The sequence below is a fragment of the Cavia porcellus genome, unplaced genomic scaffold (assembly GCF_034190915.1).
Source record: "Cavia porcellus strain 051 isolate PalLab524CR breed Dunkin Hartley unplaced genomic scaffold, mCavPor4.1 scaffold_16, whole genome shotgun sequence".
NCBI classification, from domain to species: Eukaryota; Metazoa; Chordata; class Mammalia; order Rodentia; family Caviidae; genus Cavia; species Cavia porcellus.
The window spans coordinates 1461447-1530920 of NW_026947499.1; the positions used below are offsets into that span (position 1 = coordinate 1461447).

At 58.5% G+C, this 69474-nt stretch overlaps 1 protein-coding gene and 2 long non-coding RNA genes across 3 annotated transcripts in view; all 3 read right to left on the reverse strand.

The window, feature by feature from the left end:
- Positions 1 to 771, reverse strand: part of LOC134470595 (uncharacterized) — a 4297-nt gene extending 3526 nt beyond the window's left edge. The window contains exon 1 of the long non-coding RNA XR_010039543.1: positions 1 to 771. This exon is cut by the window's left edge and continues 152 nt beyond it. This is a non-coding gene — a long non-coding RNA (uncharacterized LOC134470595).
- A 28765-nt stretch (positions 772 to 29536) lies between these two features.
- Positions 29537 to 31806, reverse strand: LOC134470596 (uncharacterized). Its single transcript, XR_010039544.1, has 2 exons — positions 30613 to 31806; positions 29537 to 30245 (listed from the first exon to the last, which is right to left on the reverse strand). It is a non-coding gene; the product is annotated as an uncharacterized LOC134470596 (long non-coding RNA).
- Positions 31807 to 52950: 21144 nt separating this feature from the next.
- On the reverse strand, positions 52951 to 54958 carry Fzd10 (frizzled class receptor 10). The gene has a single exon (XM_003460803.3). The coding sequence runs from the start codon at positions 54812 to 54814 to the stop codon at positions 53063 to 53065; it is 1752 nt and encodes a 583-aa protein (XP_003460851.2). The 5' UTR covers positions 54815 to 54958; the 3' UTR covers positions 52951 to 53062.
- Between the last annotated feature and the right edge of the window lie 14516 nt (positions 54959 to 69474).

Consider the following 69474-nt stretch of genomic DNA (forward strand, 5'->3'; position numbering starts at 1 on the left):
GGACCTCCGTCTCCTGCAACAAAGGGCGCGTGCTTGGAAAAAACACGGAACGACACGTACAGTCTGTCTCTCCATGAGTATAAAAATAAGGTTTGTTAAAAAATTTCAAGCGTGACTTTGAAAAGAAATGGAAAAGTGTATACTGGAGATCGCCCGCTCCAATTAAGCGCTCTGTTATCCATGGGAAGCCCACGCTGGCAGCGCATGACCGGGCCGCGGCGGAGCGGGGGCAGCGCGGCTGTTTCCAGCGTCCATCTCCCCTGCTGCAGTGGCCGGCACTGGGAAACCGGATCCGTACTGAGCCGCGATGGCCGCGGAGGTGAACCTGAGCCAGGTTATGCCAATAATTGCCAGCCCCCCAGGATTCCAGCTCAGAAATTTTTGTACGTTCTCAGGAGACGAAAATGAGTGATCATCAAAGGCCGGGGATCTCAGCAGGACTGTCATAAGCCTGAAGTTACAGCTCAGACATGCGATGGGAAGGATGGTGGGTACCTCTCCAGTGTATCGCCTGCAGTAATTAAAAACTCGGTTCCTGCTGTTTTATCATCTCATTAGCGACGGGGGCACCAGACTTTAATCCTTGTTTGTCAGGAATCAAACATACCAGAAGAACTCTGATTATAAATTGATGAAAGTAAAGTTAAACTTTTAAATAAGAGAAGTGACTGTTCACTGTGTTGTTTTACAGCTGATTAAAGCGATCTGTGTTTTTAGCCTATAAAAGTAATATCTGTGTCCGGCCCAGAATGTGGAGGTCACGTCCGGGACCGCGGCTCGGCATGCGTTTTGCACAGGCGTTTGCTTTGTACTCGTGTGACCTAAACAGCAGCCCGACGGCTTCCCGAGAGCACAGGTACAAAGCGCGCCGTGGGTTGTGGGGGCGCTGAAACACCTTCTCCCTTTCAGGTGTGTGCCGGAAAGGGAGGTTCTGGCTTTTATGAGGTCACCGGGGGCCTAGGCCGGGAGCCCTGGCCAGCCTTCCCTTCGGCTCGCTGGAATAACTTGCCTTAGCGGAGGACAGGTGAAGGACAGGCCTCTTCTACAGCCTGTCTCTCCAGCATTTGTTTCCAAAATGCAGATTTCCAGCCTGGTGTGGTGGCTTGTGCCTGTAATCCCAGCACTCGGGAGGCTGAGACAGGAGGGTCCTTGTAAGTTCGAGACCAGCCTGTGTACAAACTGAGCTCAAGGCCAGCCTGCACTGCATAGCGAGACCGTGTCTCAAAAAGACAAAAAAAAAAAATATGCAGATTTTCTTCGGAGCCCCGTTGTTTTCTTGGATCCAAAGAATGCCAGCGCTGTGCCTGATTCTGGTCCACACCACGGATGACATGGGCAGCTGTGCGGGGAGGACAGGGACCACACGACGGCTCGCTTCACTGTCCTCCAGTCTCTCTGGGCTCGTTGCTCACTTTCTTCTGCTCGCTTGCTAAGGAAGCAGGCGGCCGGGTTGTCTGAGGACTGTTCATCAAAATACTTGGAAGCAGAAAAGACAAATGAAACACTGGACGTCCTCGGCCCCACATTGCTGACCTGTGGGCGGGTAATTCTTGGTGATGAGGGCGGCCTCTGTCACAGCCTGCTGGATGCCGTCCTTGGCGCCCAGTCATGGTCACCAAAGACATGTCCAGATGCTGCCAACTGCCACTGGGAGTCAAAGCTGTCCCCACTGAGGATGACCGGACACTAACAAATCAAATCCAAACACCCACTCCCGCCACACGCACACATGCACACGCACGCACACTCAGAGTGAACCCACAGGCCATCTTGCAAAGGAACAAACTGATATCATGGAGTCATTTCCTGTCCTCTGGAAAGGGAGGAGCCAGGGAACTAGTTGCTTCCTGCCCCCAAGCCCTCCTGGATCCTGGTGTACGGTGTGTCACCTCTTCTGGGCCGACTCTCCAAGGGAGGAAAGAATCACTCAAACCTGGAGCTGTCCCCAAGACAGATGAGTGAAGAAGTTCATCAGGAAAGCGGCTACAGGCACGGAGAAGCCAAGCCACTGTCCGGAGGCCGTTACAAGTGGACCTCACAGTGTTCATCAGAGCCTTTCCAGCCAAGACACAGCATGCTCAGGTGGGGAGCCCCGGAGGCCCTGCTGGGGTGCCGGCGTCACCTCACGGGTCTGCCTGCTTCTCCACCCAGCTCCCGATAAAAGTCTCCGCCTCCTGCTGATCGAGGAGTGGAAGGTCCCTGGGAGGGCCAGGTCTGCCTCCTCCGTGTGGACCTAAGGTCGCCAGCACATACTCTGTCAGGACAAGGGGGCCGCCCTGGGCTCTCCGCAGCAGGAACCCCATGTACCCCGCCACTGGGCTGATGAGCGAGCCCACAGGAAGACTCCGCCCTAGGAAGCTGACTCTGAAACCGCTTATTACATGAAAATGTGCCTTAAAATACCCTGCAGTCCCCAAAGCCCTTCCTTGCCTGGGAAGTGCCTTTTATTTTTTCATTTTTGCAAGGCTCTCTTACAGAACACCGCCTTCCGCCTGGGGCCGGGTGGATATTAGGGTTACGCTGTCATTAATTCTCAGATCACAGGAGGATTAGGGATATCAAATGCTGTGAGTGGCAGAAGTTGGGAACAAAATATTCCAAGGCTCTGAACTGACAGCAGCTCTGCGGCTAGTGACATATATGTGTCACCCGAAAATCGCTGTGCTGTGCAGGACCAGGCAATGGGAGTCACACAGCTTAAGAGGAAAACGGGGTCACGGCGTGACTCAACACCACGCTGGTGACGGATGACAGAAAGGCAGGAGCCTGGTGAAGGTACTGGCATGCCCTCACACGCTCGAGGCTGGGAGGTGTAGCCCTCTGGGATGTGTGTGTCATCGGAGGGATCGCTGGGGTCGGTATGTGGGGCCCTCGGGTCTACGGGGACTGGGAGTCTCCTGAGCAGCACGCATGCAGCAGCAAGAGCTGGGTGTCTGCGGCTGTGGGTGCGACCCCAGGCCCAGGCACCCTGCCTGCTGGTGCTGCCTGCAGCCGGCACTGTGCCTGTTCCCTTTCTGTCCCTGCTCGGTTCCACAGATGCACTTTGCTGGCATCTCCTGGCGTTGACTTTGGTGAAACAGCTCCTGAGCCCCTGAGGGTTTCGTGCTGAGCTCAGAGAGGCAGCCCCAAAGCCATCGAGGGTGTGGGAACTGAGTTCTAGTCTCAAAATAATTCTTGCTAAAAAATATCTTTGACCTCTCTGGCCATTAGAGCAAGGCAAACGAGCACAATTCTGAGATTCATTCACCCCGGAAAGGATGGCCATCAAGGAAATAAAACACAATCGGTGGAAAACAGGCAGGTGTGTCTTTAGCCAATGGGAGAGGCATCTAGAGGTGGAGGGAGGAGGAGAGGAGAAAGGGAAGGAGAAACACGAAGCCTGACCACGTGTGGTGTCCATGGCCACACGCGTGCAATCGTCATGGACAGCAAATGTGGACCAAAGAAAAACTGTTCAAAATCAGCCTTCCAGCACCTGCACTTGAGATAGAAAGCAAGGATAGCTCTGTGCAGGGACACGGCCGGCCCTGGGACAGAGCAGGCCTCCCTAACCCGTGCAACCTGTGAGGTGGGCGTGCTTGCATCACACCATGTCACATAGGGGATGCTAGGCACAGGGGGACCTGCAGGCTGGAGCAGCCCCAGACCCAGGGAGCTGTGTGTGGGCCGGGCCCTGGGTGTCTGGAGAGGAAGCAGTGTGCAAAGCGCACGGGTCTCGGCAACCCTCACATGATTACCCCGCACCGCAGAGGGGCGACTTTACCCGAGGACCCCGCATCACAGAGCGGCCGAGACTGTAATGCAGCAGGACTGAGCCAGAGAGGCCTCGATGGGCAGCAGCGTGAAGACAGCTGCATGAGGCTGACTCTGCGCCCCTCTGCCCCGGCCTGGGCTTCCTGGAGCCCCCAGATAGGGGTACAAACAAGCTGGGATCAAGGGGCTAGAAATAAACTCTCGTGCCCAGGGGCACCTGTGAGATGGTGGAGCAGATGCTGGGGGCTCTTCTGATGCCAAGGGAGAAAGGCTCAGCGGGCGGGGCAGCTGCTGGAGCTGGGAGCCCGTCAAGACCGTCGCCTTTCCATCCGTGTCTCTGGAGCAGAGCAGACTGGCGAGCCAGGGTGACTTGTCCAGTGCCACCAGCTCCAGACACTTGCTGCATCTGCTTCTTCACACCCGCAGCACCCAAGCGGTCACACAGCTCGGGCCGAAGATGTTGTGCGGCTGGTCAGGGTGGGCGGGGATTTGAACTCAGGAAGTTTGGCTTCAATGCGTGAACTCACGGCCCTGTGCAGGGGGAGCCGGGGAGCTGCTTTGGACTCCACACGGACAAGGACATTGGGGGAGCCAGAAATGCTCCCCAACAGGCTGCCTCCTCCTGGAAACGGTGCCTGCCTGGTCTCTGAGGCTTCTGGGCAGCTGCAGGGACACACAGGGGGCGTGCTAGAGCTGCTTGGATGAAATAGGCTGTCGGGCCTGTGCCCGCCGTCCATCTCTGCGCGAGGTTGCTGGGTCCTATTCTTGCTCGGCGTCTGTCCACTGTATTCTGGCTGCTGCCAGCTCACCTGTCTCCCTGGCCCAGACCCCAGAATACCTGGAACTCCAAGACCCCAGAACGGCCAACCCTTCCCAGTGGTCACCTCCAGGCCCCACCCACACCTCCCGCTGCTGGTCTTCTGCTGCCCTGGCTGTGTGCGGCCCTCAAGGCTCCTCCCTTCCCTCCTTCCGCCTCGAGTCCTGGCTCCCCGGCTGTTTCTCCCGCTGGCCTACGGATGACGGGAGTGGACCTCTGCTTTTGTTCTCCCAGAGGGAACGGTGCCATTGCCTGCACTGTGGACTCAGGGGCAGTGACCTCAGTGACAGGAGGACCAAGTCTTCTGCAGGCCCTGGTGGTCCAGCCGCTCCCCGGCCTCCCTCTGCCCCCTGGCTCCCTGGCTTGGCCCCGAGGTTTGGGTGTGGTTCGGATGTGCCCCCAGGCATCGGGCACAGGGACGGTGTGGTGGGGGCCTCCAGGAGGTCCTTGGGTTGGACCAGGTGCTCAGGATGATCTGAGTGCCAGGGGGCTTTGTCAGAAGACGGGGAGGGACCAGAAGACACACGCATGCGTGCATGTGCACACACACACACACACACGTGTGTGTGTGCACGAATGGACCTCTGTCTCTCACCGTACCATGCCTTGCTTCACCTCTGCCAGCAGGAAGCCTTCGCCAGATGCCCCCATCACCTGAAACTCCAAACCCGTGAGCCAAAATCCTTCACAACTCACCAGTGTGTGGCACCAGGAGTCAACAGGTGCTGGATGGCCACGCCTTAGGGTCCCTCTTGTCTGCCCCCCGTAACCCAGCTCCTCCTCCCGTCTTCTCCACCAGTGCGCTCACACCAGCCCCACCCTTCCCGCTCTCCACAGCCCCTCTGCTTGCACTTCCGCGGCGGTCAGCTCTTGCGGTCAGGCTCCTCCCTACTTGGTCCTCAGCTGCCGCTCCTCTGCACCTCCCCGTCAGAAATCCCTTCACATGCTCTCAGACACGCGAGGGCTGAGTACAGGACCTGTGCCCGCAAGCCACCCATCCATTCGCATGTCTGCCTGATGGATAATTTCAAGAACACACAGACAGTTCCACGGATGGTCCACAGCAGATCCTTAGTAAGAGCTTTTGCATTGTTGCATTGTTATCATTTGGATAACAAATGTCACCCAGAAGGGTCGCATGGCCAGAGGCAGGGTGTTTGAGAGGCCACCGGAGCATGGACGTGGCTCTTGGCTTCAGAGCTGAAGGTGCTGCTGGACGGGGCTGGGGAGTGACCTGGGAGGGTGGACCCTGCCCTGCTCCTGCCTTCTCTCTCTGCCTCTTTCTCCCCCTGCCCAGCCTCCTGAGCTGAGCGGTGCCCTCCCTCACACCCGCCTGTCCTGCTGTTTCTGCTGACCATGCACGGAACCCTCAGACTGTGAGCTAAAACACACGTCTCTGCCGTAAGCTGCGGGTGTCAGTGAGTGGCCACAGTGGCGAGAGCTGATGAACACGAAAGCACATGAGAGGGTGGTGATCCAGGCCAGAGCTTCACAGCCCGGCCACCCTCACCCCTCGTCAGCTGTGACATATTCACGTGTTCGAGGACTTCAGAAGCCACAGCCTTGGAGTTCGGGTGGAAAACTCGTCTCCTTTGAGAATGAATTTGCCTTGTGCCGTATACCTTGGTCTTAAAGGTGTAGGCTTTTGGTTAATAACTCTGCATTTTAGATGGCATCTGTGGAGCACATTATGAGCCACCATGCTGGTGCGTTCCTCCATGCTTTTAATCATAGCTGGGGAAGCAGATCTGTTTGTGATTACAAAGGACCTACTCATTTTAGAAACAATACTTTGTAGCCACCTCTGTTTTTCACCAAAAATTTTTTTGGGATAATAAATATTATAAAAATATTGTGCCAGCGTAAGACACGGGGACTATTTTGGTAATTTAGTCAACAAGCAGGGACCTTTGAAACAGTGCATCGTGCCCAGCGCCCTTCACCAGGGAGACTGGACACGGCGTATCTTCAGGAGCCGGCAGGCTGGTGAGGATTTGGTGACAGAGGAACCGGAGCTGAGCTTCCTGTCACACGTGGTCCCAGAGCTCCTTCCTGAGTGTGACACAGGAGATGACACCTGAAGCCCTGAGGAGAACTGTATCAGCAAGCCGACTGGAGAGGGCAGCTCTGGCTTCCTCCAGGGAATGGGGCAGAAACACGTGCGGCACAACCTTGTCCCAAATACTGGGTCATTTTGCTTTGATTCCCTGATTTTCAAGACTCCCCATGTGTCACCTCTTTGGGGATGCTTCCTCCTTGGGGGTAAGACACCATTCCAGAATGCCGTAGCAGAGTGTGTTAATGTTAAGTTTCAGACCTAAACACTTATGAAAAGAAAAAAAAACAAAATGATCCAAAGTTAGAAATGGATGCTATACAGCGAGGATAAAATTTATAATGAGCTAAAGCCCAGGATAAAGGCAATCACTCCCTTAGGTGTCTGCTCCAATGAACTCTCGTGCAAAACTTCAAGCTACAAAAGAAAAATTTAGGCCAAAAGAAAGTTGTGTTAAAGTTCTTACCTTTTTTTTTCTGCATTGCCCTTTATTTTATTTTTTGAAATTTCGGGGTGAGTCACTGGATTGCTCTAAACAGGGGTGTGCTCACACGACAGCGCAGTGTTTAATTGAAAACATCCGCTTCCTATCAGCCACCTGTTCCAGCCCCGGCACCCGTCACCGGAGGGCTGAGCCCACCCACCGACTCCGCGGGGTACAGTTAGGGTCACGGCTTGTCCTCCGCTCACCACAGGCTTAGTGACCCTGGGAGGAGCTGAGGGACAGGCAGAGCGTGTGACAGCCAAGGGAGGACACACAGCAGAGGGAGGTGCCTGCAGAAGTTCCCCTTGAGAAGTGATGGATGCGGGGGGCCCTGTGAGCCTGAGCACCCCACGATGGGAGACGGTCTGAGAGACACGAAAGAGGAATTGGGGCCTCTGAGGCCATTGCCGACTAGAACCTCCACGCTGCTGGCCACCGGCGCCTGCGGGGTTGTGGCAGGAAGTGTCCTGAGTTCACATGTCCTGCTGTCCAGCAGCAGTGTCCTGCTGTCTCTGAACTGGGCTGATGGTTTCCAGGCAGACACAGAGCCTCGCTGGGAGCCTCTCACCGAGGGGCGCCCTCCGCAGGCCCCTGCCCGAGCGCTGCACCCTTCTGACCAGTTCCCCCTTCTCTCTGGTCCCTCTCTGGTTTGGTTCTCTGCAGACCTAAACTGTGGGAACATTTTACACCTGTGGCGTAGCATCTAACAAACAGGAACCAGGAGACCCTCCACTCTGGGGTAGATGTTTCTGGAATGGTGACCATTGCGTGTCTTAGCCATGGTCCTTGTCATTGGAACACAATCCCAACACCCACAACTCAAGAGAAGAGAGGTTTGTCCTGGTTCACAGTGTGTCCACAGTGGGCTGGGTCAGCCAGGAACCTGGGAGGGGAGAGAAACCCTCCAGGCCACGCCCCTGGACCTGCCTCTTCGCCAGGCCCCGCCTCCATCAGAAAGCCCCCTGTAAAAACTCCCATAATCTAGTCACCTCCAATACTCCCGGGTTAGGAGCCCATGAGGCTTTGGGGAACATTTTAGGTCTCAACTCTGATGCCCTAGCCCCGTGCCCACTGTGTCCAACAGATGGACAGCTGCTTGTGAGGAGGACAGTAACCAGGCCACACCAACCAAGCTCCCTGAATGCCAGAAGCTCTCTGTGCTCTGTGCCAGGTACACCCCCGGGCGAGTAGGATCCCCATTCCTCAGGAGGAGATGAGGCCCTCGGGCTGAGAACCACTCGCCAGCTCTCCGCAGGGCAGCAGCGGAGCCCAGTGCACCCGGGTTCACCTGACTCTACAACATCCAACAGGGTGATGAGGGTCCTGGTGCCAAACAGGCATCTTGGGGTGCACAGGCTGCCAGCTGAGTCTGACACAGTCTGAAAAAACTGGTCTAGGACCATCAGTATGGAACATGCGCCCCCTAAAGCAAGGGCAAACCCCACCAAATTAAAAAAATTCAAATTTGCAAAATACTTCTGGAAAGGTGGCTATTTGTGCTCTTCCCCTGCTCCCTGCTTCCTTTATTCAAGGGAATTAGAAAGGATATTGATAACCACCTTCCAGTGCAGCAGGACATTTAGGACAACATCCAATATGCAAGACACCAATAAGCTTCCAATACGGCAGGGCACTGATGACCTTCCTGTTGGTCAGTGTTTCACTAGAGAAACAGCTATAACACGAGGTATACCAATGTGTAAGGATTTACAAGATCACCTTAACAATGGTCCTCACAGAGGGAGAGAGCAGAGGGCGTCTGCTCCTGGGGATGAAGGAGTCACAGTTCAAAGTTGGAGCTCCCCGCGGTGCCCCGTCAGGTCTCTATCAGAGGCTGTGGGTCTGGGATGGAAGGTTGGACGGTCTGTGCTGGAAAGCTGAGGGACAGTCTCCCCTGGAAGCCAGATGATGTTCAAGGTGAGGGTGAAGCAGAAACAAAGCCGTCTCCTCCTGTCCCCTCTACACCATCCAGGTGACGAGCTGCCCCACACTGCAGGGTGTGGAATTGTAGAGCCAATTTAGCTAAGCTTCTCTTAACACAGCTGCCCAGGTTGACATAGTCATTCAGTGATCACGCCTTCCAAGATCACACCTTCCAATATGGCGGGCATGACGACCTTCCAATATGGCCGGGCACAATGACTTTCCAACATGGCAGGGCATGATGACCTTCCAACATGGCAGGGCATGATGACCTTCCAACATGGCAGGGCATGACGACCTTCCAACATGGCAGGGCATGACGACCTTCCAACATAGCCGGGCACGACGACCTTCCAACATGGCAGGGCACGACGACCTTCCAACATGGCAGGGCATGATGACCTTCCAACATGGCAGGGCACGACGACCTTCCAACATGGCAGGGCACGACGACCTTCCAACATGGCAGGGCACGACGACCTTCCAACATGGCAGGGCACGACGACCTTCCAACATGGCAGGGCACGACGACCTTCCAACATGGCAGGGCACGACGACCTTCCAACATGGCAGGGCACGACGACCTTCCAACATGGCAGGGCACGATGACCTTCCAACATGGCAGGGCATGACGACCTTCCAATATGGCAGGTCATTGATGGCAACATCCCATAAGCAGGGCACTGGTAGCCTTCCGATATGCAGTAACATTAAGGACAATATCCCACAAATGGAAATCGATTCCAACAGTGATGCACATCACCTTGACCATGCCTGAGCTGGTTCCCAGCTCCGGTCTCCTCAAGAAGCTCCCCGCAGCTCTCAGCACGCAGGGCCCAGCCCTGTGCACTGGCCAGGGAGGGGGCAGCCACCTGGCCATCGGCGGTGCCTCTTGGAGTCAGAGCTTAGGCCAAAGCCCCACCACCCCGCCCCTGCCAGTTAGCCCTGTTTTAGTGCAAACAGGGGCACTGCCTGGAGGAAATCGAGGCTTCTCGATGCACAGAACTTCACGTCTGCAGCTCCAGTACAGGTGAGCAGCTCCTGGAGGAATCGCCGCACCTGACCAGCAGGACGCTGGGCTTTCTTTCTTGCAGACTGCGTCTGTCAGGACCACCAACAGCCCGGGCCACACGGGGACCCGGCCTGCAGGAAGCAGAGCCAGAGGACGGCGGGCCCGTCTCTCCACGCTTGCGGGCAGAAGTCTTTGTGTGTTTCCTTTTCTGCTTTGCTGTTTCCTTTCTTTCTTTCTGTGTGTGTGTGTGTGTGTGTGTGTGTGTGTGTGGTGGTAGCTCGTATCTGTGACAGAACCGTGCACAGACGCTGCGCCAGCCCAGCGGCCCTCGGAAGGCCTCGCGTGTAAGACAAAGGCATCTTTACGTGGCGGGTCCCCCATCCGTGAGCGCCCGACCCTCTCGCTTTCTTTGTTTAAAAGCGAAAAAAAAAAAGATCCTACTTAAACAAAAGTAAACCCGAGCCTGATCCTGTGCCAACAATATTAACCAACTTCTCTTCAGAGCCTTTGAAGTTGGCAGGGGGTAGCACGCTTGTGGCGCGAGCAAAGAATGATACTTTAAGCGATTCCTTTTCATCCCTTTAACTTAATGAAAGATTAATGGCCTTGTTATTTTTGTTTCTGCTCCTTTTTTCCCCTTTAATTTCCACCCCCCTCCCCCATTGAAACCGAAAATCCTTCCCTGGAATGGGTTTTCTGGATCAGTGGGTTTTGTGAATACCCCTGCGCTACCGCCCGCAAACCCGGCCAAGCTCGCGGGGCGCCCAGGGCCTCCAGGAGCCTGGCAGGGTGAGCGCAGGTGGGGCCGCCCTGGAGGCCCGCGTGAGGTCCGGGGAGCCCGCCCCGACTCAGGGCTGGCATGCGCAGGGGGGTCTTGCTTCCCTGTGGGATCCACTGCACCCCTTGGCAGGTGGGCTGTGCACTGGCCGCAGGTCAGTTAGGGGCCGGGGACTTAGGAGGGGACACTGAGGGTCGTGACCACCAACTGCCCAGCTGGGAGAGACCTCCTCCCGTCCCTGCCCAGTCTTGCCCTTCTCCTGGTCCCTTGTGCTGGCCGCTGATTGTCCCGGCCAAACATGATGGTGCTTTGCTCAATGCCGACACACCCGCTGTGCCCCGTCCTTAGGTGCGGAACCCCCAAACACACCACTGCTGCCCAAACCCAGCCCATTCCCCTCCGGCCTGCAGGGCCTTTGCAAGCCCAGTGCCTTCCTCTGTCTGCCTGCCTCTCATTCTGCTGCCCCGAGACCCCCTGAGGTCAGGATCATCCCACTCCCTGGTCTGAGACCGTCCGTGGCACCCCGTTCTCTCACTGGAAGGTCCGGGCTCCCTACCAGGGCCGGTGAGTGTGCTCAGGATCCAGACCCCCCAGCTCTCGTCAGCGCCACCCAGGCCCCCGTCTTCCCCCAACAAACTCCACGTCAGCCCCCTGGCCACTCAGGCCACAGAGCCCCCAGGGACACACGCCATCACTCTGTCCACGTCACCTCGAGCCCTTTCCTTTCTTCTCTTCTGGATGTTCTAGCTCCTTCTATGGCAGCGTGAGTGTCAGGAAACGGCCACCAGGTACTCTGTGGTCACCGGCTGAGTGCCCACGAGCGGGGTGGTGAGGACCAGCACGGTGAGAGGGACGATACCCGGGCACCCACAGAGAATGGTGGTGCCTGCATCCGCAGTGGTGCTGGTAGTAAACGGAACCATGTACCAGCCAGGTCCCCGTAGCAAAGCCCAGAGAGGACGCCAGAAATGGCCTCAGGTCCTGGAGCAGGTGGTGTCCATGCGAGCAGCCCAAAGGACGCTGCAGGTGTGACCGAAGTCCTAAGTTCGTGCAGCTGGACTTAATCATGCATTAGTTTGCAGGTGGCTGATCGGATGAGGTCCGGGGAAGAATCCAGAGCTCGGGACAGAGCCTGCTCACCCGGGGCTCTGCTCAGTCCGTGAGACAGAGGGAGCACCTGCCTTTATTCATGACTCCTCTGTCCAGGAAGCCCACTCCAGTGACACCAGCCTGCTGTCACACGGTCACAGCCCCAGCTGGGACAGGTCACGGCCCCACTGCCTGCCTGCCTCGTTCTTCCCTGGTGCTGGGCCAGCTGGCCGTCTCGCCCCAGTCTGAGGTCCTGCTCAAGGGCTGAAGGCGAGTCCTAACCCTCGACTCTCAGAAAGAACCTGCTGAGTGCTTGCTGGCTACAAGACCTGGGCAAAGACAGGGCGCTGGCGGAGGCATCTCGTCCGCAGAGACGGCGCCCGGAGGCCACGGCCACGGCTGCTTTCCTCCCCCAGGCACGTGTCTTGCTCCCAAAGTCTAGTTTGCTATGTGACTGAAACTTATCAGAATCTTCCAAGGTTTGCCAGGCTCCAGCTCCACCAAGGATGCTAATCTTTTGGTCGATTTTTGTCATTGATAACCCCTGAAAATGTGCGGTCAGGAATTCTTGAGACCTCCAACTCCAGGCCCATCCTCCTCTGTTCCAGCGATGTGCCCGCCGGTGCCCGAAGGACCAGACTCTTGAGGTGCACAGGTCACCCCCGGGACACAGCCAGTTCCAGCCAAACGGGGACCGCGTAAACTAAGTGCTTAAACTCTGTGCTTCGCAGAGGTTAGTGAAGATGCACCCCCACGCGTGATGTTAAATACATTCCCTTCCTTTAATAACTCGAGTTGATTTTAGATCAGGAATCATAGTTGCCTAGTAGTATGAAAATTAAGTGAAATTTTCTGCCATTACACCAAGCAGCCTGCTTAATAAATCAGTAATGAAAAAGAATAATTTATTATGGCTTGTGAGTTCTGACAGCTTTAAAAAGATGTCCTTCCTCTTTCCCCAAAGGGAGCAGGGAATCTTCTTTTTACCTTGCGTGTGCTGGCATTGAGCATAATTTCTCTGTCTGTAGAACTTTACTGCTGCAGAAGAGAAGGGATTAGATTTTTACATCACAACCTATTTTAAGCAATTATAATCCACACGTAATCTTCCTCATTGATCCCCCCTGGGGTGAGACGGCTGGAGGAGGCTGCTCTGGGGCTCGCATTCCGATTAGCTCAGTTAGCTGGATTCTGGAGCGGGACCGTTTATCTCCGAGGCAGGCTGGGGGAGCCGTGCGTCCTCTGCCTGCCCGGGAAGCTTTGCCAGCTGGGGGCCGTGAACATGGTCAGTGCAGGCCACCTCTTTGGCCTCCGCGTGCCAAACCTGAACAAGCTTCCTGCTCTACACGAGGCCCAACGGGAGTTAACCCCATGGTTTTCCTTCAACCCACTTAAATTTTGGGTATTTCTTCTCGCCGGGCAGCAGTTGGAGCCTATCAGATAGCAGCACTGCAAGGAAAATTTAAAGGCCAGTTGTTACACATAGCACTGTTTAAAAACTCAGTTACACAAACGCACAGTTCAATAAAGTTTCTTGTGTACAAAGGTAACTTTTACCCCGGCTTATGGATTCCTGATCATTACACTTCCGTGCACCAGGACCTGAGCTCAGGAGTCCACCGGGTCTGGTTGTTTGTGGGCAGGAAGCCCTGACCAGTGGAGAGGCCCCCGGAACAGCTCCTTCAGCCCCACTGACAGAGGGAACAGTCACGCTGTGAAGGCAGGCATTACAAGCCAAGCCTGGGTGGTGCTGTTCTTTGATTTTGTTTTCTGGAAAAGTCAGGCATGAACATTCACCAGCACGTCACGACAGAGGAGGACGAGGACTGAGAGATGCATGGGTTTGAAGTCAGCACTTGCGTCTGAAGGCCATTAAAAGGGTTTTGTTTATCTGGGTAATTTGTCCAGTTGCTCCCTGCCCCGGAGACCTCCCTGCCCTGGGCCAGGCTACAGGCTCTGCTCTCTGAGAATCCACCCGACCGCGGGTCAGGTTCCATGTGGAAAAGCAGGCTCATGCACAGTCAGGGCTGCGCGTCAGCCGGGGGCTGCAGAGGGCTCCTGAGAACAGCCCAATGGAGCGGCTCGTAAGACCCAAAAGGAGCTAAAACTTGCTTCTCAGCGTGCATCCGCTTGTGATCGCCCGGCCCTGCCCAGGTTGGCAGGCCCAGAGCACAGCGGGCAGCGGGCGATGGGTGGCACACTGAGTGCCTGGCGCAGTTCCTGCCACCCCCGCTCTCCCGGTGGACGTCCCTCCAGGCCATGCCTGGCTCGTCTCCCTTCTCTGATCCTTCCTTCTCCACGGACAACCTGCGGTCGATCCATCCATTAACCGTTCCATTTCAATAACTGTACTTTCCACCTCAGAATCTCTGTGTACGTCTTCTCAGGTTTAATTTTTTAAAAATATTTTATTCTTTATTTAAAAAACATTAAAAAGAATGGTAGAAATTTTCAAAATAAGGTTGCAGGAGAGTAACAACAGTAGGTGCATTGCAAATTATCTTCAAAGTAGTTGCACATATTGCAAAATATAGACATGAAAAACTGCTCAAGAAATACAGGCATAAACCTGTCCTTTCAATGAACTAGTAACAAGTATTACTATAACTATCTTAACTATTTTATTTGTGTGTTTATATATTCATTTATTTTTCCTTCCCTCTTTTCTCCTTGCCCCCATCCCACTTTCTCCTTCCTTTTGAATGGTTTCTTCCCATTTCACAATATCTATAGTATATTTTGGATCTTTTTCAACTTCCTACACTAGGGAGACAATGTGATGTTCACACACGAGTCTGATTTATTTCATCATGAGTGTGGTCTCAAGGTGCATCCGTTTCCTTGTAAATGTCTCAAGTCTATCCTTCTTTATAGCTGAGTAATACTCCATTGTATAAAAATACCACAACTTTTTTATCCATTCCTCAGTTGATGGACACTTGGGTTGTTTCCAAGATCTGGCTATTACAAATTATACTGCTATAAACATGGGTGCACATATATCACTGTGGTATGATGTTTTCAGTTCTTCTGGGAAAATGCCCCAAAAGGGAGGAGCTGGATCAAATTGGACCTCTAAGTGTGGTTTTTTGAAAAATCTCCACACTGATTTCCACAGTGGTTGCACCAGTCTACACTCCCGCCAACAGTGGAGGGGGCTCCTTTCTCCCCACAGCCAATCCAGCATTAGTTATTGCTTGATTTCTTGATGGCAGCCGTTCTTTCTGGGGTGAGGTGGAACTGTAGGGTTTTACTTTGCATTTCTTGAAGGACCAATGATGTTGAACTTTTTCATATATTTACTTACCATTCATATTTATTGATCTGAAAAGTTTGCATTCATCTCAGATGCCCATTTTTGTGTTGGGTCTTTGAATTTGGGGAATCTGATTTTTTTCCAATTCTTTGTATGTTCTAGATCTAAGTCTTTGTCTGAGGGACAGTTGGATAAAAATTTTTCCCACTCTGTGGGTTGTCTTTTCCCTCTGTTGGTGATTTCTTTTGATGTGCAAAAAGCTTTTTAAAGATGAGATCCCAGTTGTTGATGCTTTGAAGTGTTTCCTGTGCTGTTTGGGTTTTGTTCATGAAGTTTCTGCCTATCCCCATATCTTCAAGATTTTTACCTATTTTATCTTCCAATGTTTCTGTTTCAATATTTACACCTCTGATTCATTTTAACTTTGGTTTTGTGCGTGACGAGAGGTGTGGGTCCTAGTTTTAGTCTTTGGCAAGTTTTCCAGCACCGTTTATTAAAGAGGCTGTCTTTCTTCCAACGAACATGTTTGGGCCCTTCTGCCCAGTGGCGGAGTGTGTTTAAGGTTGTGTCTGCATCTTGTATTCTGTGCCGCTGATCCTTTGGTCTGGTTTTTTTGTTTGTTTGTTTGTGCCAGTGCCAGGCTGATTTTATCACAGTAGCTTTATAGTATGATTTCAAGCCACGGATTGTGATGCCTCCTGGTTTGCCTTTCTTGCATAGAAATGCCTTTGCTATTCTAGGTCTCTTCTGTGTCCAGATGAATTTTAGGAGTGATTCATCCAGAGCTGTGATGTATATTAATGGTATTTTGATCAGAATTGCATTAAATTTGTATAACAGTTTTTGGAGTATGGACATTTTTACTGTATTAGTTCTTCCCGTCTCTGAGCAGGAGAAATCTTTCTGTCCTCTGATGGCCTCTCCTCCTCCTCTCAGAGTTCTGTAATTTCGGTGTGCAGATCCTTTTCTTCCTGGGTGACGCTGATTCCTAAGTTTCATTTTTTGGACGCCGCGGGAAGGGTGTGGTTTCCCTGATTTCTCGCTCAGTGAGTTGGATGTTTGAGCACAGCAATGCTATTGATCTGATCTTTCGTTTACTTCTTGAGCATTTTAACGGCTTCTAGGCCACACTCGCCTTTGACATGCATGTCCACATTTTCATGTGCTCCAGGATTTGGCCCACAAATACTTTGTCCAGGAAATTTGCATTTGTATTTCCTAATTTGGGGAGGCCAAAGAAAACCTGTAAAGTCGGATTTCCTTAACAGCGTTGCCTTTGGTAATCTGAAACACACTTATCTGGCCTCTTTGTGTCTGATAATGCTGTGTTCTTTTTATATCTCTTTCTTCTTAAAATTTTCGTGTCATTGATGTGTCTTTTGCACACGGCATGTGGCCGGCTGTTTATGAGAGCACAATGTCGCTACCTCTTCAGGCTTCTTTATATTTGTGTTGTTATTTCTATATCTAAGCGAGGCAAATACTGTTGATTAACTTCTTTAAGATGAAGGTCTCACTATGTTGTCCTGGTCTTGGACTCCTGGGCTCGGGTAACTCTCCTGCCTCAGCCTGCTGGTAGCTTGGGCTCAACAAGAGATGTGAGCTGGCGCAGCCTCAGACAGCCTTCCCCGGAGATGGGCGGCGATGGACGTGCTCCACGTCATTCGGGTCCCGGGCGAATGTTCTGTTCAGTGTCCTGTTAGGTGCCTGCTCCTCCGTGGCGGGCGGTGAATGCTGGTTACACCCAGACCGACACCTCCCGGGGTGGCATCCTCACCTCTAGGAGGCCACCCCCCAACAGCGGTGAGGACTCCGGTCCTCCCCGAACACCCACCCCAACCTCAGCGCTCCAGGGACCATAACCCGCTGTCCTTATTGCGGTGACTTTTGCCAAATGGCTATTCTGTTTCTTGTAAATGTGACCAGGCATGAAAGGTCTCCATTCCTCGTTGTCTGATGAGGCGGCCACTCCCCAGATCCAGCTATTGTGAGTTGTGCTGCTTGGAACAGGAGTCACGGATCCCCGCTGTGTGCTGTCCAGGGTCCCCTAGAGGCAGAGCAGCCGGGTCACAGTGGAGTACTATTTTGCTCTAAAGAAGGATAAATCTGAGTCATTTGTAAGGAAAAGAGGCACCTTGACTCCATAATGTTAAGTGAATAAATCAGACACATGAGCATCAGGTCATACGGCTCATTCTCTTACCCGAGAAGCCTAAAGTTTAGATCAGTTGGAAAGCGAGACAGAAGAGACGACATTAAGCAGCAACATTAAGCAGACACAGACCCTCTGCCACGGGAAGGAGCCGGTGCCCAGCCGGGAAGATCCGCCGGGGCGGGAGGGGATGCCAGCTTCAGGGCTCCTGGCTGCTCCACGTCAGGCCGTGGGCCCTGGGGGGACCTGCTGGTTACCCTCGGAGGAGAGAGGAGGCGGAGCGACCCTGTGGAGCTGCCTTGTGGAGTCGGGACGGGGCCACCTCGCTGTCTTAGGGGACGTGTCAGTGGGGTGCTCCCGTCCCTGGCTGGGGTGCTCATGCGGGTGACAGCTGACAGCTCAGTGGTGGCAGTCAGTTTCTGTGTGTGGCCGGGTTTGTGGCTCCGAGCCAGGAGCATCGCTGTCTGCAGGGAGGCTGGGGCAGGAGCCGCGGCCTCCACCCGCCGTGTGCTCCCAGCAAGGACACTGTGACATCTGACCCTCGCTCTCCTTTCTGTAACCTGGGGACCAAGACAGCCTGGAATGAAGGTGGAATCCGGTGTGTCCCCTGAAGCGGGATTAAGGGGGGCTGTAGGGCCACAATTGGTGTCCGACAAGAAGGGGGAGTTGGGGTGCAGGGAACCAGAGCAGCAGTGACGCTGGGGACAGAGACGGCAGTGGCCTTTCACCGTCTCTCAGGTGCCCGGCCCTGCGGGCGCTCTGCTGTCCACTCTGATGGGAGAACCACTGTCCACGGCTTGAAGCCACCAAGCTGTGGCCCTTTAGCTGGCCACGCTGGGAAGTGGCTGCCGTGGCACCCACGTGGCTCTGCACGGAGAACACAGATGGACTGAAGGCCGGTGGCCTCGTCCATGTGACCCTAGGGGAGGCAGGAGTGGCCTCAGCCTCCTCCTTCTGCCCACGGGGCCCAGAAGAGCTGCGGCTGCCAAATGAGAGCCGCTGTCCCGTTCTGCTTCAAGGCGGGGAGCTGCTTGTCTGTCTGGGGCAGGGCTGTGGGGTCTCTCTAGGGTAAGTGGCGTCCTCTGGGTGTGGTGACTTGACCACCCGAGCCGGGGTGGGGATGAGGCGGGGTGGGCGGCGGTGAGGAGTATTTACTTGGGGCCCCACAGACCCATCCTGCCCGGCACAGGCCCTGCTTACAGGACAAGGGTGTGCTCGGCTCCCCCAGAGCCTCGTGGAGGAAAGGGCCGGCTCTGAGGTGGCCCTAGCACAGAGGCAAAGCTGACCGCAGTATGACATGTGTTCCCTTTCCAGGTGGGAGCACGTGGGGTTTGTGTTTGGTTTGTGGTGTTTGTTTTTGAAGCACTGAGGACTGAAGCCAGGGCCTCTGCACGGGATACATTACTTCTTTTGAGACAGGATCTCACTGAGCCGCTCAGTTACCCAGGCTGGACTTGAACTTGGGATCCTCCTGCCTCAGCCTCCCTGAGTGCCAGGAAACGCGTGTGCCATCACGCCGGCTGTACAGCTGTGTTGAGTGGGTGTGTTTGCTGCCCACGCCTGACCCCAGGAGTGCACATCCTCGAGATCCCGAGAGATCTGTCCTGTCCTCTCCTGTTCCTCAGTGGCCTGTGGCAGGTCCACTCTGGAAGGGGCTCAAGACAGCCCCTGAAGCGGGGGACTTTGCTTTCTGGTCCGGCCCTGGAACATGGCCAGAATCCACCTCAGGTTCTCAGAAAAACCAATGACAGGTCAGGGCCACGGTGCTGGGCTCCAGCTCCCCTGGATGATCCTGTCTTGGTGCACAAGAGAAGGGGCCCTCGAGCAGGGATGGTTCAGCATACGCAGGCCCATCAGTGTAAACCATGGAATCAACAGCACCAAGAACAAAAGTCGCATGACCATCTCAGCAGATGCAGGAAGAGCTTCCAGAAGGGCCCTGCGCTCGGAGCTCGGATCATTTATTAACGCCAGCCTCACTCGGGGTTTGTTCATTCTGGTTCATCACATTTCCAGCACCTGCCTGGAGTGAGGCCCCCACAGTGCCGCCTTCCTGATTGCCCTTCCGGGTGGACACTGATATCCCAGTCTGCCCTCCGCTCATGCAAAGGCCCTGGGGCAGGGATGACTAGCACGTCTACTACCACTAAGGCTTGTCATCTGAACTGAGTGCACGGAGACGCCTTACTTCCAGCCACTCTGAAGTTTTGTGTACAATGCCAGCTATCCCTCCTGCCGTCTAGCTGTAACTTGGTGCCCAGGGTCACCTGCTGTCCCTGACCGTGGAGCTGTGGGTCTCTGTCCCCGGAGACTCCTGGGAGGCAGTCTGGGAGGCAGGCTGGTGCCGTGGGAAGCGGGCCTTGCAGGAGGGCTGGGGGGCCGCTCTGAGCTCTGCCTTTGAGTCCTGGCTGGTGACGCAGTGTTTACCTGACACCAGCTCCATCACGCCGGGCCCGTGCACCAAAGCCGAGGAGACCCGGGGTCGGCCTGGAACCCCAGCTCCGCCAGCCGAAGGGAGCCTTTTCTCTGCTACGCCTGATGCGTCAGGTGCCTGCGTGGTCACCAAAGTGCAGGCAGGGGGGACACGAGGCAAGTGACCATCAGCCTGCGGGCTGTGTGGTCGGTGCTGTTCCCCAACACCTGCTGTCCACCATGCATGTGGTGCCTTTGTGCGTGGGGTCCCGAACAAAGGTGCAGCCCCGTCCCAGCTGCCTCTGCAGCCCCCCGGCACCTACGGGGCCGCTGGCTCTCACCACGGGGCTACAAGTGGCCCTGGCTTTCCTCTCCTCCCTGGGCTCGAGGGCCTGGCTCCTCCTCACCGTGCCCTCCTCTTCCTGTGGGCCACCGTGTCCTTCTGGTGCTGTGGGACACTGGACCCCTCCTCAGCATTGCCCCTGGCACTGGCTCCCTCCTGGTCACCCCGGCTGGAGCGAGGGGCAGAGGAGGAGGAGGAGGAGCAAGGTGGGGGGCCGTGGGGGTGGGAGGTAGGGGGCAGCGCCCGGCCCCTTTCCCTGTAGGAAACATTTTACCTGCACCGTGAAACGCCTGAGACAAAACGTTTAATGAATAGTAAAGTCGGGCCAGAGCTTTCTCCAAAGACAGAAGAGACAGAGTGAGTGTGCACACACGCACACACACACACTCGTGTGCCGAGAGGGGACACAGTGCATTCTTCACCAACCCAGCCGTAATCCAATTAGGGGTGAAAGCTGCCCGCAGGCTCGGAGCGCAGGGAAGATGCCTCTGCTCTGTCTCCGCCGCCTCTTAGGGGCCTGAAAGCGAACCCGCTCCCAAACATTTTCCGAATTAAAGCGTCTCACAATCAGCTCTGTCAACAAATGTTTTTTCCTTTGCCCGGCTCTGGTGCTGGCTTCTTTTCAAACGTGGAATTTGCAGAGAGGTCTGGGGGGCCTGGACCCGCCTCGCGGGCTGCTTTCCTGGAGTCAGGTTGCGTGCTTAGGAGGTCTCCTCCCATCCCTGGGGTGCAGAGGACACCATAGGGAGCGGGGGACACCCCGGTCGTCTCCTCCTCGGGGCCCCACTGTGTTCCTGGTGCCGAATGCCCTCGCCCCTGTGCCTGAGCTGGGCCAGGCTGGCTTCCGTCCCAAGGTCCCCAGCATGTCAACCAGGACCTCGCTGGTGCTGAACTCGCAATGATCCTCCTGCCTCAGCCTCCCAAGTGCTGGGATTACCGTTGTGCACCACCACACCAGGCAGCAGGGGCCCGGGTTTGGGCCGATATTTTCCAAAAGCGTTCAGCGTTCACTTCCCAGGGCACCTCCTGTTGAACCTGGAGCAGAACTGACGCAGGCACAGCGCCCAGCTTCCCGGTGCCGCCCGGGAGAGGGAGGTAAATCGCGCGGGGCCCGATTAATATATTCGTAGTATTTACCCATTCTTACTTATTTACAGTCACAGATTGCTCTCTGTTTATGCTTTGGGTCCCAGAGCTGTTTGTATATTGATTTAAACATGGGCTTCTTCCTGGAGCTGTGTGCCACTTGTGTTTGACATTAGGGGTGCGCCCTGGTCACCGGGAAGCCCCAGCAAAGGCTCCTCCCTCGGGGAAATCTTTAGGGGCTCAGGTGTGTGTGGGGCGGGGCAGCGGGTCCTCTCTCATACTGAGGCCACAGCCCTGCGCACCTGTGTGTGCTCAAACGCAGGCCATGGCACACACATGTGCATACATGTGCATGGGCACATACACATACATCTCCGTGTGCCACATACACTTACGTGCACTCCTAGCCATGCACATGCAACACGAGAATTCACTGAGATACTTGTGCACACTTGTACACAGCACGCCCCGTGTCCTTCTGCCACTTCGGGTCTTACGGCTCAGTGTCCTCTGCAATCTCCCCGCGCTTGGTTGTTAACCGCATACCCAGGCGTCACCGAGGGACTCCCAGGTGGGAGTCGGGGTGTGTGGGTCCGTGTGAGCGTCTGCACCAGGCAGAGCGCCTGGCCCTCTGCGTGTCTCCCCCATCCCGGTCACAGCAAAGTGCTCACCGCTGCTGCCACCTCCCGGGTGACCGTGGCTGCTCCCTGGCACTGTTTCCCGCCCTGTCACCTGATCAGCCGTCTCGGGAACACAGGGGCTGGGGGCTGCCCGCTTTGATCCTCAGCCTCCGAGCGGTCTGAGCTCCCGGGGCCAGGGCGCCTTCTCCCTTTCCACGTGACCCATTTGGAGGAAGCTGGGGTCTGCTCTGTGGAGACCCCAGGTGGGGCCCCTTGGAAGCAGGGTCCTGGGAACTTGGGGCTCCCTGTGCTGGCTCCTCTGTGTGCTGCACACCCTGTGAGTTGGCAGCTGGTCAGGGACTGCAGGGTTCAAGGTCAGATGCCGTTTGCCCCTGGGAAGGGAAACGTGTGTCATGTGGGCTCCTGGCCTGTATCAGTGCAGCGCAGCCCAGCGCCCGGATCAGTCTCGTGTTCATTCCGAGCAGCAAGGTGATGGTGTCGGCACCTTCTGCCTTTTTCCCGTTTTCTGTATTTGCAGTGCTGGGGATGGAGCCCAGGGCCTTCCCTCCGAACTACATTCCTCCCCCATGTACACGTCTTAACTTTTTATGTTGAGACAGGATCTCTCTAAGTTGCTGTTATGGATTAAAATCTGGTGGTCAACGCCAGCTGAATTAAATCAGCCTGGTGCTGAGGCGTAGGTCTCCCACCTGGGGAAAGTTGCCAGTGTAGAGACGTGGAGAAGGAGAACCTTGCATTGTGGGTTCTCTAAGTGTTGCTGTTTGAGCCGTTGGTTGTCCTGGAGGAGCTCGTCATGCTGGCTTCCCCAGTGTGAGTTCGACCATTGTCATTGGAGGAGCTGGGGATCCTGTTGATGAAGGTGGCTGTGGTTCACTTTGGGGAGCTCTGGTCCTTACACTGAGCATTGCTTCCTGGCTCTGGAGGGGAAGACGTGTGCTGCTTGGTCTCCAGGATGAACTCGTCATGCTGCTTCCTGGCATGTACCCGACTGTGCTTGTCCTTGGAGGAGCTCGGGGCCTCCGTGTCGCTGAGGATGACTGTGGTGCCTTTCAGGACAGCCCTGGTCTTTGTTGTGAGTGTGACTTCTCGGCTCCAGCATAGAACCCTCATCCCACCAGCACAGCTTCTTCATCCTGCTGGCATGGACTTTCTGGCTTCCACCGCTGACCTTTGGGCCTTCCCAGCACAGATCCTTAAAAGGGACTGGTGTGAGTCCTTCTTGTGGGCTCTGGACCTTCAGATGGACTCATGGGAGGCACTGTCACGAGCTCTGGGTCTTCATCTGGACTCAGGCGGGACATTGCTGTGGGATCCAGGCCCTTGGCTGAATATTCTGGGCCTTTGAGGATGTGGACAGACTTCTGCACTTTCTGTGTTGACTCTGGGTGACCATCATAAATAATATAAATTCTGTGTCCTGATTCTGTCGTTCTCCTCACAGCCCTGACCTTCCTGTCCTCCTGCCTCAGCCTCCCAGGGCGCTGGGATCCCACATGCAGTGGCCTCTGCTGGAGGGGCCTGTGTGGTGGGGCAGCATGACCAGATGTTCCCTGCTGGACAGAGTGACCGGTCAAGCAAGAGGGGAGGAAGGGCCCCTGCTGCCTGGTGTGGCGGGCCCGTCTCCGCTGCCAGGCCTGCCCTGGGACTGCCCTTCTCTCCTGCTTCGAACTACAGCATGCTGCCCCTTTTCGAGGGACCGAGCTGGACAGTGGGTTTAGCATCTTGATCTGTAAAGAAGGAGGTTGCAGGGGTGCACATGGGTCTCCCAGGATGGGGTTCTGCCTGACACACGGCCTGGATGTGCATGTCCTGCACGCTGAGGACCCGAGTCTGGGGTGCACAGCGGGGTGGGGCCCAGGGCAACGCCTCGGCCTGCAGGAACCCTCCACCCGTTTGCGGCTCTCCACCACAGGAAGAGGGAAAATGCTAATCTCTGCCTGGGATTCCCCACTCGCTTTTCACCGTGCGCCGTCCCTCGAGCCATGATCGGCTTAAACCTGTCTGCAAGACTAGAAGCTCCATCCGAGCGGCCAGTCCCCTCCCAGCCAAGGACATCGTGTCACTGTGCTCCGTGCCTGCTGTGTTCACGGCAGTGCGGAGTGTGACGGGGGTGCCTGACCCTGCTCTGCTCTTGAGCACGGACTGCAGGACTGCAGGCCTGGTCACTGTGACCTCCTGTTTTTCGTTTCAAAGCCCCCTGTCCTCCCCAGGTGGCGATCACTGTGGCAGCTCCGTGTCAGGCTCTGACCGCGTGGCACCCCGGCCCGTGGTCACTTGGGAAGCCTCCACCTGCCAACTTCGGGGCGTCCCGTCCCCACGGGCCTCTCCTCCCTGGGGACCGCAGCTTGGCTGAGCGCTCTCTAAAACGCTGTGTAAGGTCGTCCTGTCACAGCTCCCCACCGTCCACTCTCTTCCAGCGTCTGGCCCCACCCCAGGTGTCTCCGCTCCCCTGCACTCTCGTGGACTCGGTCTGGGGACCCCCGACTTCTAACCCTCCCCGCCTCCTCTCCTGTCCTCCTGGGCCCCCATGCCCAGCCAGGCTTTGCCTTTTTATCCTGCCTGCTTTTCTCTTCCCTTCTTTTTCCTTCTGAGACAGGGTCTCAGTAGGTAGCCCAGGCTGGCCTCAGACCTTGGGTGACCCTCCTGCCTCAGCCTCTCGAGTGCTGCGATTACTACCCTGTGCCACCACACCTGGCCTCACCGTGTGTCATTTTAATGGACAGAGCCGTGTGCCCTCCTGCTCGAGCGGCTTCTTTTTGTGTCCACCTCTCTGTCACTTACTTCCTCCCCACTGTGAGCGCTCTGGGTCCCCCTCTGCTCCTTGTCTCCTGGGATGAGGGCCCGGCTGGGTCACCGAGACCCTCTCATCTCTTGTTCCTCAATATCCTTGCTGGCCCCGATGGGCCAGCTGGGTCTCTTTGTCCCGAAAGGAAGTCCTGACGTTGGGTTCTGAGTGTCCTCCTTGGACCCCTCGCTCCCTCCTGCTCTCCTGGATGCCTGAGCCACTGTCCCCCCCGAGACCCCGGAGGCTGGGTCTCTTCCTGCCCGCCAGAACCCCACAGGCGTGGAATAGCTTGGGGCAGCTCCTCCCTCTGGCACACCTCTGTGTGCACCCCGAGATTCCTGGTGTATTCCATTTTTATCACCGTGGCAGAGTACCTGAGGTGGGCTGACTTTATAAGAAAAGAGGGCTAGCTTGTCGGGCTCTCCCAGCCCAGCCTCTGTCCCACCCAGCCTGGGGCTCCTGAGGAAGCTGACCAGACCCCAGAACCATGTACATTTCCAGGCTGCTGCAAGCACTCAGGCAACCCCACAATCCTGCCCACAGCCTTCTTGGAGGATTCAATGTGTGCTGACGTCTGGGGTTTGCTCCAAGACGCCCTGGTCCCTGTGGACTTCTCTCCGGAATCCCCACTGGGGGCCAAGCTCGCTCACCATGTGGCTGTGCGCTGCAGTCCCCGGGGGCCCTGTGAGTCTCTGGGCCACCTCCTGCCCCTGCCGCAGGTGTCACCATGCCTGTGACAGTCTCATCTCATTCCTGTGGCCACCCTCGTGGTAGGGAGGCCCAGTGATTAAGGACACTGGGACTCAGAAAGGTTCACACCTTGCCAAACAGCAGTGCGGGAGAGAACAGGAGCCAGGGCTGGCCCAGCCCGCACGCCCCCCAAACAGTTCCGTTAGCCCAGGGCTAGGCAGGTGCTGGGCTGGGTGGCATCTGGACGGGCGCAGGTGGGATGGGGGCGGGAACGGGTGGATAGGTGGGTAAACCCGCAGGTGGGTGCTTGCGAGGTGTGTAAGCGGGAGTGTAGGAGCCTGGGTGACGGTGGTGTAAGCACACAGACACCGAGGTAGGCAGAGGACGGTCGACGGAGATGGCAGGCAGATGCGGAGAGGAAGGCAAGTAGGTGCTCACAAGAAGTCTCTCCACCAGCATTTATGCAACTGAGTGTGGTGTTAATGGGCTGTCAGTGGTGCCTGGAGTCATTTGAAAGTGCTGGTGGGAGACAGGCCATTTGGTTTGGAGATAAAGGGAAAGAGTTTACAGGAAGTGGCATTCTGGGAGATACGGGCTAGGCCTGACCTAGGCAGGGCAAGGAAAGTGCTTGGGGCTCCCAAAAAGTGCTTGGGACTCTCAGAAAGTGCTTGGGGCTCCCAAAAAGTGCTTGAGTTTCTCAGAAAGGGTTTGGGGCTCTCAGAAAGTGGTTGGGGCTCCTAAAAAGTGCTTGGGACTCTCAGAAAGTGCTTGGGGCTCCCAAAAAGTGCTTGGGACTCTCAGAAAGTGCTTGGGGTTCCCAAAAAGTGCTTGGGTCTCTCAGAAAGGGTTTGGGGCTCTCAGAAAGGGCTTGGGGTTGCCACTGTGAATGAAGCATAATTAGAGATTTTGAACCCCTGAAATAAACATCTAAACAGAGAGTGAACAAGATAAAATGGGGCAACTTAGCAAGGGGGATCCCCGGGCCCAGGGGCAGAGGCGGGTGCCATGCGCCCTCGGGGCCTGCATGACAGGGAGAGGATGACACGGGAGGTGGGAGCGAGACCGGCCAGACCCCGTCTCTGCCCTTCACCGGAGTGGTCCCCTGTGTGTCACCGTGAGGAACTGTTACGGCCCTGGCAGAGCGGGGAACAGGCCGAAGCTGCCACCCTCCGGGTGACAAGCGGCTGCAGTCTGTGCCCGTCTGGATCCCGGCGTCCATCCACAGGTTCGGCTTCCTCTGGCTCTGGGCTTGTGATCTCCGGGCTTCTGTCCCTCTAACCGGGCTGACGTGTGGCATCTTCACGCTACCCCTCTACAAGGACAGGGCTGCATGTGGGATTTGAAGGAGGTGCCTGGGTAGGAAGGGTGGCAGGGTTGTCACGGTCAAAGGCTCGGAGCTCTGGAGTAACCGTCCTGGGTAACGCAGCCCCCACAGCCGCGGCCACCACCTTCACCCACAGCAGTCAGGGAGTGGCCGAGCTGTGGCCCCTTCGTGGATTCGATCTACTTCAAGACACACAGAGCAGGCGGGCCATGCTGGGCCCATCAGACTCCTGAGGCTCCTATTTCTAAGTCTCCAGGTTCAGATCTCCGTCTTGAAAGCCTCCCCGACTTGAGCCCGGCTGGGGTGCTGTGAGTCTGTTGGCATTTGGGGCTTTGACCAGCTCACAGTGGCCGCGGGCTCTGGGGTCACCTCAATCTGTGGCTGGGGAGGCGCGGGGACCCTGTGTGAGTTCATTTGCAGTGGAGTTGGGGTGGGGCAGGAAGGAGTTCCCACCATCCCACAGCCACGAGGGGTGCAAAGGGTGGTTTTCAAAGCCTTCTCCGGAGGAGGAGAAAGGCCGGGATTTTAAGGGCTCAGAGCAAGACAACCCTCACTGCTGCTATTACTTTCTTTTGGTTAAAAAACAAAAAAATTTCCCTCTCCGACTTTGAAGGCAGCTAGTGTTTCTTTCTTTCTTAGAGGAAAAAAAATCAAAGCCTTACCAACCGCTTCTTTTTGACGTGGAGAAGGTTCCCCGCTCCTCCTCGCTCCTTGGGAATACAGGTCTGCCGTCTCACAGGACTCGCACCCGGCCCGGGCTGCTTTTACTACAGGACGCAGAGGCAGGCAGGCCTTCAGGCCGCAGGGGGCACCGGCCGAGCTGAGGGGAGGAGGTGGCCAGGGCCCGGACAGGAGCCCCCTGCGCAGCACCCGCACTGTCCACGCTCTCTGCTCCCATCCGTGACAGCAGGCCAGGCCAGCGCCCGGCATCCTGCTCCCCCGCAGCCCTGCCTGTCCCGTCTGCTGTGTGCAGTGACCGGGAGGTCTGTCCCCTTGCAGGCTAACGGTGTGCCCGAAAGGACCAGCGAGCCCTTGACCTGTGATCCCTGCTGCCCTCCACCTGCCCAGGCCTCTCAGGACAGGGCTGCGGTCCCCTGACTCAAAACAATTACACAGCCAGCTTGCTGGGTCCTGGAGGACACCATGTCGTTCTGTGGGGCTCCCCAGCTGAGCACAGCCTGACCTCAACCCTCATCTGAACTGGTGGAATAGTCGGTCCAGGGGGCCTCGTGGTCACCACACTGCTGTGAGCTGCAGGTAACCGACGCTACCGTCTGGCACTATGTGGATGGACAGTGAACACTTCCCAGCTCCGTGACGGGTACCTTGGACGCATGTTCCCAGCGATGTCCCCTTGCGACCCGACCTCCTGTCTGTCCAGCCTTGGGCTGCAGCTTCTGATCTCAGAGAGCAGGTCGGGGCGGGGGGGCGGGCTCCGTCCATGTGAAGCAGAGGGGCAGGACTGGGAGGACCCAGGCAAGAAGTGGGGATGGTGGCCCCTCATGCACACACACTGACACACATCTATGCTCAGACCCTCATGGACAGACACAATGATGTGTGCACACACAGACACGTGTGCACACACTTGTGGGCACATTCACACACATGTACTCTCCTACACGTGCTCATCTTTCATGTATACATACACGCTTGTGTGTACACACACATGTATGCATGTGCACAAGTGCTTTCCTGCGTGTTCACTCACACGTGTCACACTGTGCTCACGCATGTCCACACACAGGCACGCACACTTGTAAGCCACATGGTCCTTCATGTCTGACTGAGGGTTCCTGCTCCCATCCCAGAGTGCATCTCCCCAGGCTCAGCTCCAGGGAGTCACAGAGGGCAGTGATTCTGCCCGCAGGACGTTGCTGCCGCCTCTATGCTGGACTTGGGTGTTTGGTGGCCGTCCTGCAGGGCTTCATCACCTTTTAAACCCAAGGCTCAGGCAGAACCAGCTTTATGAGAGCAAAGAGCCAGCAGCCTGCGGATGATTAAAGGGAGGCCCTGGGGAGCCCGGCCCAGCCTGCAGGAGGGCTTTGTTTCTCTTTCTCCCTGCATCTGGATCTTGCAGTGACCGTGCAGGGTGGCCGTGCAGGCCGCTTTGGGAGATGAGACCATTACAGAGGCAAACACGGCCAGCAGGGGACCCGAGCTGCGTCCCTTACAGCGGTGGGGTGGACTCAGGGATGAGAGGCCACCTCAGGGCCATGCAACAGAGCGGCCCGGACACTGTGGACGCTGTGGGCTCCGTCCCCTCCAATTTCCCACCCTGCCACGGGCACCGCTGCGTGGTGGACAGAGCTGATAAGGGAGAAACCGGGCCAGGACTGAAGTTAATGCTTTTGGACAAACATCCGCTCCATCTCTAATTCTAATGCTAATTACATTTGCAGATCAAAGGCCACGAAGTTTTGCTTCTGAAAACCAGGCAGAGATTTACTTCCTGTTTGATATTTCTGTTGACTTGGTGGGGACCAGAGGCCAGAGATGGGGGGCCCCGCAGTGTCCTGCAGAGGCCACAAGGGCTGAGTGGTTCCTGCCACCCCTGACCTCCGCTCTGTGACTGTCCGGGCAGGGTGCGGGGATGCATGGTTGCTTGTGCCAGGCCAGTGCAGCTGTGTCCCCTGGAGAAGGCCACACTGTAGAGACAGTGGACATCCACAGCCACCAGAGCCTGGAGGGTCAGACACCTGTGTTCGGGGCTCTTCAGTGCCTGTCTTTGGTCCCAAGCACACCTGTGACTGTGCCGTGGCTGGTGTGGCTCACCGACTACAGACATAGCCACCTGGGGGATGGAGGCCAGCGTGCATAGGGAAATCCCTGACCTTCTTTCCATCTGATCTAAAACCAGCCTAAAAAATGAAATCTTTGCCAAAGGAAGGAGCCCAGGGCCGTCACAACAAGCTGCATCCTTAGCCCGTTAGTATTTTTAAATTTGGAGACAGAGTCTCACTGTATCACTAAGGCTGGGCTTGAACTTGGGATCCTCCTGCCTCAGCCTCTTCCCAGAGCGCTGGGATTCTGGGTTTCACCACCAGATTTGTTTTAACTTTTTTTTTTATATCAGTACTGAGGATTGAACTCACGACTACCTGCTTGCAAGGCAGGCGCTTAAGCCGCTGAGCTAAATCCTCAGCTGGATTTGCTTTAGAAATCTTTCAAGCTAAGCAGAACTGCTTAGGATTGAGCCCAGGGTCCACCCAGAGAGGACGAGGGTTGGGGACGAAGAAGGTGTGCCTGGAGCAGGTGGAGGGAGCAGAGTGGGTGGGGGAGGCGGCTGGGAGCTCAGTGGGGACCCAGTCCCCAAGGCCGATGTCGTGGGGCTGAGGTAGCACCAAGGCCAGGAAAAAGCAGGCTGGGCCAAAGAGCCAGGCAACGTGTGCACCTCCCTCACACGCACCTGCCTCAGTTTCCCCGATGACACCTGGGTGTGCTTCTAAGCAGGCAGGGTGCCTTGGAGCGCACAGCACAAACTGTGCTTGTGCACCTGGGGTGTATTTAATTCCTTTTTTTTCCTTGTGTCACTGCCAGGCAGAAAAACTGTTTCTAACCCATTTATTAATTTATTCCTTCATCCGTCTGTCCATCCATCCATCTGTCCGTCCATCCATCCACCAGAAACCCACAGAGCTGACCTACGAGAATACAGAGACTCTAAGCAAGCGAACCCACAAACCCCAGATGAAACCTTTCCGGCCACAGCAAGCCACCGCAGCAGGAGGACCCCGGGGCCCTCAGAGGCAGCCGGGAGGGCTTCCCAGGGGAGGCTTTGCCGGGACGGCGCCTGGATGGCGGGTGTGACGCTGGGGTGACCTGGGGTGATCTGGGATTTCCCAGAAAAGGCTGCAGAATGACCAGGCCCTGCCCAGAGCTGCCAAGGTAGGGAGGAAGTGGAGCTCTGAGGAGGAGAGGGCCCGGCCCTGTCCTTCCCCCCTGGGCTCCAGCCTCCGCGTGGAGGTTCCCAGGGTCACGGGGACAAAGGCTGTGCACGGTCACACCTACCCAGCAGTCCTGGCTCTGCCAGCGGCCGGCCCTGTGTCCTACTGTGTGTCACGGCTTAGATCCTCGATGTCCCCAGAACTCCTGTGCGTGGAGGGAGGTTCTGGGTGCTGGGTGCTGTGACCTGGCTCCTCCCTGCCCCTAGATGCCGGGGTCAGGCCCTGCCTGCCACGCCATGCCCACCCTGGAGTGGGGACCACGGACTGCACCCCGGAGCCGTGCCTAGCTGGCCGCCCCCTCCTGTCACGTGGCGCTGCTGTTGTGTGACTGACAGGAGACGGACCGCAATGCTGGTGCAGCCACCTGGGCGGCTCCCCACCTTCCTGTCCCTCCCGCAAGCACGGTGGCAGGAGCCCAGCTGTGCCCTGGTGTGCCACTGTGCCACACGCTGCAGCTGGAACCAGGCCCGGGTCCCCCTTCCAGAGCAGGCCCCATTTCTGGATCTTTCCCCCAAAGCCCTACCAGACCTGCTGAGTTCTCCTGGGCTGGGCACTAAAGCTCCAGGCCCACCCTGCCCACGGGCTCCATAGCGGGCTCTGCCACCCACGGACTCCAGTCGCTGCCCTGGGAGGCACACCCCTCTGTTCCAGAATGTTCTTTGGGTATTTCTTCTTTTGGCTGTTTTTGCTACCTCCTCAGAGAAACCTTGGTGCTGGCTCTGTGAGAAGCAGCTCACCTGGGACTCCTGTTTCGACCCTCATGAATAAGGTGATCTGGGACCCCAACCTCAACATCACTTGTACCCAGGGCCCATCTGGTGCTGATGTAGGATCTGCAAGTCACTCATCAAACATGTAGGGAGCTCTTTTGTGAGTAGGTCCCGGGTCACTGGATACAAGAGGCAGACCTCTCTCCCTCAGCCCAGGGAGCTCTGGTCTGTCTGGTGGGGCACCAGACACCTAGGTGGACAAACACCCCAACACCCCAGTGACAAATACCGGTGCCCCAGGAAAGGATAATTGGCCCAGCAAGGTGGAGATCAAGGGAGGGGAGGGCGGGGCCCTGGGGTCTTGGCTCAGGTGCAGGCGGAGGTGCCAGCCCCCGGGAGGCCGCAGGAGGCTGTGACCAGACTTGCTGCTGCCAGAGCCGCAGGGCTCACAGGTGGGGCTCTGCAGACAGCTCAGGAGCCGCCTGCGGATGGGCGAGGCCGCTGCCAGGAATGGGGCCCGGAGCCAAGGCGGGGATGAGACAGCCCACGGAGAGCAGGCTTTCACCTGGAGAGCCAAGGAGACCCCAGGGGCACGGGGAGGGTCGGCGCTGGAGGAGTCAGCCGCTGCCGGTCCTGTTCGGGCCTGCTGGGGGCTTGGGGCAGGGAGAGCCCCAGTGTGGCCCGCGGCTCCAGGCTCCAAACCGGGGAGGGTGGGGAGGGGAGGGTGAGGAGGGGTGAGGAGGAGAGGAAGGGGGGCCTTCCTGCACACCCGGGACAGCTCTGCAGAAGGGGCGCAGTGACCAAGCCTCTGCTGAGCCCTGCCACCCTCCCCAGGGTGCCCTGTGGGCCTCTGTGTGTGTCTGCAGCCTGCACACCCCACACCCAGAGCAAGCGAGGGACAGGGATGTGTCCTACCCGGCGCTGCCGCCCGGTTCAGATCTGCAGGAGGGGGCCAACTGGACCCTTCTGGCTCCTTCTGTCCATCCGGGCCACTCCTTGGGGTTTCTTCATTTCTCCTAAGCAGGACGGAGTCCAGGAACCGTGTGCTGTGACCCTGACCACAGCGTGAGAGCTCAGAGCCCGGCCAGAGCTGATGACTGGCAGTGCCCGCCCCGCCCCTGGGGGCTGGGCTCCGGGGGCACCGTGTCCTCACTGGAGGTCACCGGGTGCCCAGCACCCCCGGGGCTGGAGGCCTGGCCGGGCCTCTTCCCTGACTCCACACTCCAGGCTGCAGCCCGGGGCTCCGGGTGGTGGCACAGACGCCTCGGAGGAAGGCGATCGGTGAGCTGCTCGAGGGACAGGGGCAGCTTGGGGACCTCAGGCCTGCATGGGAGGCCAGCGTCAGAGCGGGGATGCGGAAGGAGCTCCTGCCAGCCCAAAGTGAGGGATGCTGGGTCCACTGCAGCCAGCGTGGAGAACGTGAGCTCTACGTCCCCCGTCGCCGCTCCGAGCCTCCTGGAGAGACCCAGAGGCTGCTCTCCCAGGGGTGGAAGGGGAACCCGGGTCATCAGGAAGGACTCAGAAACACCAAGGGGCAAGGACCGAGCTGGCCCTCCCTCCAGCACCGAGCATTAGTAAAGGGCGGAGCTGTTTCTCACGGGTGAAAGCAACCAGGGTTGGCAGCCCGGCCGGAATCGGCAGCCAGGCCCTCAGTGACGCGGACTTCACGGGGTCGGTGCTGCTTATGATTCAGCGACTTCCCCGTCCAACAGGGCTGCTGGACCTCCTGCTGTCCCCTCTGCATTCCAGGCAAGAGGAAGAGGCACAGGGGTCTGGAGACAGCAAGCCTGTCATCTCAGGAGCGGTCAGGGCAGCAGCCGCCCTTTCCGCACCTGCCTGAGTGTGTGGAACATACTCATGTGGGCACCTAGCTACTGGGGAGAGCGGGTGTCGGGCTGCTCTGGACGGTGGTGCTGGCTGGGGACATTGCCGAGCCTGACTGAGAACAAGGAGAGATTTGCTGATAAATCCCACTAGGGAGCCTGTGCCTCCCTGGACCTTCTGTGTATGTGCGCGCGTGGATGTGTGTTGACTGAAGAATAAAAATTTAAAAGATTGCCAAGTGATTACCAGACGGCCATGAAGGGGAACCTCTCTGCAGAGTCATCCCCCAGGTAGTTGTGACCTCCCCTCCTGCCCACCAGGTAACCAGCCAGGCAGGAGGACCATGTCGAAACAGCACAGGGACGGGGCAGGCAGACAGTTCCCTCACCCGAGGGCCCCTTGCGACCACAGCTGACTCCCATTCTGACTTCCGAAGGAGCAGAGAAAACAGCTGGAGATCTGGCCGGGGAGACCAGGCAGCGACGTGGGACGCGGAGTCTTTCCTGCCGTGGATCTGAGAAGAGGCCAAGAGCAGAGCTGGCGTGGTGGGGCAGCCTGTGATCCCAGCACTCGGAGGCTGAGGCGGGAGGATCTGCAAGTTCCAGGCCAGCCTGAACTGCGCGGTGAGAGCCTGTCCCTCGACCCCAACAAAAAACAGAGAGAGAAAGAAGAGGCGGAGGTGCCTGGCCTGCAGGGTCCACCCCGAGATGCCGGGCAGTTGCCACTCTGTGGATGGCTCTCTGGCTCCTAATTCCAAACAGCGCCTGAGATTAAAACAGTACCAGCAGTAATAGTAACGTCATGGCTGTGTTGTGTCCCCCGTGGCTTTTGTGGGGCAGCAGGAAATTCAAATTTCAGGGATATTAAGGAATTGCTTAGTCCTCTAGGGTCATCGCATCCTTGTGAGATGAAAAAAGTCCTTCTGTCCTGACAATGCGTGTTAAAGTACTGTAATTGAAGCAATGCGGTGTCCAGAGTTCGCCACAAAACACCCCGGGGTGGGGAGAGTGGGGCGGGTGAAGTCAGCAGGCGCCTCCCTGGACGCTCACCTGTGTGTGCCCGTGTATGTGTACTCATGTGTGTGTGCATCTGTGTGTGCCTGTGTGTGTACCCATGTGTGTGCCCCTATGTGTACCCATGTGTCCGTGTGTACCTGTGTGTGTACCCCTGTGTGTGTGCCTGTGTGTGCCCCTGTGTGCCCCTATGTGTACCCGTGTGTATGCCTGTGTGCCCCTGCGTGTGTGTGCCTGTGTGTACCCCTGTGTGTACACCCGTGTGTGTGTGTGTCCTTGTGTGTACCTGTGTGTGTGGGCCTGGGTGCCTGTGTGTGTTGGGCGTGGCGAGTCTTTTTCTTTCTTGGTCCTTGGGGTGCTGGGGCGCTGGGTACTGACCCGGCACAAGCTGATGAGGCTCATCAGGGGACCCCGAGAACCCCTTCCTGCCTGTGTGGCCTTAATATTTGCTCAAAAAGAGACACTAGCAGGGCCAATAATGAAGATCTAACCAGATAACGATAGGACAGAAAATTACAAATACGCCCCAAATTTACCTCCAAATCCTCTAGAAACTGATACCATGAGAGTTAAACTGCTCCGGAGACCAGAAAAGAAGCCAAGCCAAAAGCAAACAAAATAGAACCAGAAAATCTTCTAGAATGTCCTTTAGACACGCAATCCCGCCACTCAAACTGATAAACACCGCAGTAAGCCTTCTAGAAACCATAAAACTACAAATCCGAGCTACTATGATTAAGAATTTGTCTGATGAAGAGAGAAAAGAAGCTTTCCCTTTGCAAGTGCACCTGTTTGCCGTGGCTGTTTTTCAGTGATCGGTCTTTCCAGAACTTTTAACACACTAGGCAAACGTTCGGGCTCAGCCCCACCCTGGCCCCCACACCCCTTTCCCTGTGCCGGGGCCCCCCAAGCTCTCCAGCAGCTGGCACCTGGGGCTCCACAGCCTAGAGTTAGGCAAACAGCCCAGATAACCTGGACCCCAGCGTGAAGGCGGCCTGGAGATCTGAGCCCATGCGGCCCCAGGGCCTTTGCATGTGGGTGCTGCCTCTGCAGGGCTTTCACCGGCTGCTCCCAGAGTCAGGGTTCTCCGTCAGCAGCCACTTAAGGGCACCGACAGCACCCAGCGCCTTCTGCAAGTGAGAAGAAAGAAAATGCACTGAAGGAGTAGCCCTCAGCTTCATCAGAAGAGACGCGTGCTGACTAAGCTGTTTTAAATCCGGGCAAAGGCCATGTCTGCAGCAGGAAAGTCTGTGTGCGGGGACTGCACACCCCTTGTTACCCCCGCTGCACAAGGCATTGCCTCCCCTCCAGACCTGTGCTTTGGACCACGCTCGATACTCTGAGTTCCTGCTGGGTCATTTGGAGCAGCTGCTGCAGCCCTCCAAGGCTGGACAGTGGGGACCCATTTCCAGGGTGGGCCCTGCACGCGGCGCTTGGCAGGAGGCCACGGGTCCCCACAGTGTGGACCTCAGCAGGGCTCAAGGCGTCCTCCCCATGGGTCAACGGATGCTTCCACAGTATGTGGTGGGGTCTCCCTCTGATACACACACGAGGCAGGTGGACGCCAGGTGGTCCCACTGAGAGCTGCCCCAATGACCATGTGGCTCTGGACAGCGGCATGGCCAGCCTCCGGGCTGTAGGGATGGATCCCAGTTTTGGGGGACAGCCTTCCACCTTCCAGGGGGTCCTCTCCTGCCCAGCTGGGGCATCTGGCTGGGGCTGACCCCTGAGGGAGACTACAGACCTTCACCCCATGATTCAGCCATGCAGAGACGAGCCTGTCCCTTGGGGCCTGTGGGCTGCATGGGGGCGGCCTCTCCCCGTCCACGTCCCTCCAGCCCTGCTCCTGGAGTGCACGGCCTGGCAGCTGGTGCTGTCACCTGGCCCTGCAGCCCAGGGCTTGTTGGTGGGACAAAGGGACGTCCTGGGAGCGGGAGGGTGAGTCAGCGGCAGGCACACCCCGCGGTGATGGCTGGGGCTCAGGATTCCCCAGGGCCCAGCCCTGTCCCCTGTAGGATGGGCCTCGAGACCATACACAGCCCCGCCCACTTCCTGCTGGCCTCCGTGGCCACGGGGAGCCCAGGGCTGCTGGGGGGCTTCCTGTGGTGTCCGGAAGGCTCACGCCTCTCTCTCTCTCTCCTGCCATCTGGTTCCAGGCTCAAGCTGGGGTCCCCTGCACGTGGAGTCCCCACTCCGCCCAGCCCCAGCCCGAGCTGGAAGCCGGGGGGCGCTGGGGTTCTGCCACCTGTGTCGCCCTGAGCCTGGGGGAGCGGTGACTCCCAGGGAGCATCGAGAAGCTGGCGACAGCAGCCATGGCCTCGGTGGCCTCAGAGGGACCTGCCTCTCCGCTGGCCATCTGCAGGCTCCCCCTTCCTGGGGGTGGACGTGAGGTGACCACCACTCCCATGCCTTCTGGTCGCCAATCTGCGGGCCTCAATGCCCCCACACAGGCAGTCATCGGCCTGACCAGACACCTCTGCTGTCCCCGTCACTGGCAGAGAGGCTATGGACCGCCACTGCCCGGAGTGGACCACGCCTGACCCTCCACCCTGTCCTTTAGTGATGCAGCTGGGCTGGCACGGCAAGCAGGGACTCAGGTGGGGACTGGCACCTTTGCAGGGGACCCCATGGCCAGGGGACCTGAGCTGATGGCCAGGGACTGTGGCAAGTGGCTGGGCAGGGTCCATTCCTCAGGCTGAATGTCCAGTGTGGGCATCTGGGCTGGGACTCCTGCCTTCCTGGGGAACACACTCCTTTTTGACCAGCTTCTGGATGCCATGGAGTGTCCCTTCCTGCCCCTGACCCCATCGCCCTGCAGCCGCCCCTTCCCCTCCCCTGCCTCTGTCCCCAGGACCACTGAGGACACACGGCAGTGCGGTGGTCACCACGGTGCAGGTCAGCTGCTTCCATCCTTTCCCCACTGCAGCCTGGAGACCTCTGCTGCCCACCGCGGCCTTCATGGCTCTGTGTATCCTGGTGTGGACACTCAGGGTGAACCCACGCTTCTGTCGCCCCCAGCACAGAGACTCCTAGCAACACAATGTCAGGTGGGGACAGAGTCACTGTCCTCAAAGATGAGCTCACAGGACAGCTGACGGCTGCTGCGTCCCCTTGCAGTCACCTGTGGTGACAGCCTGGGGACTCGGGGCTGACCTCTGACTCCCGCAGACCCCTGGGGCTGGCAGCCCCTCGGGGAAGGCTCAGCACGGGCCTGGGGTCCCCCTTTCCAGCTCTTGGGGAGGTGACTTAGGCTGCTGTCCCAAGCCAGGAGAGACCGGGAGGTGAGGTCACCACCCAAGCTGTCCCTTGGGGTCGCTCCTGGCTCCCTGCCCAGCAGCGCTGGGCACATACGTCCCCTGGGCCCCCATAGCCAGTCCCAGACCTCTGCTCACCTGCTCCCTCGGAGACTTCAGAAGTCTTGGGGGGACCCAGCTCCTCTTGGGGCCCTGGCATCTGCTGAGGAGACAGGGACCTGGGGTGGGGTGGCTGGGAGCACCATCTGGTGAGCACTAGGCTGACCATGAGGTGGGTGGCAGAGCCAGCATGTGCCAAGGGTGGAGGAGCACTGGGATCACCATGGCCACAGCCTGGGCTCATGGCAGCCAGTGACAGGGGAGGACCTGGGGTCACCATGCAGTGGACCCTCCCAGCACTGGGCCAGGTCTGTCTCAAAATAAAAATAGAGAAAGTGTGGGGGGTATAGCTCAGTGCAAAGGCCCTGGGGTCAGTCCCTAGTCACCCACATGGGGGCTCACGCGTGTGCGCACGCGCGCACACACACACACACACACACAAATTCCCCACGTCCTTCCATGTCTCAAGCATTCACATGACACCGAACGTGCTATTTCCCTGCACAGAGTTACACCTGTGTCCTCTGCTCCCTGCTGCCTGATTCGCCGAGCCCTCGGGGCATTTGTCACCTGGAAGTGGGTTGTGTGGCCCCAGCACCTCCACAGGGTCTTCCTTGTGGCCCGGTGGGCGGATGGGCTTGGGCTGGCGTGTGCCACCCTCACTCTGTGCCCATGGGCCCCTGAGGGCTGAGGTACACGTCTTATGAGGACTAAGAAGGCTGGAAGCAGCTACGGGGGGGCTGGGGTCCCCCAGATCCCTGGTGACCGCGAGGATGAACACCAGAGGGAAGGGAAGGGGAGAAGCCCTGGAGGGCCGTCCCCGGGCAGGTCTGACCGGGCTCATTCCCTGGGCTGAGGAGGGCACACCGGGTGGTACGGGCAGGTACAGAGCTCCATGTCCCTCCACCGACCCCAGGGGTACCCCAGATCCCACAGGCTTTGTCGGCCATGTGTGGTGCACAGGGGTTCTCAGGTCGTCCCTGATGGGGGCGCCAACGGCCCTTTGGGTCCCCCTACCCTGCTCCTAAACCCATGACTCATGGCCACCCCTGCCCCTACTCAGCTTCCAGAAGTTGTGGTCATCGAGCTGCTCCACTGGACCTCAGAACACGCTGACCGATGTAGTGGCAAACACATCCAAGTCTGTTCTCTACACCGAAGGCCTCGGCCAGAGCCTGGCCATGTCTGGGCACAAGCGCTGGCTCCCTGCGGGGGGGAGGATCAAGTCCTTGATGGGACGCGCTTCTGTCATGAGTGGGAGAAACACGTCCAGGAAAAGGAAGCAGAGCCCAGTGGAGACGGGGCAGAGTGCACCCCACAACGGGCTTCCGGCTGGCAGGAGGCGCCAGCTCACCCCGTCCGAGGGGTGCAAATACCTCCTAGGTGCAGAGTGAAATTAGCAAACAAACCACAAAAGCAGCCTGGACGCCTGGACTGGGAGGCCGATTTGTTGAAGCTTAGGATCCCACAGTGGGATTCACGAGAGCGGCTTAAATTCACGGCATTTAGACGGCAGCCCTCGGCCCGAACGGCAGTCAACAAACATCCTATGAGCGGAGAAGTGGTGGGAGGGTGCAGACGAGGTCCGGGTGGGGCGTCGGGGTCTATGCGGTCATAGTGAAGCCTGGACCAGGGGGCCAGGCGGTCTGGAAGGCCTGGCCCACGTGGGGCCAGGACACAGGCTCTGCTGGGCCAGGTTTTCCGGGAGCACGGGGTCCCGGCCCATCCTCCAAGCACAGGAGTGCAGAGCTCGGGCGAGGCGGTGCCCAGGGGTGCCGGGCTCCGGGGCCTTTGGGGATAAAGGTGACTCAGAGGAGAAGCCACTGCGGAGACATCAGCAGGGGAAGCTGCCCGCGTGAGGTCACCTCTTTAAATAGCCAGCAGCCTTCAGCCGGGAACGGCACTGGCAGGAATGTCTCCTGCAGAAATCACCTGCTCCCCTCAGGAGGAAACACGACCTCATTTGTAAAAATTTCATATAAAGAGAACCAGAAATGGCGGGATGGTTACCATCTGGGCAACTTGGGGGGCTGCTACTTTTTTTTTGTCTTATTTACACTTTCAATTTTTTCTTAACTTCAGAAAGTAGTAGCTTGTTTTTTTTTTTTTTTGTGTGTGTGTGTGTGTGTGTGTGCCAGGAATCAAACTCAGGACCTAGCACTTGCCAGGCAGGTGCTTGTGCTGCTGAGCTTCCCAGCCCAAGCAGGAGCTTCTTACAGGGGGAAAATCATTCTGCAGTGCGAGTAACTTACAATATTTTGTCAAAAGTGTCTGTCTCTTTCCCCTTTCCCTGCCCGGCAGAAATGACGGCCCAGGAAGCAGGACAAGTTGCATTGCTGGGCTCTCGGATTTCAGCAAGGGGTGAAGTGCTGGGCGTCCCTGGCTTTCCTGAGGGCTGAGCTGGCCAGAGACTGTCGGGCTCTGTGACACAGAGACAAACCCTGCCCGCGCTGCACACAGCTCAGGCTGCAGCAGCTCCTGCCATCCAGCAGAAGGTCACCAGCAAGCACCACAGTGCCCGGCCGCATCACCTGGAAGCATCTTTGGAAATAAAGATTCTCAAAATAGGCCGTTGGAACTTTGCCCTTCCGGGATCCTGAGCCTGCTGTCACTGTGGTCCTATCGGGTGACATGACGGGTCAGAGAGGACATCCCTACCGTGACTTACACAGCCCAGATGGCCGCACCCCCAGGCTGCCCTGGCCAGCTGAGGCCGGAGTCGGGTTTCTGGCATCCAGACCCTGCCCCTGGGAAGCCAGCATCAAGGTCAAAGCCCTGAGTGCCTACTGCCCCGAGAGCAGTGGTGGCCCCGCCCCATGCACCCTGATGGCACCCCAGGCTGCATCCGGGGGTGGGGAGGATCTCTAGCCAGACTGGACAGTACAGCTGCCCCCTGAACCCCGGCTGCTCAGGCCGGTCCAGCCCCCGGGACTCTGCCTGTGTGGTCACCATGAGGGTGGCCCAGCTCGGGATGTGTGTGGGGGGACAGGGCAGCAGCAGAGGCCCAGCAGCAGTGGGGAAGGGCACCACGGCCAGTGGGCAGGCACTTCCGGCTCCTGCACACCTGGCTCTTGGCACTTGGGTTGTCAGCCGCTCTCTGTGTGGAGGCCTCACTGTTCTGCGTGTCTGGCCCCCCGAGGTGCAGCCCTCTCCAGGCACAGGCCCAGAACTCAGGCACGGGCCAAGACCATCTCTGTGCCCGCCTACCCCCAGCTCCACACGCCCAGCCCCTGGGGATCGCGTCCCCCAAACTCTGCCAGCCGGGGAGCTCACGAGGCCTCTGCCCTGAGCGGCTCCCACGTGCCCTTGTGGAGTCCTTGACGCCTTCCGTGGCTGTGTGGCCAGAGCCTCACTCAGACAACGTCACCTTGCTGGGGCTGCCGGGCAGCAGGTCCTGGAGGTGTACTGTTCCGGCCAAGTTCCTGCAAAGTCCTCTTTCTTGGTGGGGCACACACTGGTGTCACCAAGGACCCACACTGGGGCTTGAACCGCGGCCACTCAGCCGCTCGGGGCTCTGGAGTCAGTTCAGAGCCAGAGGTCCTGGGCAGTAGGTGGCCCTGACGTGTGGCTGTATTGCCCAGTGTGACCTCCATCCTCACAGGGTCCACTCCCTGTGTGTCTCCCTCCAGCCACACTGGATCCAGGATGCCGCATCCCAGACCCTTGGCTAGGGGCCTCCTCACAGTGCTTCTGGGGGTCCTATCGGGTGACATGGGGTGCCTCTGACCTCCCGCAGGCCAGCCTGGACCAAGGTCAGAGGGGAAGGGGCTGGAGCCACAGTGCATGGGGCCAGCCTCTGGGTAGGCAGAGAACGGTCCGGGGGGCCACAGGGCTAGGAAGCCCTGCAGAGGCACCTTGGCCTCTGGTGCTGGGGGAAGAGTCGGTGATGGAGGTGGCTCGTCCCCCTCACTCTGGAGCCTGGACAGGGGCACCATTCCACGCTAAATAATTGCTTGGCAGCGTCTGAGCCCATGGAACCCTCCCTGGGCTCTGCTGCAGCCCACCAGCATCGGCTGGTAACTTTTTCTTTTTTTTTGGAGACAGGGTCTCATGATGCAGTTCAGAGCTAGTGTTGAACTCACTGTGTAGCCCAGGCTGGGCTTCAATGCACCATGATTCTCCTGCCTCAGCCTCCCAAGGGCTGGGGTTCTGGGTGTGCGCCACCACGCCTGGCCAGGCTGGTGATCTATAACAGAAAGGCTTCTGGGTGGCAGCCCTGCTGGCTGGGAAGTCCATGACTGATTGCTGCACCCCCAAGGGCCTTCTGGCCGGACCACCCTGCAGTGGAGGACAAAAAGATGACAGACAGCAGGTGGAGGCTGAACTTGTCTGGGGACGACATCGGTCTCCGTTCTGCAGCTGTGACACAGGCCGGACCTGCACAGTTCAGGGAGGAGCGGTTTGAATCTGGCTGGCCGAGCTGCGGCCCAGTACGTGGTCAGCTGGCTGCCAGGCAGGAGCATCATGGCGGAAGGGCCTGGGGGAGCAGACCCTGGTCAGGAAGCAGAGAGGAGAAGAGCCAGAGGAGGAGGATGGGGGACAAGACACCAACCCCAGGGTCACACCCCGTGACTCTCCCTTTGCTGGGCCGCACCACCCCCCCCACGAAGCCTCCAAACTGACATCAGAGGCCCCAGCACCCAGTCATTAGCACCCACCCACGAGTCTTTGGGACATCTCTCCTCCGAGCCACGACACTGGCGAACTCCTCCTGGTACTAGAAACAACACACTCTGGTGGCCGCCACCCTGTCCTGTGTATTCAGGGCAGCTGAGCCTTCGTGGCCTGGTCCCCACCCCCAGCACTGTCACACTGGGGTGACACCTCCAACCCCGAGCATGTGGGGACACAAGCAGCCCTGAGCCAGGCACCCGGAAGTGGACAGTCTTTCCGGGAACGGTGAGGTCGCCCCAGCCCTTGGCCGGCCTGCCTCATGCCAGAGGGGCTCGAAGGGGACAGGCATGAGCCACCCATCACATCTCAGAGCCAGGATCTGGACAGCACTTGGTGACCACCCATCGGTAGAAGGCCCGAGGGTCCCCGAGGTGCAGCAGCCTTGGGGCCACCTCCACCTGCTCGGGTGGGACTGGTGTTCCTTCTAGGGGACCTGAAAGTGGCCCGGATCTGTGTGTGTGTGGCTCCATCTCCTCGGCCCTGGAGGGTCCACTCTCAATACCCAACAGATGTGGGACATTTTTGTGGGTGGCGGAGGGAGGGAGGGGGGATGGCTAGGCACAGGCGCATCGGGAGGATGACAAGGGATCCTACCCACACCCCACCAACTCCCCGCGGGGAATGTGAGCATTACGTCCTGAAACATGCACTCGTTAGGGCAAAATGGGAAAATCTTAAAAGGAAAGGAACAAAAAGACCCAACGCTGTGCATTTCTGACGCGCCACTCCCCGTGTGGCCTCAGAGAAAGTCCCGGGTGAGGTCACTGTCCCCATGGCCCCCCAGACACTGCGGCTGCTCCTTCTTGGGCCAGGAACCCTGCATCAAATCAGACCGACCGGAGTGCTCCGTGGTTGGTCTCGGGGACAGGTGAGGCAGAGGCCACGCTGTCCCCTCTGACGGACCCCTGGACTTAATGAGCTTCTGCTTCCCTTCCTGGAGCCGTCACCCAAATCAGAACCATACTGGCAGCCGTAGAGGCCACGGTCCTGTCTTTGAAATCTCGATTAAAACCAACACAGAGTAAGACGCAGTGTTCCCGAGCAGGACCATCTTCCGGGGGAAAAAAAAAAAACAAAGCACCTCGGGGCCTTAAATTGGAACCACCCCGGTCTGTGGTTCTTGTTGCCATTTCTTTAAAACTAAATAAATCTTGCAGGCAAGTAGGGTGTAGCGAGACAGGACGCAGGTCCGTCCGTCCACATCTCGGAGTCGGTTTTCAAACGTTCTTAGGTCCAGCTGGACGTCGGGCGAGTCCTGACGCGGTTCCTCCCCCCAAGCTGCAACCTTTGTAGATCTTCGAGGAAATTTAATCCTGATGTTTCTGATTCCTTTACACTTAACTCACCGAGGCTGCCTGCGAGAGCATTTGATGTCCAGGGCTGTCAAGCCCCTTTTATGAGGCCCTTTAAACCCGTGCCCCTTGGAAACAGGAAGCCAGTTTTTTTCCAGGAGTAAACAAACTTGGCATCCAAAAAGTGACCCCATCTGCAGGCCTGGAGACCAGATCCTGGCTCTTCCAGAGGCTCCACAGGGTCAGCACGATGGCAAAATCTCCTCAAAGCAGCTCCCGCGAGGAGAAGGCCATTAAAATCAGCTCCCACAAAAGATGGGGATGGGGCGTCCCGTGGCTGCCCCTGATGGGCTGTGAGGCCAGCAGAGGAGCGTACACCTCGGATGAGGGCCTGGTCACACCGTACCTGTCTCATGCTCACCCGTGCAGGGGCTACAAACACAAGGACTCCTAGGGGCCAGGCAGGGCCACCGTGCGGGGTGGGGCAGCCATGCATGGTGCTGGAAGGGAACCCAGGAGAGGCGGGAAGTAGGGGGACCCCGGCTGTCACCAAGGAGGTCAGAGGCAGTGGCCTGGGCAGTCTGTTCCCCAGCCCCTGGCTCCATATTGCGAGCAGCCGGAAGGGTTCTTCTGAGTCTCAGTCAGGCGTGGGGGTGCGCAGCTGTACTCCCAGCACTCTGGGAGGCTGAGGCAGGAGGACAGGAGGATGGAGCCCAGCCCGGGCAGCTTGGTGGGAAACTGTCTCAAAATAAAAGATGAGAAGGGACGTGGTTCAGTGCAAAGGTCGTCACCATGAGGGCCTGTGTCAGCGGGCGGCCGGGGACCCGGCTGAGACTGTGCGGGCATCTGCGGGCTGGCGCTGGCTGTCTTTATTTAACTGAGCGTTTACCCCAGCCCCTGAGGAGTTCTGCCTTGCCCGGAAAAGTCTGCGGTACTGAACTCCTGCACTTGCGGGCAGACGACGCCTGGCTGTGTCACGGCCCTGTCCCCGCCCAGAGCGCACTGACCATTCCCCTGCCCGTAGGCAATGGGGTTTCCTGCCCCCGAAGGCATGGAGGCGAGACATTAGGCATTACCCCTGTGCTTCTAGAGACTGATAGCGTCTGTCTCCCCTGTCTACTTAGTCATCGTCTATCTATAAGTCTATCGTCTACTATCCACCTATAAATCTATGACCTAGTTATCTATCATCAACTATAGATCTAGCTGTGATCTAGAAATCGATCATCTATTTAAATAAGTCCATACTTCTCCATCCAATCCACCCATCTCTCATCTCTCCACCTGTCTCCATTGGTCTGTCTGCCGTCTGTCCACCGGCCACCTGCTGACTTGTACCCTGTGGTCTGCTTCTGTATCACCCATCTTTCCCTGTCTCTCACGTTCCCACACAGTACCTAGGTGCAGCCAGAAATGGAAACCAGAAAGGGGTCCCACAGAGCTCAGACAGAGCTGGGAACACCCGTGCCCTCCCACGGCTGCAAGTTTGCCATAGGAAGTGTGAAATGTGTGGGGCCAGGCGGGGCCCCGGGGTGGACACCAGCCTTCCCCGACGTGGGCCCATCCCGCTGGCCCGCAAGGACATGAGGTCCTGTAGCATCACCTGAAGGGCTGCATGGCCTTCCTGTTGGGGTGCTGCCTGCCAGCTCCCTGGGGCGTGTTCCGCTCACCCCAGCATCCCACATGGTGCTTCCTTGTGAGTGGACGCTGTGGGCCAAAGGGCTCCAGGCCCCGGTGCCCCTGCCTGGCATAAGGGGCCCACTGGTCCCCCCCGTGTGACTCGGGGAGCCCAGTGCCCCACACCTGAAGCAGATCTAGGTATCGGCAGCCTTAAAAGGTAGCCCGCAATCCGTGGGGCAAAGCCACCCGTGCCCTCTGTGTGCAGCCTTGGGGCCACCGGGCTGTGAACACCTGCCACAGGCTCGCACAGCAGACACATTTCTCTCCATGAACCTCCCATTTGTCAGCTCAGATGAGAAAGTGGCTCTGTGCTTTGATTTTATTTATAGAGAGGTTACATTTTTACTTTTAATTTTTTGTCTTTATATCACTTTACACCTTTATGTAATCAAATCATGACTTAAATAAAAATGATAATGACTTTGATGCCACACTACAAAAACCCCTTTTCCAACAGGTCTATAAAAGATGTTTACGGCACTTCCTAGTGCAGGGAAAACGCAGACATTTTAATCTAATGACGGGTTACTTTCACATTTAAACGTTTGCAGAGACCCAAATGTCCCCGAGCGGAGGCCGAGGCAGCACTGATGAGCACTGCCAGGCCTAAGGGGCCCCGCGACCTTCGCGGACGGCCTGAAACGGAGTCCAGGGGCACGCAGGTCTCCGTCTAGACTTCTTGTTTTGTTCCATTAGTTTTACTGTCTGTTTGAGCCCTGGTCTATATTTTATTAGCGAAGACTAGTAATTAACTTTACCGTCTGGCAGGTTCCGCCAGACACATTTCACTTGCCACTAGCGTTGCAGATTATTTTTTATCTTGGCTACTTGCTCTAGTTCAGTGGGTTTAATATTATTTTGTGTATCTCCAAAATGCTGAGTTTTGGGCTGGAGCTGAGTTGCATTTAGGAATTAGTTTGGTAATCATGAACCTACTTAGCAGCCACGAGGTAAGATTTTCCGGTTACCTGCACCAGCTGTCCACGCTCCTCCGTGACCTCTCAGCGTGCAAAGGCGCTCAGGCTCCTGGAGTTTATTTCCAGCTCTTGTGCTTTCTGCACGGCAGATGCGATCTTTCATTGTCTTCCAAGTGTTGTTGGGAGCAGAGGCAGCTCCTCATTTTTCACAGATTTGTTTTGTCCTGGTCTTTGCATCGAAAGCTGCTTATCGCCATTTTCAGCTAATTCTTTCAGTCATTGCAGCTGTAAAAGGAAACAGTTTCCAGAGCGGTCAGCCCCACCCGGTTCCCTCTCCGTACTGGGGAGCGTCTCGATGGAGCTGCCGGCCCAGCAGAAGCCTGGTTTGCTTTCCAGGTTAATAAAAAGATACATATTAGCTAATGTAACCCTGTTGTTATTTTGTTAAATTTTACTTTTTCATTCTGCGCCCCGGTCTTTCAAGCGTGCACGGTCCTCCCACCGCGTTCTCGCTGGACTGTCCTGGGATAACTGCATTCCGGAGCGGGACAAAACCAGGACCCTCCACAGGTGAGGCGGGTTAGCGCTGGGGCAAACCCCACGGCAGGCAGGTGGGACCTGTCAGAAGTCAGAGAAACCCACAGCTCCCCATTTGATCAAGATGATCAAGACAGGCAGAACCAAGGCTCTAAGGCACGCGGGCTTCAGGCTCCTGAGCCCTGTCCCCTGGACCAATCAGAAGCCACGTTCCTAATGCGTCTGTGAACCTGGCAGTTCACAGGACCAATCAGAAGATGCTATTCTCATACAGCCACAGCCAATCAAAAGACAGTGTTCCTGGTTCTTCATTTACTTCTGGAGAGGATAGTTTACACCTGGCAGAAGTGAATGCTGATAGGACAGTGCCACATCCGGTGGGCCAATGCAGATATTTCAGCCCGTTACGGCCTGTTTCCCTTTGCCCTCCGCGCTGCGCCCCGCTCTCGCCCTGGAGCGTCCTTGTTCCACCTTCAATAGTGAATCTGCGCCCGCACTGCCTGTTCCGTGTTTCTGGTCCAATTCTTTGTCCAAGACCCTGAAGACCTAGAGAGAAGTCCCGGGAGACACAGCCATGGGAGGATTGCTGAGCTATTTGGCAACAATTTTAACAATCAAAAGGACCAGGAAGCACCTAACACCCTGCCCCCCACATACGGTTTCCACGCAGAATGTGAGCTAGACGTTCAGCACACGAAAATCAGGCAGGAAACACCCGAAAGGAAGCAGATTCTGGCTCCATAGGAGGACTTTTGTTTGTTTGTTTGTTTGAGACAGGGTCTTGCTGTGTAGCTCAGGCTGGCCTCGAACTCTCAGCAGTCCTCCTGCCTCAGCCTCCTGAGTCCTGGGATTACAGGTATACATCATCATGCCTGGTGTAGAGGATATTTTTTAATCTCCAGGCAGGACAGACAGGAGATCCCCCTGGTGGGGCCCAAACTCAAGCCATGGAGTCACAGTGGGAACACTTCCGTTGGGGGCTCAGCGCCAGGCTGGGAAGTAGTTAACCAGGGTGACGCGGCTGTGCTCCATCGGCACCACCAGGGAGGGTGTTGCACGTGCAGATCTGGGCACACAGGCCCAGACTCAGAGTGTGCACTCCGGCAAGGGCCCCAATCGAGTTGTGTACATGTCAGGGCTGGGGAGCCCTGGGCCTGTTCACTCTATCAGATCTGCACTCAGAAGAGGCGGAGGAGGCCCAACCCACCGAGACTCAGGAAACACGGGCAGCTAATTACCTTGCACAACAAGAGACGGGAGTGTCACAGCTTAATGAAGCCATCACGAAGAGGCTGTTCTTAATTTGTGCCTGTCATCACAGGCTTTGGGTTTTAATACTGAGCTATTGCCTCATGGTCACGAAATGGTTGCAACTGCTCCACATTCTATGCAGGGGAAAAAGGCAGGCTTCCTTATCATCTGTCTTTTTAATTATGAAGCAAAATATTTCTAGGCCTTTTCTTCATCTCCTTTTGGCCCAATCAAAGCACTCACCTCCTGTCTCATTAACCAACCTGGAGCCCTTCTGTAACCCTAGTCCAGTGGGATTACCTTGCTTGGTGATTGGGTCCAGCCTCTGAGATATGTGTGAGAGCCCTCCCCTTCTCCCTCACCCAGGGCCACGTGTGGAGGGGACAAGGTTTATCTCTTCAGGAGAGGAGACTCCACAGCCAGGTGGCAGCTGGCAGCCTGGTCCTCAAGGGCTCCAGAGAGGCCGCTCGGTGCTGGTGCGGGCCAGGGACAGAAACAGGTGCTGCCCCGCCCTTGGGCAAGGAGGGGCCACCTACGGCCCTGTGCAGCTGAGATCAAAGCTGGCACCTGGCCCGGCGGTCGCCGTCCCGTCCCCCACTCATCACCTGTCAGGGCGGCCGCTTTGTGCTTCTGCCTGAGATACTCAAAACACTGCCAGCAGAGGCTTCGGGTTTTTTTAAGCTAGATATATATTTTTTTTAAAGTGCAAATATTTCCTCCAAAGCTGCAGCTTTTCTCTCCGGGAATCTGTGGTCCGGGGACCCGGGAGCCCGCCCCATGCCCCTCGGCCCAGCTCGACTTGGCCAGCCTGGGGAAGAGGCAGGCGTGGCACCAGCCGCTCCCTGCGTCTTCCCTCAGCCTGCGGGGCGGCCGGGTGCCCCCTCCTCCATCTTCTCTCTAATTAAAGCTTGCGTCTAATAAGCAGGCGAAGCCCAGTGACTTCTGAGCGTTCAGTCAAGCTGCCGGGACATCATGTGGGCTCCAGCCGCGGCCCGTCCCTCGATGTCCCCAATTACCAGACGGCTCACTTTCGGCTGAAACTTGTTCTCCGCAGATTTCAAACGCCGCCTACCCTCCACCCTCCAGCTTGGCCTTCACACTCTTAATGAAACATTAAAACCTCCCCGCCCCACGTCGCCGTGGTCCCCACCGCCTCGGAGCCGGTCCACGGCTTCCCTGCAGCCCAGCCGCCGCCTCGTCCGTGTCTGTCCCCGTGCGTGGCAGTGGCTGCTGCGGCCCCAGCGCCCGGGAAGCTGCTGTGATGTGTCTGTGTTCAAAGAGGAGGAGGGCCGTGTTGTCTTTTCCCACCTCGGAGCGCTGTGGCTGCCTTTTAAACTTGAAAGATCTGCGGGGTCCTCTGAAACAGAACAGTGTCGAAAAGAGGGTTCTAGAAGGAGAAGGCCCCGCGCTTTGGAGATCGGGGCTCATTAGTGGGGTGGGCTGGGCGGGAGCAGGGGCGGGAGCACCCACGGGGAGCAGCAGCGATTGAGTCTCCTGGCCCAGCTGCCGGGACGCTGGCACAGCAGAGCAGGCCGCAAGGCTGTCGATCAGGGGTCCCTGCGTGGCCAGCAAGGTGGACACCACTGGGCAGGGCCGGGCCCCTCCCACCCCTCCCCTTCCCCCTTCTCGCCCAGTGCACTGGAAGACAAGGTGACCCTGCTCCTGTGGAGGGGACACCTCCCCCAGTCTCCTGTTCCAGAGTCCCCGGGTGGCTCCTGGCTGCAGAGCCTGCGCCCTCCTGCCCGCTGTCTCCCTTTGGTTTCCTTTTTCCTGGGTGCCCATGGTCAGTTAGAGCCACAGGTGTGCAGTGGGCATGGGAAGGCAGATGACAACACCCTGTACCGTGCCACCTCGAGGCTTCCCAGAATCTTCTGGTTTGACTGTCTCTACTTCCCGCTAGACCCTCGTCCTCTGTCCTCCTCTACCCACCTGGGCCCCACTGTCCACCCCCTGCCCGTCTTTGAAGATGACACCAGGACTTCATCTGCATCAGGCTTTTCCAGCACTGGAAGGAAGAGCCCAGAGGCAGAGCCCGGGAGGAGCAGCGTGTCCTGGGCACAGCTGGACTCCCTGCCTGCTGCCTATGGACCTTGGTGCAGGACCGACCTCTCACTGCTCTGTCTCCTCATCTGTAAGGGGCACAGGCGCCAGGGCACACAGCGAAGACCATCAGTGAGGAGCCAGCACACACACGCCCTGGGCTGTGGGCTGGGTCAAGTGTCAGGCTGCCCTGCTCCGGCTATTTTTTTTTTTTTCTTTTTTGAGTCAGGGTCTCACTGTCCTTCAGACTGGCCTTGAACTCATGGTGATCCTCCTGCCTCAGCCTCTTCAGTGCTGAGATTAAAGGCACGCACTACCGTGCCTGGCGGTGCGAGCCTGGATATCCTCTGAATCTGTCCAGGGTCTTCGTGTGTGGAGGTAGCTGACAAGAGCACCCCTGATGGGCTGCGATAAAGTCAAGTGAGGACAGCCCAGCCACAACCCATGGGTGGCTGCCGTGTGCTCGGAGCCTTCTCCTGACCTCTCCCCCTGTGCACTGAGCCTGCACCCTTGTCCAGGGAGACCCTGCCGTCGGGCACAGGTCCAGCCACGGAAAGGGGGTCCTACTCAGGCTCCTGGACCAACCCCAAGGAAAAAAGGGACGACGGGCACAGGTGACCTTGGATGCCCCCCTTCTGCGCCTAGGGGCTGCATCTGGCCATGAGTCCCCTGCTGACACCCAGCACCCGAACAAGCTGTCTTCCCAGAGCTGAAGAGGCAGGGCCAGGGCCAGCGGTGTGCTCAGTAAGGCTTCAGGTGAGCCCTTTGGATCCAAGGGCTGTCTGTGTTTGTGGGCACTTGTGTGTGTGTGTGTGTGTGTGTGTGTGTGTTTTCTAGCTTTCTAAGTTAAACTTGATGCTTGCCTAAAATACTGCTGTTGACCTAGGGCCCTTCAGCTAATGTGGCAGAGAGTGACAGAGACAGACAGAGACAGAGATAGACAGACAGACAGAGACAGAAGGACTACAGAAGCAGTTGATGGGCCTGGTCATCTGCTCACCATCAGGTGGGCCCCGCCTGACTCAGCCCTGTGAGCGACTGGACACCTGCAGATGTGGTCACCGTTGCTGTGGGATACCACCGCAGCACACCGAGTCCCGTCCTTGTCACTGAACACACCTTTCCTTAGGACTGGATTTAAAGCCTGCACCCCTGCACGTGGGCTCCCCCAAACTTCAGAATCGGAAGCCCACGGGGTCCTGTGTGGCCTGCAGGCTGGCGTCAGCGGGCTGATAGCGTCACCCTGCTGGATTGGCAGAAGCTCCACACCTCACGTGATCTGTGCACGCACACACAGGTGACTATTTGTGCAGAGCGGTGCCGGGGGCGTACGGGTGGGAACCACTGACAGACAGGTTTCTACCTGTGAGCGCGGCAAAACCTTTACCCACTGCGTCTGGAAGCAGGGAAGGTTTTCTGGATTCTGCGTTCGTTCATTCACTCTGCCAGCTTGCAGGGTTCTGGTTTCTGGGATTTGACCCTCCCCAACAACCTCTGGGATGCTCCGGCCAGCTGTGAGCACCTTCAGGCCGCTGAGCCGGCCCCACCCCCTGGAGCCCTTCGCACCCCTGGCCTGGCTGGCACAGGCTGGGCTCACGTCACCTCGTCCCACAGCTGCCTGCCAAGTCTTGTGAGTGACAAATGCATAGGGTTAAGAGGGACACAAACAAGAAGGGCACGACCCCATGGACAGCCTGGGCCATGCCATATGGACACCAGAGGGGCCGAGCACCATGCCTTCCCCACTGTCCACCTTCCCCGTGCTGGAGAAAGACTCAGGACCATGCACAGACTTGTCACCCTGACCAGACCTAGGACCTGGCCTGTGCTCCCAGGCTCTGCGCTGCTCTGCCTGATGTCACTGACCCCAAGGTCAGCTGAACCTGACTGTCCCGTCTCAGTCTCCTGAGTGGCTGCCTCCGCTCTGTACAGGGCTCACAGCTGGGAAGCCAGGTTCCTGGGTGTGCAAGGACATTCCCAGAGGAAGTCTGTCTGCAGCTCGGTCCTCCTGTCCAACCACCGAGCATCCCAGAGGGTTCCACCCTCACATAAACTCGGAATCCTGGGATCACCCTGCCAGCCTTGAAACCGCCCATTTCCATTCCCAGGCAGAGCCAACTAGAAACCTCCAGCTATGCCTGGGTGTGCGGGCAACCACCCAAGACGTGCCCTCAACCCGGGGTGGGGATGGGGACACAGGATGTGGTCTGCCCCTCCCCACAAGGGGAGACCACAGGGCACAGAGGCTCGCAGCAAACTAAAGAGCACCTTTTATTTTTTAATAAAATAGTGGCGCGTGAAAATATCCTGTATCACAAATCTGCACAGGCAGGAGTCACCCTTCGCGGCCCGGGGAGGAGCCTGCTCCACGAAGTTTGTCTTCTGGCGCACATTTCTTCATCTATTCCTGAAACCATTTGTTTAACAATAGCCAGAGTCAATAAGCCCTTTGGGTACTGCTGAATGATCCTCCTCCCTGCTCCCCTCCTCCCCAAACCCGTCCAAATGTGTAGAACACTGGCTTGGTTTCCATTAAAAGCCACAGAATGTGACGCTAAAGGGTTTGCCAGGCCGGGCCTCCTGGTTCTTTTGTTAGCAGAGTTCTTTTGTTGTCTTTATGTACAGCAAAACCCTTGTTTCTCGTTTTATTTTTACGAAGAGAGAAGAGAAATGTATTGCACATCTTTTGGAGCCTGCGTACTCGGCTTGGGGAAGAGGCCTGGCTTGCGGAGAGGCTGTGTGCGAGGCTGGAGTCTGTTTTACGGACCCAGGGCCACTGGAGTGTGAAGCCTCGCCGGGGACCCTGCTTTGTCCTCACACACACTGTGACACAAGCAGCCTCCGGGGTGGGGCTGGGAAGGCTCCCTGCTTACCCAAGGGGAGAGCTTATGGGGCGCTCACTGTGAGCCCCTCGCCAGGCCACCCCAACACACAGATGCATCCTGGGGGTCGGTCTGGAAAGTGTTCCTTTCCAGTCGGAACCAACTACTCCACCCCAGAGGAGCTCGGCAAGGGGCCGTGGACCAGGAAGGAGCCCCTGCCTCAAAAGCCCAGCAGAACAAAACCTTCCGAGCACACTTCCTGCTCCCGAGCACCGCGGCATCCTGAATGTCAGGGTGGACACTTTTTATTTCTCCATATTTTTTTAAAAAACTTTTATTTAAAAAAAACACAAGCAACGTCCCAGCACGGGCCGCGCCTGCCCAGTACCCACCCTCTCCCCTCAGACGCAGGCAGGCGGCTGCACGGGGAGCTCGAACTTCCCCAGGTGCGGTTTCTGGGGGTGCTGGGCTTTTTTGTAAATCCCCCCGCTGGTGATGACGCTGGCTGGTTTCCTGCGGCTCTTCCTCTTCAGCCTGCGGCTGCAGACCTGCTGCCAGGACTGCAGGGTCTTGGATGTCCAGATCCACACCCCGCTGGTGATGCCCACCACCAGCAGCATGGACACCTTGACCATGAAGACCTCCACGGCGGGGATGGAGGCGGCCATCAGGCAGTCCAGCGTCTTGGTCCGGTTGTCCACGCGGCACCTGTGCTGCGCTGCCAGCGCCTTCCAGTGCTCCATGTTGAGGCGCTCGTAGAAGTAGCAGGCGATCACACAGGTGGCCGGCACGGTGTAGAGCAGGGAGAAGACGCCGATGCGCACCATCAGCTTCTCCAGCTTGTCCGTGTTCTCCCCGCCCGTCTTCATCACTCTGCGGATGTGGAACAGGGCCACGAAGCCCGACAGGATGAAGGACGTGCCGACCACCAGGTAGCAGACCAGCGGCACCAGCACGAAGCCCGTCAGGGCGTTCACGTCCATGCTGCCCACGTAGCACACGCCCGTGAGCTCGTCGCCCGCCACCCTGCGCATGACCAGGATGAGGATGGTCTTCACCGCCGGGATGGCCCAGGCGGCCAGGTGGAAGTAACTGCTGTGGGCCTCAATGGCCTCGTGGCCCCACTTCTTGCCGGCGGCCAGGAACCAGGTGAGCGTGAGGACCACCCACCAGAGCGAGCTGGCCATGCCGAAGTAGTAGAGCACCAGGAAGACCAGGGTGCAGCCCGTGCTCTCCAGCCCCTCCTGGATGACGTAGGGCTGGCCGCTGTCCCTGTCGCAGGCGATGCTCTCCGCGCCTGCGAACAGCCGGATGATGTAGCCCACGGAGTACACGCAGTAGCACATGGACAGGAAGATGATGGGGCGCTCGGGGTACCTGAAGCGCGCAGGGTCGATGAGGAAGGTGAGGACGGTGAAGGAGCTGGAGAAGAAGCAGAGCACTGACCACACGGCCAGCCAGACCACGGCGAAGCGCTTGTCTGCGCGGCTCCAGTACACGTCCACGCCGGGCGTGCACAGCGGCGCGCACGACGCGCTCTTCTCCACGTGGTGGAACTTGCCCGGGTTGTCGCAGCCTGCGCGCCCCGCGGCCCCGTCCTGGGCCGGGTGCTCCTGAGCGCCGCCACCCGGGGGCCGCTGTGGCCGGAAGAGCGGAGGGAAGAGGCCGGCGCCGCGGCTGGGCTCGTCGGAGCCGTTGCTGGGCGCCTCCATGCACAGGTAGTTGGGGTCGTTCTGGCTGGGCAGCCGGCTGCAGTCCAGCGAGTCGGGCCACCTGAAGTGGAACTGCTCCATGATGGGCGAGCACTTGAGCCGGGCCTGCTCGCACATGACGCGGCAGGCGGGGATGGGCGCGGAGACCTGCTCGGTGCACATGGGCGCGTAGAGAGAGCACAGGAAGAAGCGCAGGTGTCCGTGACAGCCGTATTCCACCAGCGGCGCGAACTCGTGCAGCCGGATGGCCGCCTCGCGTTGGTTCTCGTGGCCCATCAGGTTCGGCATGCGCGTGCGGTTGTAGCCGATGTCCTTGCACATGGGGATCTCGATGGGCTGGCACTGGCCGTCGCCCGCGCGCTCCAAGTCCACCGAGCCGATGGCGGCGCACGAGCCCAGGACGTGCAGCGCGAGCCACAGGCGGGGCGCTGGGCGCGGCATGGCGGGGTCCCGGGCGCCCCCGCGGGGACGTCGGCGCCGCTCACCGCCGCGGCCCGCGCGCTCCAGCTGCCGCGCGCCCTGGCCTGGCGCCCCGGCGCAGGCCCCCGCCCATGCCCGCGCGGCCCGGCCCAACGCGAGGGCGCGGGGGAGGGGAGCGAAGTTTGCAGACAATACCGGGAAGCGGGCGGCGGGCGCAGTGCGGCTCCGACTCCCGCCGCCGCCGCCGCCGCTGCAAACTTTGGCCTCTTCCCGGAGGCGCGGGCGCGGCTACAGACAGAGGGGGCGGGCGGCGAGGGCGCGCGGTGGCCCGGCCAGCACACTGCGCCCCCGGCCTCGCCGGGCCCCGCCGGCAGCCGTGACGAGGTCCGCGTCCCGGGATGAGCCTCCGCGCGCACGGGCAAAGGGGAAAAGAGCGGCGCCGCAGGACCCGCCCCCGCCCCGCCCCGCGCGCTTTGCATGAGAAAGCCGTGCGCCCCGGGCGCCCCGCGTCCCGACGCCCCGCCGGGCCAGGCGCGCCGCCTCGACTTGGCCTCCCTTCCCTGGGTCCCGAGGCCCTCGAGACCGTGCCCCGCACCCCAAGGACGCCCAGGTTACGGGAAGTTCGGGGGCCGCAAATGGGGGCGATCCGCGGGTGGGCGCAGGGTGGGGGCGCATCCTCTCCGACTTTTATGATGGATCCCTGGCAGAGTGCGCTTTCAAAGAGAAGGGGGATTTGCGTTTTATGGCCTTGGCCATAAAGTGGCCCCTTGGCTTGTAAACCTGCCTGCGTCGTCCGGGGCCCGGGTGACCAGCCTGGGGCGCGCGGTCCGGCTCGGCTCCGGGGAGGGCTTGGCTTTGAAATTTCAAAGGGATCGGGAGGGGCAGGGAGGGCTTCAGGCCCGGATTTAAGGCCGAGGTCCCTCACTAGGAGGCGGGGAGGGCGGGGGCTGGGAGACCTTCCGGGCTTGGGACTCGCGCCCCCCTGCGCCCCCCACCTGGCGTCCGGGTCACTTCGCCACCTGCCCGCTGCTTGCGTTACTTGGCGATGGTTCCGCGCGGCTGGGCGGGGCGTGGCGAGGCGAGCAGGAACCCAGCTCTCTCGGAGAAGGAATTGGAGGCCCGCGGTCCACACCCACCATGCAAGAGCCGCGGGGCCCCAGGCTCTGTGTCCCCCATCGTGGAAAGCCACTCGGGACGCAACGCCCCCCCCCCCCAGCGCGCAGGGCGCGACACAAGCGCCCTGCACCCGGAATGCACAAGGGTTTTGACAGCTTCCCGCACTAACTCTTGGATAAACAGTCCCCAGGTGTCCTATAGTCACCCCGGAGGCCAGGCCTTTGAAGTGCCTGGGAAACTCCCAGGACCACCTGTGGAGAGGCGAGGTCAGGGGCCCAGCGCACCCAGCTCTGGTCCTGCCGCGCGCCCGCCCTGGCCCGGGAGGGGTCTCCACCCACAGCGCTCACCCGCGCCGCCCCGACGGCTCCTCCAGCTGTCCAGGGAAGCGCCCAACGCGGTGGGGAGCCGAGCACTTCCTGAGAGGACCCGTTTCTAATTAGCGCAAGGCAACAACCTCAGCCGAGCAACCTTCCCTTCCCTCCCCAGAGGTGGGAGCCCGCGATTCGCTCAGGGCCCAGCGCGGTGTCCTTGACCCCTGGGAGCCTTGGGTGAGGGCCAGGAGGTCAGGCCAGGTGGAAGCCTGAAACCGGCAATGGTTTGGTAAAATCTACTTCGCTCTGGCCTGGCGAGCTACCTTTGCAAACCTCCAATTTAGAAATGATTGCGCAGATGGTACTTGGCGTTTCTAGAATTTTCCCCGCGAGGGTCCGCCGAGTCCCCTGTCCCTTCTGTCCCGGTGGTTTCCTTTCCTCCCGGTGCCAAGCCCTGGAGTGGGGTGCCAGGCTTGGAGAGTGTCTCCTAATTGATCTTTTATGCGCTGTTTTCATCCCGCCGTGATCAGGCCTATTATTTTAGGCCCGGCCACTTCAGATTGCTCTCTTCTCTCCTGGTTTTTTTCCTCATCCTTTTCCTTCTTTATAAATGTGTGGGCAGAGTACCACTTCCCCGTGGCCAGCAGAGAGGCAGACCAACAAATAGACGTTATTATCAGCAAACCCGGGCTCTGAGAAGCCAGCCACTGGAAGATAACTCTGTAACTAATAAATGAAAGGGGCCTTTTGATGCTCCAGCTGAAAAGATATTTTATTTTATTTTTTTCCCTGTGTGTGGGATTTGAGCTGTGAGCAGGAGCGGCTGGCCGGTTCCCTGCTGCTCAGCTGGGCCGCGGTCGGTCGGCCTCCCTCTGGCAACTGTTATGGAGAACCGGGGAAGAATTTTATGGCTGCCTTTCCCTCAGCCCTTTTTTCTTTTGTCTTCTTTGAAGAACGACTTTAGACATTTTATTTACATATTTAACCATGGATGAAAGAGGGGAGAGAAAGCATTGGGGTCTGTCATGGGAACAGTGATGCGTTTAAATTAATGGACATCTTATTAGGCCTCTAAGCTTGTGGGCAGAGGTCTCTAACGAAACTTTATAATTAAACACGATTTCCTGTAAGGTACGGGAGGAGCGTTTTTTCCTGGCTTCTGTCACCTAAAAATATCCACGTAGCAGAACCCCTGCCCGGACCCTCACAGGCTCAGGTCTCAGAGGCTGCAGGGCAAGGCCAAAGTTTGTGACCGGAGGATTTCAGGAGCCGGTTTTGGAGGTGGCGGGAGAGGAAAGGGAGCCCCCTTTCCTGCTGTGCTGACCGGCAAGGCCCGAGTGCAAAGTACTTTGACGCGGATCTTGCTGACCATCAAAGTCGCATCTTTGCTTATTATGTAGCCGTCGATGGGAATCATAAGGCCTGGGCGAGGTTTTTTGAAACAGGATTAGAGAAAAACCCAGATAATCTCGTTAAGATAAAGAGTGAACAGCAACTGAACCCTAAGCCCAGGGAGCGAGCTCCAAGCTGACTGTCAGAGGTAAGCAAGGTAGGGAGGGTGGGGTGAGCTTAAAGGTAAAAGGGGTGCTGGCTGCCGGCGGGGGGGGCCTTGGCAGTAGCCCCTGCTCCAGCTAGGAGACTGGCCCTTGCCTGGGACCTGCTGTGCCCTCAGCCCCGGGTCTGAGCGAGGACCTGGTCTCCGCTGCTCGCCGCCTGGTGCGCGGCCTGGCTCCTGACCGGTCTCCTATCAGGTTTCTCCAGAAACTTAGCAGATATAAACACGTACAGGGAGCCCCGCTCTCTAACCCGGGGAGCCTGCCCCTCCGCCACCCCCTGGAAACCCCTCAGCCCTGGAGTGGTGTTTAGTACCCCAGAGGTGGGCAGGTCCCGGCAGATTCAGCAGGCGCAAAAGTTTTAATTACACTGAAAAAGTGCAGGTTGCAGGACGGGGGGAGGGAGAGGGGAGGTGAAATAAACAAAACAAAACAAACCCCAGAACCCCTCCTCCTCGTAAACTGGATGAGCCAGCGCCCTCCGAGGGCCCAACAATTTAGGCTGCTATTTTAAGGCCACTTCCCTTGAGATGTGGATTGAAATATTACCAAAGGTTCCGCGGGGTGCATTCGTGTGAATTGCAAATCAGAGCGTTTCTTTAATCCTCTTTCAAGGCTGGGCCTGGGCTCGCTGGCGTCCGGCGGCGCCCCACTGCTTCTGGCGCAGAAGGGACCATTCAGGGGGCAGCTCCCCTCCTCTATTCCCACACTCCAAAAAACAACACCGCAGACAGACACCCTCCAAGCAAATTAGATTAAACTCCTTCTCCTCCGAGAGCGCTGGCCTTTTACCGCCGGCTTCCTGGGCAGTGCCTCTTCCTTGTTTAAAGACACAGCGCTGCCTTTCCCCAGGCCTGCGGGCCAGGGGCCATGTGATTCGGCGGGTGTGGGGGGCCGCGCACCCCATCTGAGTGCCTGCGAGCCCCAGGGCGCTCTCTGTGCTCTCCGCCTGGGAGCCGAGCTGGCCCTGGACCCGGAGCTGGCCCTGTTCCGAGCATTTGGACCTGCAGCCCTGTGTGTGGCGGAGGCTCACACAGATACCGGGCAAAGGGGAATCTCGGGTCCCAGAGTGAGGGAGAAGAAGGGAGGCCAGAGGGAGGGAGAGTCACCCACATCAGCCTCCTCTGTGCCCTGACTGCTCTGCTCCCCTCTGTCCCATCTGGCCCTCTGTGCCACACCTCTTTCTGGGACCCCTCCCTTGCCCTTGGCTCTCTAGGAGAGAAACCCGTCCACCCCCGGCCTTGCCCCTGCGTGGGTGACTGCAGAGCACCCTGGAGCCTGGCCCTGCCTCAGGGAGGAGCTGCTCCTGCTTTGACCTCCCAAGCGTGGGGTTGGTGGGCCGGGCCCCACCCCAGCAGTGTCTCCCACCACCAGCTGCCATGCAGAGCCATTTCCTGTCTCAGTGCCCCAGTTTTCTCCTGAGAAATGGGGTCGCAGGGAGGGTGACAGGCTGAGGACCCACAGGGACAGGGCAAGGCCGTCCTGGTAGAGCACAGGAGCGGTGTGGACAGCAGGCCAGCACCGTGGAGTGGAGGTGAACTGGGGCAGGACAGGTGAGGGCAGGGGCCGGAGATGCCCTGCTCACACACAGTGACGCAGGCTGGACCTGCGTGGCAGAAGCCACCAGAGCCACAGCTGAAGAGTATGGAGCCCGCCAGGCCCGTCCCCAGCATGTTGGCAGGAGGACACCGTGTAGAGACAGAACACTGCCCTTCTCAGCCTGAGAAGAGACCTGGACAGGGCCCTGAGTGCCAGTCCTCACAGAGGTGTCACCAGCATGGACTCCCACAAAGGGACACCCAGCAGGGGTCACGCAAGCAGCCGGCAGGGGTCCGGCCACTGTCCGGCTTAGGGTGGTTCTGGTTCTGCTGGACCAGCCATGTCCCGCACTCTCAGCACCCCTGTGCTTATCTGGAGGGATCCCACAGGGTGCTGACTGACCTCAGCTGGCCTGGGTCAGGGTGTCCAGGATGGGCTCCCCACGTCCGCCCAGGTGCTTCTCCTGCTGTGGAGTCCTTCTGCTCCTGTCCCCAGCCGGCCCAGGGCCCCATGTCTCCTCCCTCCCCAGCCACCTGCAGCTCTGTGCCGCCTCACACAGCTGGCAGACAGGACAGGGCCTGAGGAGAATGGCCCTGTCAGGGACCCCACGGGGTGCATGAGGGGCGGGGAGGAGAGGCTGTGGCCCAGGCAGTGATTGTCAGAGGCTTCCAGAGGGCGGAGAGCCGTGACCTGACTTTGGTCTCTGGGGCCTCTGTGGCTGCTGTGTCCCTGGCAGATGGCAGTGGGGGAGGGGCCGGCCACCACAGTGCAGAGGGCAGAGGAGGCTGTGGCCCCACGGAGGGCTGGGTCTCACTTTCCAAGGGGCTCCCTCCTCTGTCCATGCTCCCCCTGTCCCTAAGAGGTGAGCACGTGCACCGCCACTGCCCATGTCCACAGGTCCCCACCACCCAGAACCCCAGCGTCCCCGCTCTGCCTGCGTCCACCTGGCCATGTTCTGACTTCTCACTCTTAGGCAGGAGACCAGTGAGGCTGGAGGTGGGGAGACCCTGAACAGGGAGAGTGACCAGGCCATCTCCATGGCCCTGCCCTCATAGTGCGTGAGACAGAGGCTACAAGGTGCTCTGGCCACAGCTACCACCATCGCGGCCACAGAAGGATGTGTCCAAGCCTGATCCTCCGGCTCGGAAGGAGACCCTGATTCTATCCCCGTGGGTCGGGGTCTTGGGTCTGTGCCCACTGGAGTCATCCACAGATGGTCATTAGAAGAGGGAGGTTTGGGGCAGGAAGGCCACACACCAGGGACACCTGGGGCCACCCAGAGCTTGCCTGGCAGGAAGAGAGCTGTCCATGCCGTGACCCTGGCCCTGTGGCCCGCGGGGCTGGGAGTGCCCATTCCCCTGCCCCTTCTCGTCCCGAGCACCCTGTTCCCTGCAGTGTGGGCGGGGTGTCCCATCACGGTCCTCAGGCTGGCTCCAAACCCGAGTCTCTGAGCCCCCGGCACCTACAAGCGTGCTCTGGTGATGCCTGTGCCTGCTGCCCTGGCCACTGCCTGCCTTAGCCCCGATAGCCACGTGGGGGGCTTGCTGGTGGTGGAGTCCCAGCTCTGACCATGTTAGCCATCCCGGTCTGGTCCAGCTGGGGTGTAAGGGACAGTTTCAGGAAGGCTGGGCCCACCCCAAGTCTCCCGTGTCCTGCACCTTGCTCCTGGGAAGAAAGGGGCCCACGTGACCAGGAGGAGGACAGATCTGTGGGAGACACTGCCCCTGCCCCCACCTGTCATAGACGGATGTCAGTGGTCCCAGGGCTGTGGTACACAGGCCGGGGTGGGGTGTGGGCCGGTGCCCCTCCCGGAGCAGTTACCTCAGCTTGGATGTGGAGGACGGAAGCCCACGGAGGAGGCCGTGGAGGAGGAGGAGGCTCGGGGCCACCGTGACATGGATCACTCCTCGGGCCTGGCCTTGGGGACAGTCTGCAGGGACCCAGGCCGCGTGTCACCGGCACCCCTTGCCTCCTGCCCAGCCCTGCACCAGGTGGCTGACCCTATCCGGCCTGGTGGCCTGCAGTGTGGGGTGGGGTCGCCCTGCCAGGTGACCTCCAGATGCCCTGCACTGTCTAGAGCTCGGCCTGGGCAGAAGTGGGTCCTCGAGCTGTCCTGTCTCCTCTTGGTCTGCAGCACTCAGTCAGGGGCTGGACAGCCTGCTCGTGTCTCTGGGGAGTTTCAGTGACTGACACCAAAGCCACTGATCTGAGCATTAATCTCATTGATTAAAGGCAAGTTTCCAGAAGGCCTTCGAGGACCTTCCCTTCACCTCATTGGACTGAATTTCTCTGCATGTCCACACGATGGGGGAGTAGCTGGGGACCTGTGCTTGGAAAGGGCAGGCAGATTCCTCTGCAGAGCCAGTGGTCAGCAGATGTGGACGTGGAGAGGTCTTCAGCCTTGGTGGCCCAGGCTTCAGTGCTGGATGTGGTACATGACTACAGGCTGCACAGGAGGCCACGGGAACAGGAACGGGCATCTGGGGGAGGGGTCGGAGCCAGGCTGCCCACTTGGCCACGTACCACTTGGCCAGCTCACCGTGAGTGGCCCCATCACCTCTGGCCCCTTCCAGCCTCTGTAACTCTGCCAACATGGAATCATTGACCTGACCCCAGCAACCTGCTGGGGGGATGCACGGGGCCCAGCTCCCTGCTTCTCACCCTGCCCTTGGAGGGACGCGTCCTGTGTCCAGACGAGCTTGTGTTTGGGGTGTTCCACCACCTGGCACCTGGCTGGCACCCAGAGGGCATCAGAGACGCTCCGAGCTTCCAGAAACAGCACAGAGCAGGAGCATGGGCTGAGGGGCTGCTTCGCCAGACGCACAAATAACCCAAGTTTGTGGAGCCCCACAGGAACGAACCCGAGGAAATGCTGCACCCACCCCCATTTTTAAGATTCCCTTTAAAGGCTGATGATTTTCCCTTCTGCAGACCAGAGCGCAGTACGCTGGTGCTGTGGAGAGCGGCCCCGGAGAGCTGTCTCCACCCCTGCTGTGAGTTACCACTGGTCTCTCTGGGCGCCCCTGTGGTATCGGGGCTGGTAACCCTGCTGTGAGTTACCACTGGTCTCTCTGGGCGCCCCTGTGGTATTGGGGCTGGCTTGACCCCACAGGGCTGTTGCATCCACGTGAAGGCCGAGTTCCGGACCAAGCACCGGCACCAGCACCGGTACCGTGTCTCGTGATTGGCCCTGTCTGTTTTGTATGTAAAGTTTTACTGGGACCCGGCCCTGTCGGCTCACTTGGTCCCTAGAGCTGAGCGCTGCCCGGAGACCACCTGGCTCACACGTCTGAAATATATGCGATCCTGGTAACAGATGTCACACGATGGACGAGTCCATCCTTGGCATTGCTGCTGCCGGACTCTGCCCTCCTGCTGGCCGCTTGGTGCCCCCAGCAACCCGGCTTGAGGGCACAGTGCCACCAACAGGGCTGGCTGGGGAGGGCAGTGTGGGAGTGGCTGAGGTGGTGGACAGAGGTCACCTGCAGGGCAGGATGACTGGATGGCCACCAAGGGAAGCCCCTACTGGGGCCTCTGGGGATGAGCTCATGGCCACCTATGCGGTGGCTTTAGGGCCGCTGGGGGCAGGTCCTGTTGGCTTACACCCTGGACCCACCCTTGTGAACCCTGGAGTTTTCTCCTCCCAGAAGCATGGCTTACTTACCAGCCACCTGAGCAGAGAATGGCAGAGCTGTGATACTGTCCTGCGTGGTTTCCCAGGGGCAAAGCCCCAGCCCCATGAGTGCCCACTCACTGGCGGTGCCAGGGTGGGGAGCCAGGGCTTCACGTCCCTCTGGGGCTCCAAGAGGGACTTCTGGGGAGGAGACCTGTGTGCTGGGTGAGGGACCCACACGTGCAGACGAGGGGCGTCCTGGCCCCTCACCGAGCCTGGGGCAGTCGCATGGGGCCTCTCTGCACCTGTGAGCTGCAGGAGGTGACTTGGTTTTGTGGTCTGGGGACTGGACGCAGGCCCTTCACGCTGAGTTCCATCCCCGGCCCCTGGTTATTTTTTAATTTTGAGACAGGTTTTCCTTATGTCACTGAGGTTACCTGTGCTGGGCTCCAACTTGAGATCCTCCTTCCTCAGCCTCCCTGAGTGCTGAGACTACAGGTGTGCATACCATGCCTGGCCTCTACTTTTTCAAAAGTAGCTGCTGGAATATTGGAAGTCGCACACGAGGCTCAGCTCAGGCTGGATCTTGCTGAGAACCTCGAGCGTCCCCTCAGTATTTGGGCCTGAGAGACTGAATCTGCACCACGCGGTTTTGGTTTTGGAAAATGCACTTAGAGCAAACCTGTTCCGCAGGAGGGCGGAGCCTGCAGCGGCTCCCCCAGACCTCGGCCCCGCCCAGTGCTGCGGCTCCTCCTACCTCCTCTCGGGGTCTGCAGGGCGGAGAGCAAGTGGGGTTGGATTCGCCCTGTGGCCGCCTCCCAGGCCATGTCGGTCTGAAAGTGGATGGCGCCAGATAACCGGTGATGGCCCAGTTACACCCCTGCCTCAGTTTCCCTGTGTAGGCGGTGAGCATAATTACACGTGCCGACAGGAGGTGGAGATAATTGCCAGGTGGGAGCTGGGTGGAGGCTGTCGCTGGCTGAGGTGACCCAGGAGGACAGAATGGAATGGCCCTCGCTGTGGGGGACCCATGGTTTCCCCAGGATGCTGAGGTGGGGCAGGGGGGTTACCTGTACCTGTCTCCACAGACTCTGCCCCTGAGGTGCAGGACAGGCACAGGTGTCTTCCGGTGGACCTGGGAGAGGCCTTCTGGGGTCTCCATGTGGCCTCACTCTCTCCTGGGTCCTTGGCTTGTCCCCACTAGGGTAATTAGGGTGACCGGTGGCCCGTGGTGGTGGTCACAGAGTCCTGGACAGTAAGGCAGACTCTCATGCCCGGAGGGCTTCCTGTCTGGGCGTCCCCGGGACCTTAGGACAGTGCCCTGCTGGCCCTGCGGGGCCACGATTAAGGCCAGAGGCCCAAAGGCAAGACTTGGTCTCTGGTGGCCCAGCTGGGGCTACTTGGCCTGCAGGTCACCATCAGGGTCCTCGCCAAGCCGCCTGCTGCAGATCGGTGTGGGTGGCTGCCGTCAAGGATAGAGACAGGGATGGGTCGGGGTGAATGCGGGTGCACAGCATTGAGGCTCTCAGGGACACAGGGCGTGGGAGTTCTGCTGGATCCAAGGGAAACTTGCCGTGAACCTCCAGGCCTGTACTCCCCCCAGAACCAGCGGGGCTCCCCCTGTGCTCCTCACCACTTCAGAGTGCCCTCACCAGTCCTGTGTCACGTGGGGCCTGGCTTTGAAGGAGCTGCCTCGTGGAGGACAGGAAGCCTCTCCATCTGTCCTGTTCCTTTTGCATGGGGAGCCCAGTAGTGTGAGTGGACACAGAACACGCATGGACCGGCAGCAGAGGCTGTGGGATGGAGCACTGGCTCCTAGGAACTGTCCCCAGGGACAGGGACACAGCACCCAGCAGAGTTTCCCAGACGCAGCCCGGCTGTGTGCAGAGCTGAGCCAGGCCTTTCCCAGGAGCGGGGCTGAGTCTGGCCTTCGCCAGCTGTGGGAAGTGTGGGGAGTGGGGCTGTCGGCAAACACTGAGCCCCGGCTCCCTGTGGGTGGGTGCTGCTCAGTGCCTGCTGGGAGCCTGTGGGGAGCCCCTCGGAGGACCTGCCCTGACAGGAGAGCAGCTCTCTCCATTTTGGACAAACTCGGCCCTGTCTCCAGGTACTGATGCACAGAGCTGGCCGGGCCATTCTCTGCTCCTTTTAGTGGGCTTTAAGCAGTGTTGATGGGGCTGGCTGGGGAGCTGCTGTGTCATCTCTGAAGCAAGGCGACAGGTCAGTGTCACCCCACCCAGGGACCCCACAAATACGTGGTTGAGCCGGGTGGGATGGAGAGCCGTGCTCCACGCTGTCGAGCCTGGAGAAAGGCTGAGACTTCCCAGGGCAAAAGGGTCCGTGCATCAGAGCTGAAGCATGAACCCAGATTATTAGACACCTCTTCAGCTGTGCTGTGCAGGTCGCTCTCTCTGCATTTCTGGTCCCCTGCACATGGCAGAGGCCACCTCAGGGCTCCCACCTGGCCCGGCTCAGCTCCCACGTATTCCCCGCCCCTCTCACTGTCCCTCATCCCCGAGCCCCTCCCCTCCTGGAGAGCTACTAAAACCCGGCAAGGGTTCTGGGTGGAGGCCTTTGTTCTGGTGACCATCGCCTTGGCTGTGGGACCCCTTTGCTCCCCGTGACTGTACATGTGTGTCAGTGTCTTTATTCTTGCCTTGGGTTGCACTGGAAGTGGAAGATCGGGACTAACTCACTGGAACTCAGTAGCTTCTCCTTGGAGATCCACATAGAAACCTTCCCGGACCAGGGTGAGGATGGGAAAGGGCTCCCTATAGGGGGCGTGTTCCAGGGGACACTGGGGACGCCAATCTGGGTCACACTGAGCCCTGAGGGCTCCAGAAGGTGCAAACCCGGGCTGGTGAGTGAGTGTCGGCTCTCAGGGGCACTGGGCAGGGCTGCTGCTCTGGATCTGACCGCAGGGCTGCAGCCTGCAGTTTGCAGAGGCAGCGAGGCCTGTCCTTCACCGACTGCCCAGCTCCGAGGTGGTGGGATACCTGGGGTGGGCACCTGCAGTGGGAAAGGGGCACCTGGGTGGGCCTCACCCCAGCAGAGGAAGGGCCTAGTGTCCAGCTGTCTCCCAGCCGATGTCAGCTCGGCCTCCAACGCAACAAATAAACTGTGTGTCTGCCCTCTGGTCATCTCCACAGCTACCTGCAAGCCCGCCTCTGCTGGCTGTGTGCCGTCGGACCACATTCCTGCCCTCCGCCTCCATGTCTCCTTCAGATCTGTGTACTGTCCTCTGTCTGAGCTGTCTCTCCCAGGGAGCTCCTTCCGTATCTACAAAGCTATCAGCTCACAGATCTGGGTAGGAATACGCGTAGCTATCTGGAGTCTCCCTGCACACGGAGGTGAGGATCCATCCACCTGCTCAGGCCTCCCTCCTGGGCACCCGCCTCCCATACCCGCATGTCTGTCTTTGCTGTCTGCCCGTCTGTATATCTCTCTGCCAATCCACGCGTGTGTGACTCTGTTTCCATGCCTACAGCTGTCTCTTTTTTTTTCTTTCTTAAATGATTGTGTGTGGATTTGCTGTCATTATTGTTTGCCTGGGTATTTTTTGGTACTGGGTATTGAACTCAGGACCTTGCATTTGCCAGGAAGGTGCTGGCATGGGTCACAGTGACCTCTCTGGCCTCTGACCCTGGCATTATTTCCCGAGGGTCCTGCCCAGCTGACCCACAGGTGGCAGTGGGAATCGCCAGGTCCCCCGTCTGTGCAACCAGTGCTGTCCAGGCAGGTGGGAAGGAGGCTTCGGTAGATGTGGTGGTGAGGTGTCGCTCGGCCCCCGTCCCCTCACTTGGGGACCACCGTCACATGTCCAGGGCGCCCTCTGCTCTGGGGCTGCTGTGGACCCTGCCCAGCCCACCCTCTGCTGGGCCACGCTGGGCCTCTCCGTCTCTCTGTGGCCTGGTTTCACACTTTTCTAATAGGAAATTTTAGACAAATAATTGCAGATTCGTAAAAAGCAACACTGACCCCATGTGCCCTGTACAATGATCTCATCTTCCAAAATCTGAAACACAAAATCACAGCCAGGACGGAGTGCCCATCTGGTTTCACTTGTCACCGGGACACTGTTTTGTCACACAGGCTGACGTGGTGCTTTCAAAAGGAAGATGTTTTTGATCCAGCTCAGAAACTAAGGACCACAGTTTTACTGATGCCTGGTTCAATTTAGAAACCTGTACTGAGGCTGGGTGGTCACCTTGAAGACTGTGTGACCTGTCCAGGGGCCACTCACTGGTCTCCCGAGGCAGGCTGCATGTCACAAAATGGCTGCAACTGCACCATCCACCTCTCACACATTTCTTACAATGTAACCGTGACCTCAACTTATCCATCAAGATGAGGGGCCTTGCAGTCCTTCTTAATTGAAGTGGGCTTGTCACTTTGTGGAGGGAATGATGCTTCTGAGACCTCAGAATAAGTCAGAAATGTGGGTGGCAAAGCTTTATGGAGCTTGTCCTGGAACCCTACTCCCACAGGCAAGGATGCCCAGACTGTGCCATGCAGAGAGACCCTGTGGAGGTGTTGTGGACAGTGACCAGCTCAGGCCAAAAAGCCAGCAGCCACTGCCAGACCAGAACAGCCCACCTGCCCCACCTAAGCCCTACCCTATGAGCCCCAGTACTTGGGAGACATTTGTTCCCTGTTGTTAAGCCTTGGGTGTTCCCTTATTTAGCAACAGGAACCAGAGAAGGACCCCGGGGCTACTCCCCCAGCACAAACTGCTAACTCTGCTCTGTGCCAGGCACTGGGGAAGCCAGGTGCGGCCTCCACCTCCCGCCCCGCCTCACAGGGAGGAGAAATCATCAGAGCCCTGTTTCTGCTCATGCCCGGATTTGTTTTTGTTTCTGTTTTATTTTATTTTTAAAAGAGGAGGAAACTTGGACGCCATCCCCTTTGGGCTTTGATGTGATTGCCAAATGAATTAGCCCAAAGTATTCCATTCTGGCTGAGCCAATTCAAGTTGCCCGGGCAGAATTAGCTGTGAGCCACCTTCTGCTGCCGCCTGCGAGGACAGCTGTCCCCTGGGCCTGTGCCTTTGGGCCTCATTTCTGTGTGACCTGAGGTGGGGAGCGAGGTCAGAGGTTGTGGGAAAGATGGGGGGGTCGGGAGAGGGTGACCCAGTGACAGTTGGCCTGGTGACAGTCAAGGAGCCCGGCCAGGGAGGCCGGGCAGAGGGACAGCAGGCCCTGCTGGCTCTGGCCCCCCACGCCTCCGAGGCCCCACTGGCGCCCTGTCAGGCCCTGCACAGGCCGGCCCGCCGTGCGTGGAAAAAGCCAATTATCTCCCTGGTGGAAAGCCAAGACTCATGTTTGCAAATTCTGCGAAAACACCCAGGAGGCCCGGGCCCAGCGCGGCTGTGCGGGGACCTGGAGGGCCCAGGCCCCGGGAGGCTTTCCCACGGGAACACGGGGCCGGGGCCGGCCCGCTCTGCGGCACGGCAGCCGCTGGCCTTCTGGAGAGCCGCATGTTCCCGGCGGCCCTGCAGGGGACATTCCTGTGACACTTCCCGTTCCCAGCTCCCCGCCGCCGCAGCACCCCGCTTCCCCCCGCTCCTTCTCACGCCCCGTCCCTGCTACAGGGCTGGGCTCCTGGGCCAGTGAGGGCCAATCAGAGCACAGATCCCCGAGGCTGCAGTGATTGGCTCAGGGGGTAGACACGTGACCCAGTTCCAGCCAATAGCCACCAGGCGGAGAACTTCGGTTCACACAGGTAAGCAAAGGAGGCTTTGTCTCCTTGGCGCTGGGGCGGAGATGTTAGAGCTGAGGGCCCTGCCTGGGGGTCACTCCTCCTGCTGTCCTGGGGGTCGGAAATCCTGACCTCAGGAGTAGGAACGCCCTTCAGGGCTTCGCGCCCCCCGTCCCTGGCTGGCCGATCGGGCCTCCACCTTCAGAGTCACCAGTCCGGGGTCCCATCCCTCTTCATGGGGTCTCCTGGGGGCCACAGCAGGGGAGGGGCCCCCGAATGCACGGACTTACGTGGTTAGCCCCGCTTACTGTGCTGATTCAGGACCCCATCCGCATCAGAGTCCTGCACCCCACTCTGCAAAGCCCCGGTGCGCGGCGTCAGGCAGCAGGGACAGAGCTCCTCTGCCCGCCACAGTCAGATTAGCAGGCACTGTAGTATGCACTGAGGAATATAAGTTGTGGAAACGTTTACGAAGTCCAAGAGAGCTTCAAGGGTCGGGGCGGCGGTCACACCCCAGAAGGATTGCAAGGTTAGATGGTTTAGATTTCCGTGGTGACTGCTGGGTGCCTCGTTGGCGTCTACAGCAGGACTCATTCTTCTCCTAACAATTTTAGAAACGATGTGTCCAGCTTGCGCAGTTGGTGGAGCCTCCAAGCTGAGTGTGAGAATCCTCGGGCCCGGTGACTCCACAGGAAAGAGCTGGAGCCCAGCAGGAACTAGTGTCCCTTGCAGGAGCCTATGGCCGCCAGCAAGTGTGACCCCTAGATACCTCACCTCGGGCCCCAGTGTGCAAGACACAAACCCCACGGTGGGTGTGGTCCCCAAGTTCCCCTGGCCTGGCTCCCCAGCTCTGAG

What these genes read in the sequence shown, in the direction of transcription:
- Fzd10 (XM_003460803.3), bottom strand. Translation starts at nt 54,814, where the DNA reads ATGCCGCGCCCAGCGCCCCGCCTGTGGCTCGCGCTGCACGTCCTGGGC.